General features: G+C 41.8%; 2 protein-coding genes and 1 pseudogene across 2 annotated transcripts; 2 read left to right on the plus strand and 1 right to left on the minus strand.

The window, feature by feature from the left end:
* Positions 1-1410: 1410 nt before the first annotated feature.
* LOC128068491 (tripartite motif-containing protein 64-like) lies at positions 1411-6494 on the minus strand. The gene is made up of 5 exons (XM_052661593.1): positions 6084-6494; positions 5540-5635; positions 4098-4328; positions 3249-3372; positions 1411-1904 (listed from the first exon to the last, which is right to left on the minus strand). Exons 1-5 carry the CDS (start codon positions 6492-6494, stop codon positions 1411-1413), a joined length of 1356 nt encoding a protein of 451 aa, XP_052517553.1.
* A 24152-nt stretch (positions 6495-30646) lies between these two features.
* Positions 30647-44988, plus strand: LOC128069075 (upstream-binding factor 1-like protein 1). The gene is made up of 4 exons (XM_052662365.1): positions 30647-30794; positions 34604-34665; positions 35202-35262; positions 43622-44988. The coding sequence occupies exons 1-4, from the start codon at positions 30647-30649 to the stop codon at positions 44986-44988; spliced, it is 1638 nt and encodes a 545-aa protein (XP_052518325.1).
* Positions 44989-68936: 23948 nt separating this feature from the next.
* Positions 68937-69943, plus strand: LOC128069076 (upstream-binding factor 1-like protein 1; annotated as a pseudogene).
* The last annotated feature ends 2146 nt before the right edge of the window (positions 69944-72089 follow it).

The raw sequence follows: 72089 nt of genomic DNA on the forward strand, positions 1-72089 counted from the left end.
GAGGTGGGTCGAAAAGGACCTTGCTGCAGTTTGCATTTAAGTCTGTTCTGCGTATGTTTTCCTTCTGAATTTTACGGAGTGTGACCTTACATTTAGGTCTTTAATCCATTTTGAGTTTATTTTTATGTAGGTGGCACTAGTGGCAAAGAACACACCTGTCAATGCAGGAGACATTAGTGACGTGGGTTTGGTGCCTGGGTTGGGAAGATCCTCTGGAGGAGGACATGGCAACCCATTCCAGTATTCTTGCCTAGAGAATCCTCATGGACAGAGGAGCCTGAAGGGCTACAATCCATAGAGTTGGATATGACTGAAGCGACTTAGCACATATGTCCATGGTAAAGGAAGTATTCTCATTTCATTCTTTTACATATACTTGTCCAGTTTTCCCAGCACCACATGCTGAAGAGGCTGTCTTTTCTCCATTCTATACTGTTGCCTTTTTGTCAAAGATAAATAGATCATACATGTGTGGGTTTCTCTGGAAGTTCTATTCTGTTCCTCTCGTCTATATTTCTGTTTTTTTTGTGCCAGTACTGTACTCTCCTGATTGCTGTAGTTTGTAGTATACTCTGAAGCCAGGGAGATAGATTTCTCCAGCTCAATAAGCTTTTTGAAATTTGTAGATTATGTTTTTATATATGATGTAGTATCTCTATTAACTCAGTCAGATATATTTAAGACACTTATGTTTGTGCTATGTGTATGGAATTTATCTGTACATAAAAAGATAAACTTTATTATAATTGGTAAACTGGGTGGGATGGCCAATATTAGGCTGTTAACTTTGCAAATGGAGAAGGCAATGGCACCCCACTCTGCTACTCTTGCCTGGAAAATCCCATGGATGGAAGACCCTGGTGGGCTGCAGTCCATGGGGTCGCTAAGAGTCGGACACGACTGAAGCGACTTAGCAACAGCAGCAGCAGCAGCTTTGCAAAGAAAAATTTAAGATGTTCTGAGTCTACCCAACAAGATGATTTTAATTAGTCTGGTAACTTTAACAATATATCTGTGTATAATGATTTTGAAATGGAGACATGATGAAGAAAAATGATGTTAGAGATGCATAGCAGGGAGATGAGAATTCCAAGTCTGCCAATCAAAAGAACCCTGTGTTCTTGCTTTACCACACAAAGCTAGGAAAGCATGACAGGTGTTCTTTGATCTCCAGGGAGACTAGAAACCAGCGAACACACAGACATAGAATAATGACTGCACAGTATTCCAGGAGAGATTTTATTTCATGAAAACAGAAATAAATTTATACACTTAACATATCAAACTTAAAAAAATCAAACAATGCATTTCATAAAGAAAGGTGAAGTTTCAGAAAGTCAAATGGGCGCTTACTTAACAACCTCAATTATTCACATTTCTGACACCTGGGGTCAGAGTTTTGACCTCTGATCATGGGTATCTAGAGCAAAGAAATGGTTTGAGTGGTGATGAGAAGGAGCAGTAGAGGAAACTACAGATGAGGGAACTATTGGCCACATTGAAAAAGCTCAGGATTCCACCATCATAATCCAGGAACATCCCCACCTGGCCCAGAGGCTTTTTGACATATTGAGGTAACAGTGGGGATGAGGTAAAGAGACTGTACTGACTGTTTTCTTTGATACAAAGAAGTAGAAAAATCCCCTTGGAATCAAGGGCCAGGTCACTTTCCCTTGCCCAGGAGTCATTACAAAGTCCAATGGCCCAGTTGCAACAGCCCGCCACATCCACCTCCCAGTAGTGCTGACCAGAAGTGAATGACTCAGCTCCCCAGGCAAGAAAATATTTAGATCTCAGTGGAGTGTAGTTGACATCAGGACCATCAGGACCAGCCAGCAGACACCTCAGATCTTCAAACACAGGGAAGTGATGAGTGACTCTTTCATTATGCAACTCAATGTACACTGTAGGAAAAAGGAAACAAAATTGTATTATATATTAACGAATGGTGTTTGAAATTCCTGCTTGGCATGAGCTTTATACAGTGTCTGAGTTTCTTAGCTTATGAGTAGAACTCGGAGGCAGGACAGCAAGAGAGTATGAGGAATGCAAGAGTGCAGTCCAAGATCTTGTCTGTCTTCATAAGAAGATTTGAGCCAGACCAAATGGGAGAAAACATGATTTTTATCTAGGAGACCTACTGCTTAGTTTTGGACGTTGTTTTCCCTGGAACATTTGAAATAGGCAATGAAATAAAATTCACTATCAGAAAAAAAAGGTAATTTGCCCATATCATTAGAAAATGTTCAATAATAAATATAATATTAATGATAACATCAAAAGAGTGATCACTTTTCCTGACAAGGATTTTCATCAAAGAATTCAAGATTAAATTAAAATTTTTAAAAAGTCATATTTTTTGAAGTGGTTTCTTTGTGAGAATTTTCTGCTATTATACCTTGAAAAACAAAAGAAGCATAAATCTATTAAAATAAGTTGCCAGCTTACTTTGCCAATCTTGCTAATAAACTTTATATAATTTCATATTATGCTTGTTTGTAATAAACTTGATCATAGAGAGGATTTTGTTCAATGTCCAGAAAATATGTTTTGAATTTATTACAAATCGTTTTATAGACCAACTTAATACTCTCCAAATATCTCATAACCAGTGATAACCTCCCTTCCCTAAAACTTGGAATGTACCGAATGTACAGACAGACTTACAAATTTCAAGGAAATAGTCAATAGCATGCCAACCTGCAGTTGGACACCAATTATCTTTTCCCATTATTTACTTGCTTTTTTCCCCCTAGATACCAGATATATATGTGAAAAACACTGGTATCTAGGAAAAAAGCAACTGCATATACATAGAGTTTGCCAAGATTTTTTCCTTTCAAGATCTTATGGCAAAAAGCCAAAAGAACTATTTGGCCAGCCCAACATTGTGTATTATTTCTACTATAAGGCTGTATTGTTAGTCGCTTAGTCATGTCCGACTCTTTGCGACCCCATGGACTGTAGCTTGCCAGGCTTCTCTGTCTATGGAATTTTCCAGGCAAGAATACTGGAGTGGGTTGCCATTCCCTTCTCTAGAGGAACTTCCGAACCCAGGGATCAAACCCTGCTCTCCTGCCTCACAGTGAGTTTCTTTACCATTTGAGCTACAGGAAGTCTACTCTAAGGGCAAATTTGGTTATAAAAGTTCCCAAAATAAGTCCACAGGTTGGGCAATGAGGAAAGTCTCAGAAAGAACATGAACAGAGACATGCATTCAGCTCCCCACCAGAGGGCTGGCCTGTTACCTTGGAATTGTCTGAGCCAGTCTATGAGTCCAGGCATGGGCCACACACTGAGCTCAGGAACTACAGGCTGGGGCAGGTGCAGCTGCACTGACTCACTCCTGCAACAAGGGACACTTCCCAAGGACTGCAAGGAAAAAAAGACCAGATTATTCATGAAATTTCTGTCCCTTTGTATCTTCTTTCCTACTTCTGTTTGTTGAAAAGGTATTACATTCTAATTCTCTTCTAAGGAACAGTCAGAAGCTATCTTAATAACAGAGCTTAAACTAATACATAATGGGCTTCCTCAGGAGACATTAAGGAAGGAAGGAGGCCAGGAAGAGTGTGTGCAATGATGCAGCCACATCTAGGATTCCATGCTACTCCCAAAGAGATCTCACCATCTATGATAACAATTAAAGCAAAACAGGGACCCATAAGAAGGATTTATAGAATCCGTTGGAACGGATGACCATTTCTAAAAATTTTGCATAGAAAACTGGCAAAACCTCAGTATCTCCAGGAAGTGTGAGATAATGGAGAGTGATAAGGGTTTAGCAGAACATATATTGAGATTTACTCCAAGAAAGTTAACTGTCCCCTGGTCACAGGATTTTGCTGATTTTGGATCATCTGTCTGGATAGTACTCCTGACCACATTGGAAAATCTGGTCCTATGTGAGCTAGGAAAAGGGCAAAAATATTTCAGAGATTACCAAGGTATGATGAGAGAGAGATTTGAGAAATATAATGGGAGTCAAGGAGTACCATCCCTCAGCTAAGAGGAACCGTATATGAGGTAACATATCAGTGTCACAGCAGCTCATCTAGAAGAGTTTCTCTCTCTGAGGACAGACCCTTCTTTCTCACCTGGAGCAGTTCCATGTCTGGCTTGTGGCACATCTCCGTCAGCTCTCTGTACATTTCTCTCAGAATTTCTCCCTGTTGAGTCATTTTGAACACACTCTCCTTGAGTTGTTGACAAATCTCCTTGGCTTCTTGCTCCAGGGCCTCCAGATGAAGTTTCTTGTCCTCATGAAGCAACAGAGGTATCCTCTGATATTGAACTGTAATCATGGCCTTCCTTAAGGCCACATAATTCTGAAGAGATCGTGGATTCAAAGCATTAATTATGCTCACATTCAAAAGAAAGCCTTGAATATTATTTCCCTAATATCATTGAGAACCTTTTTTACAAACTTTCTGCCTCACACATCTAATGGTCTTGAATATTTGTTGGTCCTTCTTGTCTGTCCTTTCTCTGAATTCCTATTCTCTTTCCCTGTTTAAATCAAACCATCTAAAGGGTCCCAGGTTCCCTTCCTAGGAGGATTTTTCAGGGTTCTTACTCTACCAATTATTTCCCCTCTTACTGGAATATTCTTTTTCTCTTGCTCCTTACCCTGATTTTTATAAATATTCTTTCATGAGATAAACCCCATCTACCACAGTTCATAAAATATGCTCTATTTTTCCTCTAGGTAATACTATATTTTTATCTTCTCCTTCAGAGTCACTCTTAGTGCAATGTCATCTTATTATCCATGTCTGAGAAAGTTTATTCAAATCTTCAAAATTTGGCCTAGGAATACTTTTCATGCCTTGCTTTTCCTATTTACTAGCTTTCTTTGAGCTAACTTGCATTTTTGTTGTTGTTGTTCAGTTGCCCAGTCGTGTCTGACTCTTTGTGACCCCATGGACAGCAGCATGCCAGCCTCCACTGTCCTTCACCATCTCCTGGAGTTTGCCCAAGTTCATGATCCTTCATTAGTGATGCTGTCCAGGCACCCCATCCTCTGACACCCTCTTCTTCTACCCTCAATCTTTCCCAACATCATGGACTCTTCCAATGAACTGTCTGTTCACATCATATGACCAAAGTAGTGGAGTTTCAGCTTCAGCATCAGTCCTTCCAACAAGTATTCAGGGTTGATTTCCCTTAAAATTGACTGGTTTGATTTTCTTGTTCACGGGACTCTCAGGAGTCTCCTCTATCACCAGAGATCAAAGAGATCAATTATTCAGTGCTCAGCCTTCTTTATAGTTCAGCTCTCACAACCATTCATGAACACTGGGAAGACCATAGCCTTAGACTATACAGATCTTTGTCTGCAGAGAAAAGTCTCTGTTTCAACACACTGTTGAAAAGCAACTTGCATTAGCTTGTTCTAATTGTTATTACCTGTAAGTCATTTTAAACTATTACTTTTCCAGGGAAGAGAAAAATATCCTTTAATGGGAAAGTAAATGGACCTAAAATCTAGAGTTGTATCAATGTCTATACAAATAAATAGGAACATTTTTTTTCTTACCTCAAATGACTGAGTTTTATTAGCTTCCTGATTCAGACTGATTTTCATTTCTTCTCTCAGTTTCCATAAAGTTCTCATTCTCTTCATAAGTTTCTCCTGCAAAATATCCATGAGATTTAGTGACCCAGATGACACCATAAATTTCAACCTAGAATGCTGTGGTCAGTTTTCCTCATTACTCTAATTTGATTCTAATATTGGATATCAAAGTCGCAGAAGTAAATACTAGAGAACTGGGGGAATTTTACAATAATGGGATCTATTTCCTAAAAAAATTAAGTCTAACACTTTAATATAGCCTGACTAAGAAAGCCTCAAGCTCCCATCAGAAGCCTGTGTCCCTGGTGCCACCCACCCCGGGATGCTGCATTTCCATACATGTAGACAATTGGGCAACAACACTGAAAGGACACATTATATGCGAGGATCCACATTCAGAACTCCCACCTCCACTATCTCCACCCCATCACCATCATCGCATCCTCATCTTCCTCTCTGACTTAGGAGCCTCTAGATCCCAAACTGCTTGAGAGGCATCACCTACCCGGGACTCCTCAGCAGCCTTGGGTATTGGACTGTGGCTGTGAGCTGCGTGCTCGGGGCGTTCAGAGCAGGGCCCACAGAGCAGGGTCTGGTCAGCCTCACAGAAGAGGCCTTTGGCTTCCTGGTGTGTCACACAGATCTGCTCCTCAGAGCTGTGGTCGTGGTCAGCTCTGGCCTGTCTGGCAAGGGAAGCCAGCCTCTTGAGGACAATATTGGTTTTGAAATCGGGCCTCTCTGCTATTCTCCTGCACTCAGGGCAGCTCCTTGGAGTCTGGCCTTCTTCCCAGCCAAGGCTCAGACAAGGACGGCAGAAGCTGTGCCCACAGTCTATGGTGATGGGGTCCAGGAAGCAGTTCATGCAGATGGAGCAGGTGAGTTCCCTCTGGAAGACCTGCAGTGTGTCTGAATCCATGTTTCTGAAAATTAAAGAAAGAAATATGAGAGTGTAAGAGAAAAAGTCTTTCTTCTGCCCTCATCAGGAAAGATAAATCCTTTGGACAAAGTCCTGTCTTGAACTCTAATTTCCCTATTTACTTACCTCTTCAGAACAAACCTAGAAATGGTGACTATATACACCTTGGGTTTGAACTGTTATACAAAAGATGAAATACAATAAGAGTCCTTAGCAACTTTTTTGTTTAAAATAAACCAGGATTTCAATCATACTAAAATTAGTAATACACGGAGAAGCTTAAAGATTAGTGTGCGTGTGCTCAGTCCTGTCTGACTCATTGCTATGCCTAGACTGTAGCCCACCAGGCTCGCCTGCCCTTGAGATTTCCCAGGCGAGAATCCTGGAAAGGGTTGCCTTTTCCTTCTCCAAGGGATCTTCCTACTTAGTGGCTGAACCCACGTTTCCTGCATCTTCTGCATTGGCAGATGGATTCCTTACCACAGAACCACCTGGGAAGCCCCTTAAAAATTAGAATGGAGGGTAAGTGTTGGGATGACTTCAGAGTTACTTTGTTAGCTGATTCTGACAGAAACACACACAGAACCTCAGTCTGTCTCTCTCTTGATCTCCGTCACTCCTTGACTGGAAACCACACTAGCACACCCTTTGTTTTTCTCCTCATGGCCTCAGTTCCTTCTGTCATCAAAGTGACAGAAGTGCTTTTCTAAAGACAAAGAAATTTGTTTACAAAGAACTTAAACTTCATACAATCAATGTTGGCTTCAATCTGATGTTTTAACCCTAAAGAGTTCAGAGCTTGCTTCCAACTTAAATAACAAAACTGCTCCTTTCAACACAAAAAGAAGAAGAAAAAATGTCATTTCTAGTTCAGGAAAGCAAGTTTTCCTGGAGTCTGTTCATATCATCAGATCATGTCATATTTTGAACTGGTGAATGTTCAAGTATCACAATAATCAGGAAACGATAGTCAGCATGAATATAATCGTTTGTAGACTGATAACATCAATGACCGTGATAATATTAAAACAATAATAGGAGAACTTAATATGTGTCGCCTAGTATTTCTCAGCATTGAATTAAATCCTTTCCTATGGATTAACTGCTTTAATCATCTCAACAATATTTACTAATTTTCTATCTTTACCCACATTTTATCAGGAGGTTACTTGATACAGTGTGGGTAAAAATAAGTTACTTCTCTGCAAATCCCGCATGGAATCAATGCTTGAGGAAATGCTCAAACATAGATAGTACTGACAGAATAAATACAACTAGCTTTTGTGTCCAGGACTGCCATTAAAGTTTTATTTTTAACTGAACATATCAGAATTTAATTGTACCTTGATCAGAACTCACCTTCGGTTGTAGTTAATAACAATTTCCACTCTTTTTCAGTAGGTAACTCTCAAATTCAGTTCAGGATTTAGGTGCTCCACCACTGGTGGCAGAAACTTTCAAAAGTCTTCACAGGTCAGCCAACTCCACACACCACAGCTCTGGGCTCCAGAGAAGACTGAGCTTGTTTCTTGCTGGATGCTTTATATTCTCCAATGACCACGCCCATTTCTTTCAAGTGATAGGGTTATCAACTCCGTGAAAAGGTATAGGTGCACATGATTAGATTTTGCAGTCTTGGAAACACATCAGGAACAATGATTGAATTCAAACTTTGAAACCTACTTAATCCAATTGCCACAAGCCAACCTCTAATAAAAGTCTTACCACGCATTTACCTTTGTAATTCATGAAGATTTTGTTTTGGAATAAACTATCCAAGTATGAATTTCACATCTCCATTTAATGAACTTAATATAGTTTTAATAGCACCTACCCATCTAGATGACACCACCCTTATGGCAGAAAGTGGAGAGGAACTATAAAACTTCTTGATGAAAGTGAGAGAGGGAAGTGAAAAGGTTGACTTTAAGCTCAATGTTCAGAAAAATAAGATCATGGCATCTGGTCCCATCACTTCAATAGATGGGGAAATAGTGGAAACAGTGTCAGACTTTATTGTTTTGGGCTCCAAAATCACTGCAGATGGTGACTGCAGCCATGAAATTAAAGACGCTTGCTCCTTGGTAGGAAAGTTATGACCAACCTAGATAGCATATTCAAAAGCAGAGACACTACTTTGTCAACAAAGGTCCGTCTAGTCAAGGCTATGGTTTTTCCTGTGGTCATGTATGGATGTGAGAGTTGGACTGTGAAGAAGGCTGAGAGCCGAAGAATTGATGCTTTTGATCTGTGGTGCTGGAGAAGACTCTTGAGAGTCCCTTGGACTGCAAAGAGATCCAACCAGTCCATTCTAAAGGAGATCAGTCCTGGGTGTTCATTGGAAGTACTGATGCTGAAGCTGAAACTCCAATACTTTGGCCACCTCATGCGAAGAGTTGAGTCATTGGAAAACACCCTGATGCTGGGAGGGATTGGGGGCAGGAGGAGAAGGGGACAACAGAGGATGAGATGGCTGGATGACATCACTGACTCGATGGACATGAATTTGGGTAAACTTCAGGAGCTGGTGATGGACAGGGAGGCCTGGCGTGCTGCGATTCATGGGCCTGCAAAATATCAGAAACGACTGGGTGACTGAACTGACTAACTGACTGACCCGTCTAGACCTACCACCCACTAGATTTACTTGCCTTTCTTAATTTGCCTGCATTCATTTGGTGATATTTCCTCAGAATCAGCAGTCTTTCACATTCCTTTTTCAACCAGGGTACACAAGCTCCCCAAAATACCACAGAAGTTGTTGTTTGGAAATAACTGAACCCCCCAGGATTGAATTTCATATCTTCATTTCACAAACTATATGATAGCAGTAATTACAGCAACCAGTAATCTCACCAGTAACACATGAGAATGCGTGCGTGCTAAGTCTCCTCAGTTGTGTGAGACTCTTTGTGACCCCATGGACCATAGCCCGCCAGACTCTTCTGTCTGTGGGATTCTCTAGGCAAGAATACTGGAGTGGATTACCATGCCCTCCTCTAGGGGATCTTCCCAACCAAGGGATCGAACCCTCAGCTCTTATGTGTCCTGCATCGGCAGGTTCTTTACCACTAGCACCACCTGGGAAGCCCAAAGTGAGAAAAGAGGCTGATTTCCCTTCTAGGAGTCGCAGTGACTCAGCGTGTTCCATCACAGCAAGCCCTCTTGTTCTCTAAAAGGCAGCGATCTTTGCCTTACCTGACATGGAATAGGGGAAGGGAATGAAGTTCAGTGAGTTGAAAATTGAAATAATGTCTAAGAAAAAGAGGAAAGTTTAAACTAGATATAATTTATATTTTTAAAACATAATGTGGTAAAATTTTATATTCCCAAAGGTGCCGTTGTTGGTTTTTCATTTTCTCTGTATTATAACTGATCCTATTATTCATTGCACAAAGAATATTTATTATTTGTAAAATCAGGAAGAATGGACAAAAAAGATTAAAACTGTCTTAGGTCTAATAATTGTAAAGATGATATATGGAATCTAAATATTAGATCAATATCAAGTAACTGAAACGCAAGAGATATGTGAACATGGTTATCCGGAACATCCTTTTTGAAGTTTCCTGTATTCACTGATGAATTGCTATCAAATTTTTGGACCTTTGAAAATGTAATGGTAGAGAACCCCCCCCCCCCAAAATATCCATATGATAGCAAAATGCCATCTGCCTGCTCCATGCATTTAAGGAATTTACACAAGAAAAGTTTCTACTGAAAGATAAAAATAATGTTTTGGGTGAGTCCTGAAAAAGAGTATCAAGATTACAGAGCATGTGCATGCTCAGTTGTGGCTGACTCTGTGACTCCATGGACTATAGCCTGCCAGGCTCCTCTGTCCATGGGGTTTCCCAGATAAGAATACTGGAGGAGGTTGCCATTTCCTTTTCCAGGGGATCTTCCTGACCCAGAGATCAAATCCAATCTCCTGTGTCAGCTGCATTAGCAGGCAGATTTATTTTTTTTTTTCTTTTTTGCCACTGAGCCTCCTGGGAAGCCCAAAAGTATCAAAAGGCTGACATTAAATCAGACTTCACAGTTTATAATATACTTATCTTGCTTTTGCTTTACTTTCTCTATGTGATTGAAGGTGATTCTATATGCTGTAGTGATACTAGTAACTTTTGTTCTTCCTAGAAAAGTCAGTCTGACCTCTTTGTGGTTTGTGCTCTGTCTTTCCTTGGATAAGGAAAACTGAACTAACTCACTGAATAGAGAGACTTTCTGAGGATATGGAAATGCCATTAATTGACCTGATTTTTCTCTTTCTCCCTTGGATAAATTCTCAGTCAGAAAATTACCATTCACAATGTGAGCCTTTCAGAGGATGATACAAGTATGATGTTTTGAAATCACCATTATTGAATTTTTCTTTTAAAAAATAAACATCTAGCAAAAAATGTAAGTGTTGCTACAGAAAAATATTGAATCCAAAATAGTATATAAAGGCTTCAGCTCCATAGTTTGAACTCCTACAGCCCAGAATTCCAAGGCCACCACAGCAGGAGGGAGAGCAGAAAGCGGTCCTCAGTCCCCTCTGACCTGCAGGGCTGAAGACAAGCAACCCCAACCCCAACTCAGGGTCAAGGTTTCCACCTGGAGATGGGTGTTTGGAGTCCTAGGACAGTTCTAGACCCTGTCCTTTCTCTGGCACCATTGCTGATGGAGCCTCCTCCTTCCACAGAGACCTGCCTTACCCGAGAGCAGTATGTCTTTCAGGAGAACCTGGTGTGCCATTGTCTGAGCCTGGGCAGTCCTGGTGGTCAGTGAGCTCCGGCCTTGTCACTGAGGGACCCTCCTGAGGGGGCGCGGGGCTGGAGGCTCTCGGATATCCGCTCTGGGGGCTCTGGGAGGGATGCCAAGTCCACATGGCCACAGGGCTCAGAGCCCGCGTTTCTGGGAAGGATCTTGGCTTCTGTCTGCCCAGGAATCCACAGGCCCAGTATGAAGTCAGGAGGACGTGCATGGCAATGAGAGAATGGCTGTATTCCCGAATCTTAAACCGGCTGCTCCAGGGAACCCCAAGATCTTTTTCTCTGCAAGTGCCTGATGGGGACCCAGAATCCGGGCCATCCTGAGGATACTGTCTCCTGATGGACATGGTCCGAGGTCAGAAAAGAACTCAGATCCACGGGCACCATGTGTGGGTCTTGGTGGGAGTCAGTGTTGGAAACAGGGATGTTGGACCATTGGGCTGGAGGGGGTCAGTGTGGATTCTGGGCCTGCGGCCTCATCGAGGCTCTCAGGAGCTCCGCTGGTGCCTGAACCCTGCAGGTTCCCCGGCCTTGCACCTGCCCTCCCGCTGCCTCTTCCTGTGTGAGGCCCTGAGGGTGGTTCTCTGTCCAGGGTGAACTCAGGAGAGAAACGATTGAGTCAGAAAAAGAAAGATGAATATCATGTGATATTGACCATATGTGGAATCTAAAATAATGGTACAACTGAAGTTATTTACAAAAGAAAGACACAGATGGAGAAAGCAAGCTTAAAGTTACCAAGCACTAAGAAACTGGGTGGAGGATGGGAGGGATAAAGTGGAGATCTGGATGATCATACACCCATTCTTATGCATAAAACTTTAATTAGGGATCTACTGTGTAGCATGGGAGATTCTATACTATACTCTTCAATAACCTGTATGGGGAAAAATTTTTTTAAAGAGTTGATACATGTGTTTATATAATTGATTCACCATGCTGTACAAGAGAAACTAACACAACCTTGAAAATCAAGGATATTCCAATGAAAATTTAAGAATAAATAAATTTTTTCATCTAGTAACCTTCTGTGAGTGAAGTGTCATGGCCCATCATTGAATAAATAGTAAAACGTTTTCAGGACTAGAATGCAAACACAGTATAATAAAGAAAACCTGAAGAGACAGTTGCCCAAACTTAACAGACAATATCGTATTTCTTTCCCAAATTGTCTATTATTTTCTAGTCAATCTTGTATTGTACAAAACAGTGACATAATCATTAACTCCACAACCTAGCATCAGTATTTCCACTGTGCATACATATTGAATAATAGAGTGAGAGGACATAAGGTCATATGCAGGAATGAAGAATAGGTATAGAGTCTTGGAGAAAAACCACCAACAGCTATTGTGTGTGGAGTTACAGACATAAAGAGAAAAAACAATAGTGTGTACCCTAAACAGAAGAACAAAACAAAAAATAAGCAAATAAAAATATTCTGAAGGAAAAAATTTCATGCAGAGCTGAATAAAAAGAATAAAATATGAAAGCATTTTAGTTCAGATGAGGTTGAGAATACCTATCAGAGATTAGAGGGCTATCTCAGCACAGTCAGTGGTATTTGGGGGAGACTGAGTGTCCTGTGTTGAAAAATGGAATCTGAAGGACTCTGCTTTCTGAGGAAGTGTCACAGAGTGATTGCAGGCAAATTCAGACAGACAAGTAAATCTAGTGGGTGATGAGCCTGGATGGGTCAATGAAATTAGGACTATTATATTGTTCATGAAATTAAGGTATGAAATTCATACTTGGGGAGTTCAGTTATTTCCAAACAACAGCTTCATGGATAACAAGTGTAAACCATGGTGTGACTTCATCAGAATGAAACATGTAAAGACATATATATGAAACACACACACATATACATACATATATACATATTTTTTGTGTGTATATATATATGCACACTTGTGTGTTGTGTATATGTGTGTGTGTGCACATGAGAGGAACTTGTATCAAAGGAGTCTAGTGAGATTTGAAACCACGCTGCTCTCTTTCCTCTCCTCCTCCTCCAATTCCACGCTCTCATTCAGTTTCCTGTCTGTTCCATTCCTACCACCAACATGAGCAGCTTGTTTAGGAAGTTACAGCTCTTTAATGGGAACATTTAAGAGATTTTTGCCTTAATTTCCAACTTTCATTTCACTTACTAGCTTCCCATGTTGACCACAGATTCTTTAGAGTAAGAGCAGTTTGAATTAATCGGATATATTGGAGTTAAAAACTTATTGCCGACAAAACAACTTCAGAATGCTGGCAGAGGTCATCAGGCACCCAGAAAAGCAGATCATTGTCTTCAAAAACAGGTAGGAAAAAATATAAAAGATGGAAAAAAGAGACAAAAGAGGTAGGGTCCCGGGAAGGGAGTCTTAAAAAGAGAGAAATTTCCAAACACCAGGAAACACTCTCGCTGCTGGGTCTGTGGCGAGCCTTGGAAGCACAGAGGGCAACATAACGGGGAGGAAAAATAAATAAATAATTAAAACCAGCAGATTATGAGCCCAACAGTAACTCCCCCAGCGGAGAAGCAGCGCAGATGCCTGCATCTGCCACTAGCAAGCGGGGGCTGGGCAGGGAGGCGCAGGCTGCAGTGCTTTTAAGAATTGGGCTGGAACACCCTGAGCATAACCAGAGCGAACTAACTTGGGCTAGCAGACCAGACTGTGGGATAGCTACCACGTGAAAAGCTCAAACATAAGACACCACCAGGACCATGCACAGAACAAAGGACGGAACAGAATTAGCCAGCTGCAGACCATCCCCCTCTGGTGACAGGCAGCCAGAGATGGAAGGGCCGGAAGGGCCAGAAGGGGGCAATCACAGCCCCAGAGAGTCATTAACTTCCAAACTGTAAGCAACCTTCTTTGGTAACTAAGACTTCTTGGGGTTCCGGACAGTCACCATTTGCCTAAGAAGGGGTGCCAGTTGTACACGCAGAAAACTGAGCAGCAGGGACAGGAAAGGCGATAATTTGCAGCGACCGCGCTCACCAAACTCCTGAGCTGCTCGGACCTGAGAAGGGCACAAAACGCAAGCCCAACACAACAGAGTCTGTGCTTCTGAGGACCGCCTGAGTGCCTGAGCCTGAGCAGCTTAGACCAGGGAGGTGCATGCAGCCCAGGGCCAGCCTCAGACAGTTTCCAGCAGAGCAACCTAGAGCCGGAGCAACCTAGAACCTGAGTGGTGTGTGCCATGAGCAGGTGCAGGCCCAGCGTGGCTGAGACACTACGAGCACACGCCAGTGTTATTTGTTTGCAGCATCCCTCCCTCCCTGAGTGTAACTAAACAAGTGAGCCTAAAAAAGGAAAAATAGTGTCCACCACCATCCCCCTTGAGTCAGGGTGGAAAACAGACACTGAAGAGACCAACAAACAGAAGAAGCTAAAACAGAGGGAACCGCCTTGGAAGTATAGATCTTAAGAAATACAAGAAAGACCAAGGAACTATCCAAAAATGAACTGACCCCACACTGCCCACAACAACACCAGAGAAAGTCCCAGATATACTTTTACTATTTTTATGATCATTCTTTTATTTTGTTTTTTTTTCTTTTCTTTTCTTTTAACATTTTTAAATGTTTAAGTTCTTAAAGCAAATGCCATATATATATATATATATATATATATATATATATATATATATATATAGTGGTAGTTGTTGTTTTTAAATAATTCTTATGACTTTCTTTTCTTTCTTTCTTCTTCTATTTTCTTTAATATTGTATTTTTGAAAATCCAACCTCTACTCTAGATTTTTAATCTTTGCTTTTTGGTATTTGTTATCAATTATGTACCTTTAAAAACCCAATCTTCAGTACCCATTTTTACTTGAGAGCGAGATTACTGGCTTGACTGCTCTCTCCTCCTTTGGATTCTCCTTTTTCTCCACCAGGTCGCCTCTGTCTCCTCCCTCCCCCTTCTCTTCTCTACCCAACTCTGTGAATCTCTGTGTGTTCCAGACGGTGGAGAACACTTAGGGAACTGGTTACTGGCTGGATCTGCCTCTCTCCTTTTCATTTCCCTCTTTTACCCGCCTGGACACCTGCGTCTCCTCTCTCCCTCTTCTGTTTTCTGTATAACTCTGTGAACACCTCTGAGCAGTCCAGACAGTGGAGCACACATAAGGAAGTGATTACTGGCTAGCTTGCTCTCTCCTCTTCTAATCCCACCTCATCTCATTCCAGTCACCTCTAACTACCCACTCCCTCTTTTCTTCTACATGTAACTCAGTGAACCTCTCTGGGTGTTCCTCAATGTGGAGAAACTTTTCATCTCCAACCTAGATATTTTATCATTGGTGCTGTATAGATGGAGAAGTCTTGAGGCTACTGTAAAAATAAAACTGTAAACCAGAAGCAGGAGGCTTAAGTCCAAATCCTGAGAACATCAGAGAACTCCTGACTCCAGGGAACATTAATTGACAAGAGCTCATCAAATACCTCCATACCTACAAAACCAAGCACCACCCTAGGGCCAACAAGTTCCAGAGCAAGACATACCATGCAAATTCTCCAGCAACACAGGAACACAGCCCTGAGCTTCAATATACAGGCAGCTCAAAGTTACTCCAAAACCATTGACATCTCATAACTCATTGCTGGACACTTCATTGAACTCCAGAGAGAAGAAATCCAGCTCTACCCACCAGAACTCTGACACAAGCTTTGCTAAACAAGAAACCTTGACAAGCCACTGATACAACCCCACCCACAGCAAGGAAACTCCATAATAAAGAGAATTCCACAAATTCCCAGACTACAGAAAGGCCACTCCAAACGCAGCAATATAACCAAGATGAAGAGACAGAGGAATACCCAGCAGGTAAAGGAACAGGAGAAACGCCCACCAAACCAAACAAAAGAGGAAGAGATAGGGAATCTACCTGAGAAAGAATTCCAAATAATGATAGTGAAAATGATCCAAAATCTTGAAATCAAAATGGAATCACAGATAAATAGCCTGGAGACAAGGGCTGACAAGATGCAAGAAAGGCTTAACAAGGACCTGGAAGAAATAAAAAAGAGTCAGCATATAATGAATAATGCAATGAATGAGATCAGAAACAGTCTGGAGGCAACAAATAGTAGAATAACCGAGGCAGAAGATGGGATTAGGATAGAATGGTAGAAATAAATGAATCAGAGAGGAAAAAAGAAAAACTAATTAAAAGAAATGAGGACAATCTCAGAGACCTCCAGGATAGCGTTGAAACACTCCAACATTCGAATTACAGGAGTCCCAGAAGAAGAAGACAAAAAGAAAGACCATGAGAAAATACTTGAGGAGAGAATAGTTGAAAACTTCCCTAAAATGAGGAAGGAAATAATCATCCAAGTCCAAGAAACCCAGAGAGTCCTCAAAAGGATAAACCCAAGGCAAAACACTCCAAGACACATATTAATCAAATTAACAAAGATCAAACACAAAGAACAAATATTAAAAGCAGCAAGGGAAAAACAACAAGCAACACACAAGGGTATCCCCATAAGAATAACAGCTGATCTTTCAATAGAAACTCTTCAAGTCAGGAGGGAATGGCAAAACATATGTAAAGTGATGAAAGAAAATAACCTACAGCCCAGATTACTGTACCCAGCAAGGGTCTCATTCAAATATGAAGGAGAAATCAAAAGCTTTACAGACAAGCAAAAGCTGAGAGAATTCAGCACCACCAAACCAGCTCTCCAACAATTGCTAAAGGATATTCTCTAGACAAGAAACACAAAAAGAGTGTATAAACCCAAATCCAAAACAATAAAGTAAATGGCAATGGGATCATCAGTTCAGTTCAGTTCAGTTCAGTTCAGTCCAGTCGCTCAGTCGTGTCTGACTCTTTGCAACCCAATGAATTGCAGCACACCAGGCCTCCCTGTGCATCATCAACTCCAGGAGGTCACTCAGATTCACATTCATTGAGTCAGTGATGCCATCCAGCCTTCTCATCCTCGGTCGTCCCCTTCTCCTCCTGCTTCCAATCCCTCCCAGCATTAGAGTCTTTTCCAATGATTCAATTCTTCGCATGAGGTGGCCAAAGTACTGGAGTTTCAGCTTTAGCATCATTCCTTCCAAAGAAATCCCAGGACTGATCTCCTTCAGAATGGACTGGTTGGATCTCCTTGCAGTCCAAGGGACTCTCAAGCGCCTTCTCCGACACCATAGTTCAAAAGCATCAGTTCTTCTGGGCTCAGCTTTCTTCACAGTCCAACTCTCACATCCATACATGACTACTGGAAAAACCATGGCCTTGACTAGATGGACCTTAGTCGGCAAAGTAATGTCTCTGCTTTTCAATATGCTATCTAGGTTGGTCATAACTTTTCTTAAGGAGTAAGCGTCTTTTAATTTCATGGCTTGCAGTCACCATCTGCAGTGATTTTGGAGCCCCCCAAAAATAAAGTCTGACACTGTTCTCACTGTTTCCCCATCTATTTCCCATGAAGTGATGGGACCAGATACCATGATCTTCATTTTCTGAATGTTGAGCTTTAATCCAACTTTTTCACTCTCCTCTTTCACTTTCATCAAGAGGCTTTTTAGCTCCTCTTCACTTTCTGCCATAAGGGAGGTGTCATCTTCATATCTGAGGTTCTTGATATTTCTCTCAGCAATCTTGATTCCAGCTTGTGCTTCTTCCAGCCCAGCATTAGAAAGGCCTAGATACGTGTAAAAAAGATCTCCTTAGCTTGATTCTGATGGATGTGAGAATTGGACTGTGAAGAAGTCTGAGCACAGAAGAATTGATGCTTTTGAACTGTGGTGTTGAAGAAGACTCTTGAGAGTCCCTTGGACTGCAAGGAGATCCAACCAGTCCATTCTGAAGGAGATCAACCTTGAGATTTCTTTGGAAGGAACGATGCCAAAGCTGAAGCTCCAGTACTTTGGCCACCTCATGCGAAGAGTTGACTCATTGGAAAAGACTTTGATGCTGGGAGGGATTGGGGACAGGAGGAGGAGGGGACGACCGAGGATGAGAAGGCTGGATGGCATCACTGACTCAATGGATGTGAATCTGAGTGAACTCCGGGAGTTGGTGATAGACAGGGAGGCCTGGCGTGCTGCGATTCATGGGGTCACAAAGAGTCAGACACGACTGAGCGACTGAACTGAACTGAACTGATAAACCCTGATGAAAGAATTCAAAGAGGACACTAATAGATGGAGAAATATACCATGGTCATGGATTGGAAGAATACCTATAGAGAAAATGAGTATACTACCCAAAGCAATCTACAGATTCAATGCAATCTCTATCAAGCTACCAGCGGTATATTTCACAGAGCTAGAACAAATAATTTCCCAATTTGTATGGAAATACAAAAAACCTCAAATAGCCAAAGCAATCTTGAGAAAGAAGAATGGAACTGGAGGAATCAACCTGCCTGACTTCAGGCTATACTACAAAGCCACAGTCATCAAGACACTGGCGTAAAGACAGAAATATAGATCAATGGAACAAAATAGTAAGCCCAAAGATAAATCCACACACCTATGGACACCTTATCTTTGACAAAGGAGGAAGAATATACAATGGCTTAAAGACAATCTCTTTAACAAGTGGTGCTAGGAAAATTGGGCAACCACTTGAAAAAGAATGAAACTAGAACACTTTCTAACACCATTCAGAAAAATAAACTCAAAATGGATTAAAGATCTAAATGTAAGACCAGAAACTATAAAACTCGTAGAGGAGAACGTAGGCAAAACACTCTCCGACATAAATCACAGCAGGATCCTCTATGATCCACCTCCCAGAATACTGGAAATAAAAGCAAAATAAAGAGATGGGATCTAATTAAAATTAAAAGTTTCTGCACAACAAAGGAAACTATAAGCAAGGTGAAAAGACAGCCTTCAGAATGAGAGAAAATAATAGCAAATGAAGCAACTGACAAACAACTAATCTCAAAAATATACAAGCAACTTATGCAGCTCAATTCCAGAAAGATAAATGATCCAATCAAAAAATGGGCCACAGAACTAAATAGACATTTCTCCAAAGAAGACATACAGATGGCTAACAAACACATGAAAAGATGCTCAACATCACTCATTATCAGAGAAATGCAAATCAAGACCACAATGAGGTACCACTTCACACCAGTCAGAATGGCTGGGATCCAAAACTCTACAAGCAATAAATGCTGGAGAGGGTGTGGAGAAAAGGGAACCCTCCTACACTGTTGGTGGGAATGCAAACTAGTACAGCCACTATGGAGAACAGTGTGGTGATTCCTTAAAAAACTGCAAATAGAACTGCCTTATGACCCAGCAATCCCACTGCTGGGCATACACACTGAGGAAACCAGAATTGAAAGGGACACGTGTACCCCAATGTTCATCACAGCACTGTTTATAATAGCCAAGACATGGAAGCAACCTAGATGTCCAACAGCAGATGAATGGATAAGAAAGCTCTGGTACATATACACAATGGAGTATTACTCAGCCATTGAAAAGAATACATTTGAATCCGTTCTAATGAGATGGATGAAACTGGAGCCTATTATACAGAGTGAAGAAAGCCAGAAAGGAAAACACCAATAGAGTATACTAACACATATATATGGAATTTAGAAAGATGCTAATGATAACCCTGTATGCAAGACAGCAAAAGAGCCACAAATGTAAAGAACAGACTTTTGGACTCTGTGGGAGAGGGAGAGGGTGGGGTGATTTGGGAGAATGGCATTGAAACATGTATACTATCATGTAAGAAAGAAATCACTAGTCTAGGCTTGATACAGGATACAGGATGCTTGGTGCACTGGGATGACCCAGAGAGATGATATGAGGAGGATGGTGGGAGGGGGATTCGGGGTTGGGAACTCATGTACACCTGTGGTGGATTCATGTCAATGTATGGCAAAACCAATACAGTATTGTAAAGTAAAAAAAATTAAAAGAAAGAAAGAAAAAATATGTAAATGAAGAAAAATAAAAACTAAAAACAGTATATTCAACCATACTAAAATAAAAATAAATCTTTTCATCCTATGTTGAAATAAAACACAACTTATTGCCATGGAAGTGTTTAGGATTTTTGAGAAAGTTTCTCAAATATTTGTTTGATGTGCACAGTGCATGTTTCCTTGGTCATGTCTGACTCTTTGGGATCCTTTGGACTGTAGCCCACCAAGGTTCTCTGTCCATTGAATTTTTCAGTCAAGAATACTGGAGTAGGTTGTCATTTTCTCCTTCAGGGGATCTTCCCAACCCAGGGATCAAACTAGTGTCTCATGTGTACCCTGCATCCCATTTTATGTGAATTCGTTATTCACTGAGCCATGAGGAGAAAAAAAAAAACCTAGATGACATAGGGGCTTCCCTGATAGCTCAGTTGGTAAAGAAAGAATCTGGCTGCAATGCAGGAGATCCCGGTTTGATTCCTAACTCAGGAAGATCCTGTGGAGAAGGGATAGGCTACCCACTCCAGAATTTTTGGGCTTTGCTTGTGTCTCAGCTGGTAAAGACTTTGCCTGCAATGTGGGAGACCTGGGTTCGATCCCTTGGTTGGGAAGATCCTCTGCAGAAGGGAATGGCTACCCACTCCAGTATTCTGGCCTGGAGAACTCCATGGACTGTATAGTCCATGAGTGGCAGAGTTGCACAGGACTGAGTGACTTTCACTTTTAGATGACATAGAGGCCGGAGACCAGGAGAGGGCGCTGTCCTGTACTGTTAGGAACTTTACACCTTGGAAACCAAAGGAGAGTCCAGTAAAATCCTTATTAACAATAAAATTGCCTCTCATAGAAGAGCCTTCACCTAGATTCTTTCTGGAAAAAAATAACAGGCTATGACATTCTGGGAGTTCATTCTGGGAAAATATCAGTCTCAAGCACAATCTACAGAAGAAACTGGGAAATACTGTAAAAATCCTGAGGTTATAAAGCATAGGAAAATCATAGCAACATTTCTCTGATTACTTTTCACGGCGCAGGAAAGTTGTGACCTGTGTATTGCTGCAAGTTCACAGCAAGCGACTTAGCCTGACCATCGCCCAGTGATGGCTCCTGAGATGAGCTCTGGGGTCACAGGCCCGCACATGGACAGCGAGACTGACTCATTACTGTGGTGAGGATTCCCGCAAGAGTTCCTCTTTTGGTGCCACGGGCTTCATCAGTGTTTACTAATACACACTAACCTGAAAATGTTCATCAGAACTTTTTCTCATATTATATAAATCAGGCAGAAACATCAGGTGAATTTGTATCATTCTTAGAAACTCTCATTTTTCTTTTTGCCTGTCTGCTTCCACTGTCCTGACTCTCAGAGGCACTTGCCTCTGTTACCTACAACCTGGGGAAAATTAGCCTACAAACTTGAAGAAGTTTGTGAATTTGAATCTTAGAAGTATAGGTAGCAAATGTTTAGCAGTTTATGTCTTGAAGCCTTCAAAACTTCAACAAAAGAGAGCAGCAGGAAAAAGGAGCCCAGAATAACTTCAGATTCGGAGACACAGGAGATCATATTCACTATGATGAATATAGGAGTGCATATATGTTTTCCATGTACTCCATTTGATATTTTTCTAATAAAAACCCAGAAGTGAAATTGAGGATAAATACGCTGATTCAGGATCATGAGGTAGGAAGGTACTATTCATTAAAACTTTCAAGATTTTTGTTTTTATTTTCATTACTCTAGGAGGTGGGTCAAAAATTATCTTGCTGCGATTTACATCGAAGTATCTTCTTCTTATGTTTTCCTGTAGAATTTTATAGAGCATGACCTTACATTTAGGTCTTTAATCCATTTTGAATTTTGGTTTATGGTGTTAGGAAGTGCTCTGATTTCATTCTTTTACAGCTAGCTGTCCAGTTTTTCCAGCACCACTTACTGAAGAGGTTGTCTGCTCCCTATATATAGTTGCCTTGTTTGTCAACAGTAAGGTTACCAAAGAAAGGCAATGCCAAAGAATGCTCAAACTATTGCACAATTGCACTCATCTCACACGCTAGTAAAGTAATGCTCAAAATTCTCCAAGCCAGGCTTCAGCAATACATGAACTGTGAAATTCCAGATATTAAAGCTGGTTTTAGATAAGGCAGAGGAACCAGAGATCAAATTGCCAACATCCGCTGGATCATGGAAAAAGCAAGAGAGTTTCAGAAAAATATCTATTTCTGCTTTATTGACTATGACAAAGACTTTGACTGTGTGGATCACAATAAACTGTGGAGAATTCTGAAAGAGATGGGAATACCAGACCACCTGATCTGCCTCTTGAGAAACCTATATGCAGGTCAGGAAGCAACAGTTAGAACTGAACATGGAACAACAGATTGGTTCCAAATAGAAAAAGGAGTACGTCAAGGCTGTATATTGTCACCCTGCTTATTTAATGTATATGCAGAGTGCATCATGACAAACGATGGGCTGGAAAAAGCACAAGCTGGAATAAAGATTGCCGGGAGAAATATCAATAATCTCAGATATGAAAATGACACCACCCTTATGGCAGAAAGTGAAGAGGAACTAAAAAGCCTCTTGATGAAAGTGAAAGAGGAGAGTGAAAAAGTTGGCTTAAAGCTCAACATTCAGAAAACGAAGATCATGGCATCTGGTCCCATCATTTCATGGCCAATAGATGGAGAAACAGTGGAAACAGTGACAGACTTTATTTTGGGGGGCTCCAAAATCACTGCAGATGGTGACTGCAGCCATGAAATTAAAAGACGCTTACTCCTTGGAAGAAAAGTTATGACCAACCTAGATAGCATATTCAAAAGCAGAGACATTACTTTGTCAACAAAGGTCTATCTAGTCAAGGCTATGGTTTTTCCAGTGGTCATGTGTGGATGTAAGGGTTGGACTGTGAAGAAAGCTGAGCGCCAAAGAATTGATGTTTTTGAACTGTGGTGTTGGAGAAGACTCTTGAGAGTCCCTTGGATTGCAAGGAGATCCAACAGTCCATTCTAAAGGAAATCAGTCCTGGGTGTTCATTGGAAGGAATGATGCTAAAGGTGAAACTCCAGTACTTTGGTCACCTCATGCGAAGAGTTGACTCATTGGAAAAGACTCTGATGCTGGGAGGGATTGAGGGCAGGAGGAGAAGGGGACGACAGAGGATGAGATGGCTGGATGGCATCACCGACTCGATGGACGTGAGTACTCAAACTCCAGGAGTGAACTCCAGGAGACGTTGATGGACTGGCAGGCCTGGCATGCTGTTATTCATGGGGTCACAAAGAGTCAGACATGGCAGAGCAACTGAACTGGTCTGAACTGAAGGTTACCATAGTTGTGTGGGTTTTCTCTGTGATTTCCATCCTGTCTCATTGATCTGTGTTTCTGTTTCTTGGTCAGTACCCTGCTCTCCTAATCAGTAGTATAGTCTGAGGTCAAGGAGTCGGATGCCTCCAGCTGACTCAGCTTTGAAAGTCGGTGGATGACGTGTGGTGTCCGGAGGAGCAGTGTGGTCCCTGCGGCCTCAGGGAGTCCGGGGTAGAGGCCGAGGTGACCCTGGGCTCTGGGGTGCCTCAGACTGGAGCGGCTATGGTGAGGAGAGTCCTGTCCAGGAGGTGAGGACCACAGAGGAGGTGGACAGAGCCGCTGCAGCTCGTGCAGGGAGCAGGCCGGGCCGACCTGGTGCTGGTGTGGCGCCCCGGTCATCAGGCCGGGACGTGGACCGGAGCTCACACTCAGCGCCTTTCCCATCCTCGGAGGTGGACGTGGGCACAGATCTCTGATCCCAGCTGCCCACGACAACCGAGGCATGATCAGGAGGAACTGACAGGGAATGGCAGTGACCTGAGGGTCGATGGACACTGAAGGCCTTGCTTTCTTTTGAATTTCCATCAGCTGTCCCTCTATCATCTTTCTTTGGTGATCTGGAACTTTTGGCGCCTGGGGCTCCCTGATCCCCGCAGCCGAGGCTGAGGACAGGGGCTGAGGCCTGATCCTGTCCGCTGCTCGGGGGACACAGGGAGCTCACACTGAAGAGAAATCGCCACCTTGTTGCTTGAGTCTCATTTGTTGCCTGCACTGGCCTTTGATATCTCTTGGTTCACTTGCTTTATTTCCAGGCTGCTTGAGGAGTGGGATGCTTCAGTGCTGGTTACAGCAGAAAATGAAACTGTTACTTTAAAATATATTGGTAGATTATGTTTTTATATATGACCTGCTACCTCTATTAACTTACTCAAACACATATAGCTTAGACAGATAGATTTGTGCTACTTGTGTAGAATCCATCTGTACAGACGGTAGATACACATGTTCCTCTAATAGGTAAACTACATGGGACGGCCAATATTAGGCTGTGACCTTTAAACAGAAAAAAATATGAGATGTGTCAAGTCTATCCTAAAAAATGATCTCATTAGGTCAGTAACTTTATTTTTATTTATTTATTTATTTTAAAACATTTATTTATTTTAATTGGAGGCTAATTACTTTACAATATTGTATTAGTTTTGCCATACATTGACATGAATCCGCCACAGGTGTACATGTGTTCCCCATCTTGAACCCCCCTCCCACCTCCCTCCCCATATCATCCCTCTGGGTCTTCCTAGTGCATCAGCCCTGAGCGTCCTGTATCATGCATCAAACCTGGACTGGTGATTCATTTCACATATCATAATATATATGTTTCATGCCATTCTCCCAAATCATCCCACCCTCGCCCTCTTCCACAGAGTCCTTTAAAAACAAATATGTGAAATAATGATTTTTAAACTTAGACATAATGAAGGAAGATGATGTTGGAGATACATAGCAGGGAGAAGAAAATTCTAAATCTGCCAGTGAGAAAAATATGTGTTGCTACTTTAACCAATTAAGCTGGGTAAACAGAAATGATATGCTTTGACCTCTAGCTATCTTAGAGATCAAATGAACAGACAAGACAAAATAACAATTGCATAATATTTCCAGAGAGATTATATTTATTTCAAGAAAACAAGCACATTTACATACTTCTATTACATTTTAAAATAGATTTTATAAAAGAAGGTGAAGTTACAGAAAGTCAAGTGGGCACTAAATTCACAATCTCCATTATTCGAATTCCGGACCCTTGGGGTCAGAGTTTTGACCCCTCCCTCATCAGCGGTGTCCAGAACAAAGAAAAGGTTTGAGAGGAAAAGGGAAGGAGCAGTAGAGGAAACTGCAATGAGGGAACTCGGCCACACAGGCAAACTCACAGCACCACCATCACACACTTGGAACACCCCCAGAGGCCTTCTGACAGACTGAGGTGATAGTGGGCAGGGGGTAATAGCCTGCACTGACTGTTCTCTTTGATACAAAGAAGCAGAAAAATTCCCTCTGAGTCAAGGACCATGTCATTCTCCCAGGATCAAGAATGGTTACAAAATCCCACAGCCCAGTTGCAACAGCCCATCATGTTCACTTCCCAGTAATTCAGTTCAGTTCAGTTCAGTTGCTCAGTCGTGTCCGACTCTTTGCGACCCCATGAATCACAGCATGACAAGCCTCCCGGTCCATCAACGTCTCCCGGAGTTCACTCAGACTCATGTCCATTGAGTCCGTGATGCCATCGAACCATCTCATCCTCTGTTGTCCCCTTCTCTTCCTGCCCCCAATCCCTCCCAGCATCAGAGTCTTTTCCAATGAGTCAGCTCTTGGCGTGAGGTAGCCAAAGTATTGGAGTTTCAGCTTTAGCATCATTCCCTCCAAAGAAATCCCAGGGCTGATATCCTTCAGAATGGACTGGTTGGATCTCCTTGCAGTCCAAGGGACTCTCAAGAGTCTTCTCCAACGCCACAGTTCAAAAGCATCAGTTCTTCAGTGCTCAGCTTTCTTCACAGTCCAACTCTCACATCCATACATGACCAATGGAAAAACCATAGCCTTGACTAGACGGAGCTCTGTTGGCAAAGTAATGTCTCTGCTTTTGAATATGCTATCTAGGTTGGTCATAACTTTTCTCCCAAGGAGTAACTGTCTTTTAATTTCATGGCTGCAATCAACATCTGCAATGATTTTAAAAATAAAGTCTGACACTGTTTCTACTGTTTCCCCATCTATTTCCCATGAAATGATGTGACCAGATGCCATGATCTTCGTTTTCTGAATGTTGAGCTTTAAGCCAACTTTTTCATTCTCCTCTTTCACTTTCATCAAGAGGCATTTTAGTTCCTCTTCACTTTCTGCCATAAGGATGGTGTCACCTGCATATCTGAGGTTATTGATATTTTTCCCGGCAATCTTGATTCCAGCTTGTGCTTCTTCCAGCCCAGCATTTCTCATGATGTAATCTGCATATATGTTAAATAAGCAGGGTGACAATATACAGCCTTGATGTACTCCTTTTCCTATTTGGAACCAATCTGTTGTTCCATGTCCAGTTCTAACTGTTGCTTCCTGACATTGACCTGAAGTAAATGACTCAGCTCCCCAGGCAAGAAAATAGTTAGATCTTGGTGGAGCGTTGTCAACACCAGAATGATCAGGACCAAGCCAGCAGACATCTCAGATCTTCAAAACAAAGGGACATCGCAAGTGACTCTTTTGTCATGAGGCAATGTACACTGTGTGTGTATGTGGTGAGGGGTGTGTGTGTGTGTGTGTGCACGTGTGTATGCATACACAGGTTCAGTAACGTCTGACTCTTTGAGACCCCGATGACTCTAGCCTGCCAGGCAGCCCTGTCCATGGGATTTTCCAGGCAAGAATACTGGAGCTAAATTTTCCAGGCAAGAATACTAGAGGTGGCTGTGTTTCCTTCTCCATGGGATCTTCATGATCAAGGATCAAACTTGCATCTTTTCTGTTTCTTGCATTGGCAGGCGGATATTTTTACTTCTGCCACCTGGGAAGCCCCATATAATAGTATTATACAATAGATATTTCAAATCTCAAGCTAATGAAATTTTTATTGGTTATGACTCTGAAAATCAATTTCCTGTCTCTTGTTGACATTACTCATTAGTATTTTATACATAATATGTTAGGTATATTTTGGAAAACTTTGATTATCATAGAGTAATATTTCAGAGTTTTAACTCTTTCACTCATGTATTTGCTTATTCATTCACCTTATATTTATTGTGTGCCACATTCTAAATGCTGAACTGGATATTGGGAACAGAGAAGTAGGTAAGACAAAGACTGTGCTTGCTCTCTCAGAATTTGCAGTCCCTTAGTAAAATGCACCTAGTTATTTAAATAAATTTTATTGGATATTATGATGAAATGTATATGACCAGAGAGTATATTTTAATAGAAAGCAAACTGGCCTGGATAGTTAGGAAAAACTTCCTGTAAAAGCTATTGATGAGCTATGATATGGTGGATAACTAGGGTTTAGAGAAAGTCTAAATGTTTGACAAAGAGAAAGGGTTTCTCAGTGTCTGTCAAATACATGAATCCACACAAGTAGGTCACACTTGAAGAAAAACTGAGTTATTTCTTTAGTTTGCTAGGCTGAGGTATATACCACTTCATTCTTCTTCTCAAATATGATTCAACTATGCAAGGAAGACACATTTCTTTAAGTGTACATGAAACTTATGGCATGCAACTTTTATTCTAATAAAATTATTATAAGTAAAATGAATATCCACTGATTATATTCAAGAAATGTTCCACAAGTGTTGCATTAGTAGATAATTTAATTAACAAAGTTATACTTTCAACCTGGTTATGCTACTTTATAAACATACAATCATAATATTCCATTAAATCACAGTGAGATCAGAGACAGGTATCATCCTGTAGCCTCATGTGATGTTTCAGGGATGTATTTACCTCAGACAAGAAGGTCATCAAAAAAACTGTGACAGATCTTGACAATTCATGGAGCCCTAAGGCAACCGAAAGCTCCAGATGGGAGGAGAAGGAGGAAGGAAGGAAACTATATATGAGGGATCCTCTGGAAACACCAGAAGCTCACAGCTCCATTGTCATAATCCAGAAACACTCCAATCCTACCCAGAAGCCTTTTCACATACTGAACTATGGGTAGGAAGCTGGGGGGCAGAAATTAATGATTGTTCACCTTCATAGAAAAAAGAAGAAATGCTTCTTCAGAATCAATACTGATAGTGGTATCACTTGTCAAGCTGTTTGTACAGACTCCCACAATCCAGTCGGAGGAGTGGGTCACATCCGCCTTTCAGTACAGCCTCCCAGAAGCGGAAGGCCTGAGTTCCCCGCACCCCAAGAGTCTCTCCACCCTGGGCAGTCTGGACGGTCATGACAGTCATCTCAGAAAGGCTTATATTGTGAGTGGTCATTGTCTGCACCAGAACGTTATCCACTGCAGAAAAAGCAAAAATCAGATCAGCATGTAGAATTTTCACATCATGAGAGGTAGAGGCTGTCTACACAGTGAGTCTTTTCATTTTCTTTCCTCCAAAAATACAGGAAATGAATATAAAAAGGAGTTCAAACAGGGGCTTCTATGAAGAACAACATCTATGTAAATATATATACCATATAGAAACTCTTCAAACCATGTAGAAAAGGTAAAGAAAAAATACAGCTAATATCATGAACTCTGTGAAATCTGGCAATGTCAAAATCTTGACAGCTTACTTCAAGAACACATGAAATTTAATCTTTTCATTACTTTAGAAAATATATTTGTGTCATTTGTCTTTAATATTATTTAATATATAAACAGCACTTTACTATTACATGGGTATTTGGGGGACTATAGTCTCTACCTCTTAAGTTTTTGAAGTAAAAATATTTGAGAGAAATTCATCCATGTCTTGTTTGAGTGCTTTTGAGTGGATGTTCTGACAAACCATGTTCACATGCCCCTTGCCTTTCTGTTGTTTTGATATTATCTAACTGGATTACATTTATTCTGCCTAAGACAATTTTCATCTATTTTCTCAAAAGTTAGTAACTATAGAAATAACAAATATTTGTGTACAATGCATAATAAATGCAACAGTAATAGAGAAAAAATTAAAACCAAGTAATGCCATATTTAAACTCTCAGAAATAAAATAAACTGAATAAACTTACATGATGGCCTGCTACACTGACAACTAAAGCTTCTGTTTAGAACCAACTAACCAACTAATCTCTTCTTGCTGTCCTTATTTCAGATGTAACTAAAAATGTATGACAAGGTCACATGCCATTTGGCACAAAATTATAAATATTCTCTTATTTTCTGCTTACTACACGTGATTGCCTATTCTGAAAATGACTGGAATATGCACTCTGTTTCTCAATAAATGCATCATTTTAGTAAACATTTATAATTTCAATGTTAATGATATGGAAATGCTAGCAATGATAATAACTGAAATGTTAGTATCTTAAATCAACTTATATGAACTTGACTGACATCAGCCTTTTAATCTTTAATTTTATCATCTTTAGGGTATGAAGTCATTTTTTTTTTCTGGTGATCACTTTTTGTCAATAGATGTATTAGTCTCAAAATGTTAATAAATAACAGCTTATACACACAAAAAAAAATATTAGCCTAAATTACCACTTTAAAATATCTTCATTTCTTTAGATGGAGGAAATACAGGTTTTTTTAAACAAGCAGTTCTGGGAGAACACATAGCTCCAAGTGAAAATATGAAATAGAACATTCTTTAACTGTTCAGTCACTAAGTTGTTTGTATCCAACGCCTTGCAACCCCCCAAACTGTAGCTCACGAGGCTCCACTGTCCCCCACTGTCTCCCAGAGTTTGCTCAAATTCATATCCATTGAGTCGTTGGTACTATCTAACCATCTCTTCTGCCCCCTTCTCCTTTTGCCTTCAATCTTTCCCAGCATCAAGGTCTTTTCCAGTGAATTGGCTCTTTGCATCAGGTGGCCAAAGTATCGGAGCTTTATCTTCAGCAACAGTCCTTCCAATAAATATTCAGGGCTAATTTCCTTTAGGATTGACTGCTTTGATACACATAAATAAACTCAAAATGGGTTAAAAACCTAAATTTGAGACTATATACTATAAAACTCTTAGATGAAAACATAGAACACTCTTTACCAGAAATCATAGCAAGATTTTTTTTTGAGCCTTCTCCTAAAGGAAATTAAAAAAAAAAAAAAAACACGCAAATGGAATCTAATTATACTCAAAAGCTTCTACACAGCAAAGGAAACTGTAAACAAAACAGAAATAAAACCCACAGAATGGGAGAAAATATTTGAAAAAGATGAGACCAACAAGAGATTTGTCTCCAAAAATTTATAAAGAGCTCATGTGGCTCAGTATAAAAATAAGTAAAAAATGGGCAGATGGCCCAAATAGATATTCCTTCAGAGAAAACATATGAATGGAAAAGCAACACATGAAAAGATTCTTGACATCAATATTTACTGGAGAAATGCAAATCAAAGCTACAATGAGATCTAACCTTACATGAGTCAGAGTGACCATCATCAAAGCTACTGCAAACAGTAAATGCTGGGGAGAGTGGTAGTTTATCATTGAGACTGCTAACATGTGCATGAACGTGGCCTCTGGAGACATGGATTCAACCTGGGACCAAAAGACGCAGGCCCAGCCACTCACCACTTCGTGCAATGAAATTTATTACAGTAACAGTGAAAGCTTGCTGGAAAAGGCTTCCAGCAAAGTCACTGGAAGAGGCAAGAGAGTGCCTGCCTCGCTATTTTAAGTAGAGCCTTATGTACTTCTCAGCTGGCTGCTGAGAACAGATGAAAAGAAGAACTCAAGGTTGTAAGAGTTCCACCAGACCCTTACCCAAGGCACACAACCTGAGGTAATTTGGCACAAGATTAGCCGGGAAGAACAGTACTGGGCAACAGCTCAGGAGTACGAGTCTTGAGAAACAGGCTCCCAGGCAAGATTTGTTACAATTATAATCATTAACATCAGTTCAGTTCAGTTGCTCAGTCATGTCTGACTCTATAGAGCTTAAGAAAAGCATTTCCACCAGTAAGACATTGTGCAGTGTGAACACTAGTTCCTAGAGAGGCCAGTTCTCAGGCAAGACAGCTTGTTGCACGAGGCATAAGGAAAGCAAGGGTGAGAATGTTCACCTCCTTCTTAAAGGCGACCTGGACCGCCTAAGCTTTAACCCTCTCAAGAGTCTGGAGAAAAGGGAATCTTCCTGCTCTATTGATGGTGATGTACACTGGTAAACCACTGTGGAGAACAGTTAAGCTTTCCTCAAGAAACAAAAATAAAGCTACCGTATGATCTAACAATCCCACTCCTGAGCATATATCCAGGGGAAAATGTGGTTCAAAAGGATACATGCACTTCCATGTTCATTGACAAGTTGTTTGCAACCATCAAGACGTGGAAGGAACCTAAATGTCCAGGGACAGATGAATGGATGCAGAAAATGTGTTATATATATACAATGAAATATCACTCAGCCATAAAAAGAACCAAAAATGCCATGTGCGGCGACATGCAAGGAATTGGAGACTGTCATACTGAGTGAAGTAAGTCAGAAAAAGAAAGAGCAGTATCATATGGTATTGGAATCTAAGAAAATGATGCAAACAGTTATTTATAAAACAGAATCACAGGTGTAGAAAAAATAACATGTAACTTGTGGCTAAGAAGGGGTGAGGGATTAATTAGGAGACTGGGATTGACTCATACACATTACTATAAATGAAGTAAATAATTAATAAGAACCTACTGTATAGCACAGGGAACTCAAGTGAACACATGGGAATGAAGTATATAAAAAATAATCTTAAAAAAGAGTCATTGTTGTTATTCAGGAAATAAGTCATGCCCAACTCTGTGCAACCCCATGAACTGCAGCACGCAGGCTTCCCTGTCCTTCATTATGTCTGGAAGTTTGCTCAAACTCATATCCATTGAGTCAACGATGCCATTCAACTGTGTCATCCGCTGTCACCCCCTTCTCTTGCCTTCAATCTTTCCCTGCATTAAGGTCTTTTCAAATGACCTAGATCTTTGTATCAGGTGGCCAAAGTACTGGAGGCTTCAGCTTCAGTTCTTCCAATGAATATTCAGGGTTGATTTCCTTCAGGATTGACTGGTTTGATCTCCTTGCTGTCCAAGGAACTCTCAAGAGTCTTCTCTAGCATCACAGCTTGAAAGAACCATTCTTTGGCGTGCAGCCTTCTTTATGATCCAACACTCACATGACTACTGGAAAAATCATAGCTTTTACTATAGCGGCCTTTGTTGGGAAAGTGATGTCTCTAATTTTTAATATGCTGTCTCGGTTGGTCATAGCTTTTCTTCCAAGGAGCAAGTGGCTTCCAATTTCGTGGCTGTAATTATTGGGTGCAGAGATTTTGGAGCCCAAGAAAATAAAATCTGTCACAGTTTCCACTTTTTCCCCATCTATTTGCCATGAAGTGATGGAACCGGATGCCAGGATTTAGTTTTTTGAATGATGAGTTTGAAGCCAGCTTTTTCACTTTCCTATTTCATCCTCATCAAGAAGCTTTTAAGTTCCTCTTTGTTTTCTGCTGTAAAAGTGGTATCATCTGCATATCTGAGGTTGTTGATATTTCTCCCAGCAATCTTGACTCTACTTGTGAGTCATTCAGCCTGGCATTTGGCATGATGTAATCTGCATATAAGTTAAAGAATCAGGTGACAATATATAGTCTTGATATCCTCCTTTCCCAATGCTGAACCACTCTCTTGTTTCAAGTCTGGTTCCAATGGTTGCTCCCTTTCCTGCATACAGTCTTCTTAGAAAACAGGGAAGGTAGTCTGGCATTCCCATCTCTTTAAGAATTTTCCACAGTTTTATTTGATTCACATAGTCAAAGGCTTTAGAGTAGTCAATGAGGCGGATGTAATTCCTTGTTTGGAATTTCCTTACTTTTCCTATGATTCAACAGATGTTGGCAATTGGATCTCTGATTCCTCAGCCCTTTCTAAATGCAGCTTGCACCTCTGGAAGTTCTCTGTTCACAAACTGCGGAAGCCTAGCTTGAAGGATTTTGAGCTTAATCTTGATATCATATGAAATGATTGCAGTTGCACAGTAGTCTGAACATTCTTTGCCATTTCTTTCTTTCAGATTGGAAGAAAATTGACCATTTCCAGTCCCATGGCCGCTACAAATTTTCCAAATTTGCTGGCATATTGAGTGCAGCACTTTCACAACATCATCTTTAATGATTTAAATAGCTCAGCCTGAATTCTATAACCTCCACTAGCTTTGTTCCTAGTAATATCTCTTAAAGCACACTTTTTTCACTTTTTTTTCGCACTCCAGGATATCTGACTCTAAGTGAGTGACCACACCATTGTGATCCAGGTCATTAAGACCTTTTTAGTATAGTTCTTCTGTGTATTCTTGCCACTGTTCCTTAATCTCTCTGCTTCTGTTATGTTCTTGATATTTCTGTCCTTTATTGTGCCCAACTTTGCAAGAAGTATTCCCTTGGTATCCCCAATTTTCTTGAAGAGATCTCTAGTCTTTCCCATTTTCTTCCATTTCTTTGCATTTCTTACCTTTTCTTGCTATTCTCTGGAACTCTGCATTCAGTTGGGTATCTCTTTCCCTTTCTCTATTGTGTTTGCTTCTCTTGTTTTCCCAGCTATTTGCAAGGTCTCCTCGGACAAGCACTTTGCCTTCTTGAACTGATTGCACAGTTCAAGATCACAGCCTTGTGTAACTCAAGGAAGCTATGAGTCATACCTTGCAGTGCCACCAAAAATGGATGAGTCATGATGGAGAGTTCTGACAAAACGTGGTCCACTGGAGAAGGAAATGGGAAACCACTTAACTGTTTTTGCCTCACGAACCTCATGAACAGTATGGAAAACAGAGGTGAGATTATATATATATATATATATATATATATATATATATATATATATATGATTCACTTTGCTATACACCTGAAACTAATACAATATTGTACATATTTTAAAAAACTTAAAAATAAGTAAAGACAATTTCCCATCTAGTATCTTCCTCTGAATGGAGCACCATGACCCATCTTTGATTAAATATGAAAATGTTTTGAGGAACAGAATGCAAACAGAGTCAAAATAAAGAAAATCTTAAAAGATAGTTGTCCAAACTTCATAGATAGTATCACATTTCTTTCACAGACTGTCTATGATTTTTTTAGTCTATCCTGCAGTGTACAATTATGCAATAATCTTTAACTACACAACTTATCATCAATATTTCAAAGGTACATACATATTGAATAATATGAAAGGGTATGAGATGATATGCAGGGAATGACTAAAAGGAACAGAGTCTTAGAGAATAAGCACCAGCCTCTGTTCTGTGTGCAGTTATAGCCAGGGGGAAACAATAGTGTGTAACCAAAATGAGCCTCAGCAGGAAAAATTTCATGGAAAACTGAATGAATAAAATTTAAGAGACTTTAGTTCTGAAGGGGTTGAGGCAGAAGGCAAGAGTAATAAGTGGTATTATTGGGGAGCTTGACTGTTCTGGGCTGAAAAACAGAATGTGAAGAACGCCTCTTCCTGAAGAAATATCCAAGAAGTAATACAGGCAAATTCAGACAGGTAACCAAAACTAGTGGGTCGCTTCAATTAGGACAATAATAAACTTCTATAAATGGAGATGTGAAATTTATAATTGGGGAGTTCTTTTATTTATTTATTTTTTAATATAAATTTATTTGTTTTAATTGGAGGCTAATTACTTTAAATATTGTATTGCTTTTGCCATACATCAACATGGATCCCCCTCTTCATGGATTGGAAGTGTAAACTTAATCTGTGATTCTTTACCTGAGATTGGATTCTGGTAATTGGATTAAGTAAATTTCAGAATGTTAGACTTCAATCCTTGTCCTCTAGATGTGTTTACAATTCTTGAGAAATCTAATCACATGCTCCTATACCTTTATGCAGGGTTGAGAGCCCTATCACTTTGAGCAAGTGGACCCGGTCTTCAGAGGATATATAAAGCATCCAGCAAAGATCCAAGCTCATTCTTCTCCAGAGCCCAGAGCTGTTGCCTTCAGAATTGACTGGACTGTGGAGATTTGAAGGTGTTTGTCGGAAGTGAACACCTAAACCCTGAATTGATTTAACAGAGTTACTTCCTGAACAAGAGAGAGGAGTTCTGTAACAGTACTGAGGTGAGACCTGATCCAGGTACGATGAATTTGAGCTATGTTCAGTTAAAAATAAAACTTTAATGGTAATCATGGATAGAAAAACTAATTTCTTTGTCATTCAGTAATATCTATTTTTAAGCCCTCCATCAAATATTTGTTCCATATGTGATTTTTAGACAAGTAATATTTTATCCACAGTATGTCAAGTATCCTCCTTATAAACTGGGGGTAAAAATTAGTGAATATTGGTGAGAATACTAAAATGGTTAATCCGTATAACAGGAGTTAACCCTATGCTTAAAAATAGTTTTCTTGGGGATGGTTTTGACCACCGCCTCCTGTACAATGTTATGAACTTCCATCTACAGGAATATGGTTACTTCTTACAAACAGCTGAGAAAAGAAGAGAAGCACAAGGCAAAGAAAAAAGGGAAATACATATCCATCTGAATGCAGAGCTCCAAAGAATAGCAAGGAGAGATAAGAAAGGTTTCATAAGTTATCAGTACAAAGAAATAGAGGAAAGTCATAATGGGAAAAAAATAGAAATCTTCAGGAAATTGGAGCTATCAAGGGAACATTTCATGGAAAGATGGGCACAATAAAGGACAGAAATGGTATGGACCTAACAGAAGTAGAAGATATTTAGAGGAGGTGGCAAGAATACACAGAAGAAGTACACACACACACAAATATCTTAGTGACTCTAATAGCCATGATGGTGTGATCACTCACCTAGAGCCAGACATCTTGGAGTGCTTAGTCAAGTGGGCCTTAGAAAGCATCACTGCAAATAAAGCTAGTGGAGGCGATGGAATTCCAGCTGAGCTATTTCAATTCCTGAAAGATGATGCTGTGAAAGTGCTGCACTCAATATGCCAGCAAATTTGGAAAACTCAGCAGTGGCCACAGGACTGGAAAAGGTCAGTTTTCATTCCAATTCCAAAGAAAGGCAATGCCAAAAAATGTTCAAACTACCACATAAATTGCACTCATCTCACAGGCTATCAAAGTAATGCTCAAAATTCTCCAAGCCAGTCTTTGTGAACCCAGAACATCTGAAGGTTCAAGGTGAATTTGTAAAAGGCAGAGAAACAAGAGATCAAATTGCCAACATCCATTGAATCATAGAAAAGGCAAGATAATTCCAGAAAAAATATCTACTTCTGCCTCACTGACTACACTAAAGCCTTTGACAATGTGGATCACAGCAAATGGTGGAAAATTCTTAAGGAGATGGGAATATCAGACCACCTGACCTGCCTCCTGAGAAGCTTGTATGCAGGTCAAGAGGTAACAATTAGAATCGGACATGGAATGGACTGGTTCAAAATTAAGAAAGGAGTATGTCATGGCCGTATATTGTCACCCTGCTTATTTAACTTATAGGCAGAGTAGATCAAGTGAAATGCCAGGCTGGATGAAGCACAAGCTAAAATCAAGATTGCCTGGAGAAATATCACTAACCTCAGATATGCAGACGACACCACCCTTATGGCAGAAAGTAAAGAACGACTAAAGAGGCTCTTGATGAAAGTGAAAGAAGAGAGGGAAAAAGCTGGCTTACAAATCAATATTCAGAAAACGAAGATCATGACATCTGGTCCCATCACTTCATGGCACAGAGATAAGGAAACAATGGAAACAGTGGCAGACTTTATCTTCTTGGGCTCCAAAATCACTGCAGATGCTGACTGCAGCCAAGAAATTAAAAGACGCTTGCTCCTTGGAAGAAAAATGTGACCAACCTAGACAGCATATTAAAAAGCAGAGGCATTATTTTGCCGACAAAGTTTCACCTAATCAAAGCTTTGGTTTTCCCACTAGTCAGGTATGGATGTGAGAGTTGGGCCATAAACAAAGCTGAGTGCCAAAGGATTGATGCTTTTGAACTGTGGTGTTGGTGAAGACTCTTGAGAGTCCCTTGCACTCAGAGGAGATGAAATCAGTCAATCCTAAAGGGAATCAATGCTGAGTATTCAATGGAAGGACTTATGCTGAAACTGAAACTTCAATACTTTGGGTAACTGATGCGAAGAACTCACTCATTAGTTAAGACTCGGACTCCAGGAAAGATTGAAGGCAGGATGAAGAGGGGTTGATAGAGGATGAGATGGTTGGATTGCATCCCAGATTCAAGGACATAAGTTTGAGCAAGCTTCGAAAGTTGGTGAAGGACAGGGAAGCCTGGCATCTGGAAGTCCAAGGGTTCACAAAGAGTCAGAAACTATTGAGGGACTGAACTGAACTGAAGAGGTGGTGAAGGACCTCAAAGTTGAGAAAATGAAGGCCTAGCGATTATCCCTGGAGGTCACTATTTTTATCAGTTTTTTAGGGCTCCCGCAGCACCCAACCCCACATGGGGTGGCTTAAAATCAGTGTATTCTCTGACAGATCTGGAGGCTGGAAATCAAGGTGTTGGAAGGGCTGTACTCTCTTCGAAGGCTCTGAATGAATTTGTCTTTATCTCTTCCAGTGCCAGCTGGCTCCTGGCAATCCTCAAACTATGACATTTAACTTGAATCTCTGCTTCCTTACAGGACCTTTTCTGGTGCATCTAAAACATCCTTCTTCTTTCTCTCATCAGGACACCTGTCAGCAGATTTAGGGTCCACTCTCTACCCTGGATGGTCTCATCATGATGCTTTCACCTTGATTATGTCTCTATTCTAAAAATAAAGTCACAGTGATAATGGCTGTTGGGATTTGGACATAATTTAGGAGAGGGTAAGGGGCACATTTGGAGAAGGGAATGGTAACCCACTCCAGTATTTTTGCCTGGAGAATACCCTAGACAGAGGAGCCTGGCGGCTACAGTCCATGGGGTCACAGAGGGTTGGACAAGACTGAGCAACTAACACAGTGGGCACATTAACTCACTACTTCATGAACAGAATGAAAGGATTCTGTCCTAAATTCAAGGGGTCTCATATTTTGCTGGAGAAAGTAAAAACCTCAGTAGTTTTTCTTTGCTTTGCACATAGATTATATGCAGTAGAGAGAGAAATAGTTAAAGCAAGGTTTAAGATTGTGAGGTTTTGTTTAGTGAATTCCTTTGAAGTTTTTTCAAGGTTAGAATTACTGAGTCAAAGGCAAATATACTTTTTAAGGATTTGAATGCATATATACAAAACATCCTAAAGTCCATCAGCTGGTTGGATCTCCTTGCAGTCAAAGGGACTCTCAAGAGTCTTCTCCAACACTACAGTTCAAAAGCATCAGTTCTTCAGTGCTCAGCTTTCTTCATAGTCCAACTCTCACATCCATACATGACTACTGGAAAACCCATCACTCTGACTAGATGGACCTTTGTTGGCAAGTTAGTGTCTCTACTTTTTAATATGCTGTCTAGTTTGGTCATAACCTTTCTTCCAAGGAGTAAACATCTTTTAATTTCATGGCAGCAGTCAACACATCAGTGATTTTGGAGCCCCATAAAATAAAGTCTGTCACTGTTTCCCCATCTATTTGCCTTGAAGTGATGAGACCAGATGCCATGATCTTCATTTTTTGAATGTTGAGTTTAAGCCATCTTTTTCACTCTCCTCTTTCACTTTCATCTAAGAGGCTCTTTAGTTTGCTTTCTGCCATAAAAGGTGGTGTCATCTGGGGATCTGAGGATATTATTTCTCCCAGCAATCTTGATTCCAGCTTGTGCTTCATCTAGCACAGCGTTCCTCATGATGTACTCTTAGTTAAATAAGCAGGGTGACAATATATAGCCTTGATGTACTCCTTTCCCTATTTGGAACCTGAACATTTTTGAAGTATTTTATTTTCTCTAATAGTGAATCTACTAATATTTAATCTTAATTTTGTGTTATAAGTAATGCAACATTTATTGATTCCCTTATTCTTTTTATGGATGATAAAATATTATATTAAAACTAATTAGAACTACTCTCCTCTGAAAAGTATTTATGTGAATGCCATGTATGTAATAAAAACAGCTGTGCTTTTTCATGAGCAGTTCATCCAAAAATATGAATTATATATAGAGAGATGAAACATTTACTTTTAGCAAATCCCATCTATTAACTACCATGGAATCCTCCAAAAAGTTTAGCAATCCAGTGTACATTTTGATATATGATTTCAGCTTTGCCTGTGCACATCCATAAGTAAAAGTATATACCCCAAATGATGCCATAGTTATTTACTGTTTTTTGAAGTTAAGTATCAAAACAATTCACTGATTTAGGCTTTCCAAATAATATCCTACTGTTACTTGTTTCACAAGTACTAATTGCAAAGTATATTTATATATAATTTTGGAAATAGAAGTCAGTTTCAAGACAGATTTCAATTTTGAAATCTGTTATTGAAAACATTCTTTGGCCTAATAGCTAGTCATTTCAAGCCACATATAATTTTGACCATGTTGGGCTGAATCAAACTTTTCTCAACAAAGCAACTGCATTTTTAAAAATGCAATGTTCCTGTACAATTACTCTAAAATCAGAATTAAATCAAACCTGGATGTCAGAATTTGGAGCCTCTTTCTCAAATTCCCAAACCAATCTACAATAATTATTCATATTTTTATCAATTCTATACACTGGTAGAATTTGGATTACAACTGAAAGGGTTTTAATGACCATTGTAAATTTGATGTGTTACTAGGCCGTAGAACTTGTGAATAAAGGGCAGCAATTATCAAATCATGTTAGGATATACATTCAAATATCTTAGTAAACTATAATCAAATATGGAGGGAATTTAAGGAGAATGCAAGATCCTTAAAATCAGAGAGGAATGGGTATTCAATATAAGATCAGTGATGAGGACTGGGACTTCAGTTGTGGATTCTATTAACATATAGAGATTAGAAAGATTTAGTGCAGTTAGTGTTGATTGGGTTTATCCAAGGGAACTGTGGTAATCTAATCATGAAGGGGCTCAAGGGTCCTGATAGTCAGGTCCTGATCTCAGATGTACTGTTTCTTCTGTTCAGAGTTGTTCTGAGTTGGCTGGACTGTGGACAGCTCTGACAGTTACAGCTGCTGACCCATTCAGAGAACATAGAACTCCTGATTGGATGGGACTGATTATTGTACCGGCATTGAGGAGACCAAATCTACAACTTTCTGGTGAGTAAATGGTTCTGAGTAGATGGATTCATATTTCTTTCCCTCAAAAAATAAAAGAATAATTATAATTTAGCAGTAACAGGCCTAATAATTTCTTAAGCAAATGAAAAAAAACTGGTTCATAAGAATTATGTTATTACTTAGAATTCATTCTGAAACTATAGACTTTCCTTCAAATCATTGGAATTTGTGAAGGAACATGAGTGATTCTACAAACTTATGATTCTATGATATAAAAGGAAAATATTAATTTCTTAATGGGAAGTCCTAGACAGCTTTTTCCATTTAGCATGATACCTAAAATTTGATTGAGAAACTGCTGTAGAACATGAAGAGTAATATATTTGTAAGGAAAAGTTGGATTTTCGGCCTTTAAATTATCCAATAGCAATCCAGACCTGATGATGGTTCTCAGAAAAAGATTGGTAACACACCAAATATCTGAAAAAAAAAAAAAAAAAGAAAGAAAGAAAGAAATTCTGCACTCACTCTGATATACAAGTGAAAACTTTTATTAACTTCAGTCATTTATTTTGAAACACAATATATTAGATGGCTGGCTTCCCTTGTAGCTCAGGGGAAAAGAAGCTGCCTGCAGGAGAGACAGACAGGTTCAATCTGTGGGTCTCAAGGGCCCCTGGAGAAGGAAATGCCAACCCACTCCAGTATTTTTGCCTGGAAAACCCCACGGACAGGATCCTGGTAGGGGTATAGTCCAAGGGGTTGCAGAAGAGTCACACAGGCCTCAGGGACTAAACAACAGTATTAGATGGAGCTGTATCTCGATTGATTGATGGATTTGATGAATTTGGCTGCACCAGATCTTTCTTGCACCTTGAGGGATCTTTAGATGGGGCATGCAAACTCTTAGTCACCACACAGGAATTCTGTATCATGGCAGGTGAACACTTAGCTGTGGAATGAGGGCTCTAATTCCCTGATGAAGGACCAAATGCTGGTCCTGTCCACTGGGAACATGGAGTCTTAGCCACTGAACCTCCAAGGAAGTGCCAGAACTGGTCTTACTGTGGCTTGGAATTTCTATGTTTCCAAACGGGAAAACTTTTCTGATAGTAGAGCAAATCTGATATGATTGGGAGTATGTTGATGAGCTAATCAAAGAAATGGATTCCCCTTACATTAAGGTCACTTAAATTGAAGAGTGTCATTGTCAAAGAGAAGAGAAAATTCAATTGTTAGAGTTCTCAGAACTGAAAGTTGTAGTTAAACAAAGATTAGTGTTATGCTTAAGAGTCATTTTTATTAGAGATAGAAGGGACTGAGTTTTAACAGAATAAAATAGAACACTGAATGTAAGTACCTTTGTTTAGTGTAGATGACTGCGTGTGATACACTGTGTGTGATGTGTCATTGTTTCTCAGGTTGCTCTGTCAGAGGCGGTAAGAAGACTCTTCTTGTGTGAGTGCAGGAGACACGCGCAGAGAAGGGCTTCCCCTGCGAGCGCCTGAAGTACCTGCGCCTCCTCCACAGGTCAGTGTTCCTATTTGTTCATTTCTATGAGCTTCCCATGAGACATGTTTTGTCATCTTTATATCTCAGCCAAAACAGAGAGTCCCTAGCATATTGTGAAGTAGTGAAATGAAAGTAGTTCAGTTGTGTCTGACTCTTTGAAACCCCATGGACTATCCAGTGCAAGGAATTCTCCAGGCCAGAATACTGGAATGGGTAGCCTTTCCCTACTCCAGGGGATCTTCCCAATCCAGGGATCAAACCCAGGTCTTCCGCATTATAGGTGGATTCTCTACCAGTTGAGTCACAAGGAAAGGGTCTTGTTGTATACAGTTGTATTTAATATGCCTTATTATAATGTCTATTGACCTCACCAGAAATGAAACATTGACCACTTAAACTCTTTTTCAATCCTTACATGTTTACCCTTCTCTTCTCTCCATCTTCCCTTTGTACTTCTATGACATGTTTCTTAGATGAATTATATCTATTACATGTTTCTTAGATGAATTATATCAATCATCATCTCAACTGCACATTCAGTCTCTGGCCATCTGGACTTTTCTTAGGAGGGAGCTATGCTCAGAATCCTAAGGAGTGTTACTGTTCTAAAGAAGATTGCATTCATAGTAACATTGAGCAGAAAGTACAGAATTCCTGTCTACATCCTACCTCCCCAGATTAAGTGCATGCCCCCCCCCCCCGCCACCGCCCACCATTATCACATTATATCTCAGAGTGGTGTGTTTATTATGATTTAGGAACCTCCACTGACACTTCATTATCACCCAAAGTCTATGGTTTCACATTAGTGTTCACTCTTGGTGTTGTGCATTCTGTTAGTTTTCACTGATATACAGTGTCAAGTATCCAGCTTTATAATATCCGGAAGTGTTAGACTGCTGAAAGTCATTTGTGATCACCTATTCATCAGTCCCATCACCCTAACTGCTGGGAAGCAAAGTTTATTTCACTGTCCTCATATATGTCTCTTTTTTCCCATATATTCCTCTTTCCTGGAATGTCTTATAGTTGGACTCATGAAGTATGTATGCATTTAGGCTTAGCTTCATTCACTTAGAGATATGAATAAAAGAATGCTCTGTGTTTCTTGCTGGCTTGATCTTTTTTTTTTTTTTTAAAGAACTGAGTAATATTTCTTGGCCTTGATGTACCACAATTTCTTTATCCATACATCTTGGTTGTTTTCAAGTTTTGTGATTGTGACCAAAGTGCCTATAAACATCCCATTGCAAGTCTTTTTTTTTTTTTTTTTTTTTAATGAATATAGGTTTTCAAATGATTTGGGCAAATACAAAGGAGCATGAGTCCTGACTTACATGGTAGGATATTTAGTTTAGTAACAAGTTGCCTTATTGTCTTTCAGAAGGCTTGTATTGTTTTTCATCACCTTAGGAAATGAAACAAATTTCCTGATATTCCATCCTCTCAGTACTTGGTTCTTCTTTGGGATTTTGACCATTCTTGCCCATGTGCTGTGGTATCTCATTGCTACTTTAAAGCCCTCTTGCTTGTCAGGCATTTTAATTTTTCACTTCCCTTCCTTTTCTCTCGTCCTTTGTCCCTTAAGTGAGTCCCCAGGCTTTTGTTCATTTCTATGTAAGCCCCACTGTGGCAAGTTGGGGTCAGGCCTGAGGATTTTTAATTGTGAAAAGAAGCTTCATAATGCTCAACAGGACTCTCCACTCAGAGGATGGGTGGGTTTTCATTTATATTCTTGAGAGTAAATGAAATGACAGAAGGGACGTATCCCAGGGGGCCATGCTTCTCTCCTGTGTCACACAGGAGAGTAACTTTCTTTTTCTTTCTCCACAGAAACGGAGGATCGCACACAGTGCAGGACTTCAGAAATAACTCACCTGCTGAATCTTGAGAGTGAAGAAGCTGAAGATTCTGCTGAGGTGTCTGAACTGCGGGGATCACAGAAGTGTCCCGAAGACCTAGAAATGGCGATGCCTAAATGCCAAGAGGACTGGTCCAAGGAAGACATTGTGCAGTTACTGGAAAGTATGGAGAAAAGCATTCCATCCAGTGACGGGCACACGTTCAAAACAACCCAGTCGGTGATGGACTGGGAAAAAGTAGCTTTTAAAGATTTTTCTGGGGAAATGTGCAAACTCAAATGGTTAGAGGTTTCCCATAAGGTGAGAAAGTTTCGCACGCTGAAAGAATTAGTCTTGGAAGCTAAGGAAAATGTTAACAATCCTTCCAAAGAACACAAGAAAACACAACAAAACACCAGAAAACATAAGAAACATGCTTATTTGTTCAAGAAGTCCCTGACAGCATACCGGCACATTTCCCAAGTGATGCGACCCCAGTACATCCAAAAACATCCCAAGATAAGCAACCAGCAGCTGACCAGGGTTCTGTCTGAGGAACACAGGAAGGACCCTGAGCAGCTGAGGGTGAAATACAGTCAGAATCTTGAGAAAGAGAAAAAGGATTTTAGGGAGAAAGTGGCTCTGTTCAGAGCACAGCACCCTGATCTAGTCCAAAACCCGGAGAAATATGGAGTCCCCCAAAGAAGTGAAATGAAAGTGCCAGAGAAGTTTCAGGAGAATGTTCAAAAGGCGAAGTTTCCCCCAGAAAACAGTTTACCCATGAAGTGGAAATTCCACGGACAGCCCAAGAAGCCCCCGATGAATGGCTATCACAAGTTCCACCAGGATCTCTGGTCGAGCAGGGAGCTGAAAGTGGTGCCTCTGAGGCAGCGCATGGTGGAGATCAGTAGACGCTGGCAGCGCGTCCCCCAGGACCAGAAAGAGCTTTATAAGAAGCAGGCGGAGGGACTGCAAACACAGTACAAGGTGGACCTTGATCTCTGGCTCAGGACTCTGTCTCCTGAAGAATATGCTGCTTACAGAGAGGTGACCTGTGCTAAGCGTAAGAACATGAGCATGACGGGGGGCCCGAACCCCAAGATTAGAAGGATGGGTCTGCAGTCCCCATCATCAAATAATCTGCAAGGAAGAGTTAGAGAGGACCCGGGGCTTCAGGCTGCAGAGTTAGCATCATCAGACATGACTGGAGAACATTCTCCTGCCTCAGGGAGATCAGAGGAAAATGAGGAAGGCAGCTCCTCAGCCCCCAGCAGTGAGGATGAAGACGGGGATTCTGAGCTGGAGGACCGCGCCTCCAGCTCCTCCTCAGGGGACTTTTCTGACTCGGATACCAACTGAGTTTAGTTCACAACCTGAAGGGACAGAACTTTCAGCAAAAGTCCATGGGCTCTTCTCTCTATGCCTCTTCATTGCCTTGCTTTTTTCCCTCCCTCTTCATGCAAAGTGGGACTTGTTGGAAAGAAGGCATCTTGTGCTGTAATTTGTGGCCTCTCCATCTACCCCATGTTCACCCCGAGAGGAAGTCTATCCAATGACTCCTCATGGAATAAACCCTGAGCTGACTGGGCTGCGGGGCACCCTGGACTAGACTGAGCTCCCTGAACTGGAAAGGTTTGCTCTCCTCACCCTCTGCCTGCCAGACATGTGAGGGGCTCCAGGGTTTTGTGAGCCCCTTCTCTGTGACCTTTCCCTCAGGACTCGGGCAGTGAGCTGGGGAGGGAAGATCAGATTGACTGGAAGTAGGAGACTTGCCTTAAAGAAAGATGTCAGGCCCTGATGTCTCTGCCCCTTCTCTCTGAGGTGAGGAGCTGGCCCTTCCTTACCTTGGAAGTGGGGCTGGCATGTGGGCAGCAGCATTTCCATGTGTGTGTGCATCCCATAAACTGTCTGTGAGATTTTCTCACTCATCAAAACCTTGAAATTAAAAATGTGTAACCCCTCCACCTGAATTAGCTTTTCCTTAAACCCAGCTTCCTCTGACTGGGTTTGTTTTCAGGCCATGTCTGAATTTCTGCAGGTTTCTGCCCCAACCACTTCCTCCTGCTCCAGGTTGTAAGTGAATCATGTTTTTACCCAGACTCAAATTGTATTATATTAGGACTTGTATAGTTTTTGTGTCAGTATTTTAGTTCACAGTTACTAAACTGTTTTGGAATTAATCTACCACTATGACACTTTTTTATTATTTTGGTTTATTGATGTATTTGAAAGTGTATTTAAAGCTAGTGTCATCTCATTAAACTTTTTTTTCTTAAACTTTCCTGGCTATTTTCATTTTTGATTCTCATGGATAATTAATATCACACAAGTATTTTTCTTATTGAAAAGTGTTTAATTTGGGACTTCCTCTTCTTCCATGATGTCTTAGTGGAATATTTTATTCCTCACGAATATACAGTTGGGGAACTTACTGTAGAGCATATGGAAGTCTGCTCAATTTTGTGTGGCAGCCTGGATGGGAGGGAAGTGTGGGGAAGGATGGGCACAGGTATATTCTTGGCCGAGCCCCTTTATTCTTTACCTGAAATTACCCGAATATTATTACTTCTCTCCTCTCTCTCTCTCTCTCTCTTTTTTAACAGATTAGTTTACTTATTTTTCACTGAGCTCCGTCTTCTTTCAGTGCAGGACATGTTACCAGTTAGGGGGAGCTGAGGCAACTCAGTGCTTGGCTTCTCCCTGGGGTGGTTTCCCTGAGTTTGGAGCAGGGCCCTAGAGCAGTGGCTCTGGAGTTGTGACATGTGGGCTTCAGTGCTCCAGGGCCTGTGAGATCTTCTGGGACCAGGAATCAAACCCATGTCCCCTGCATGGGAAGGCAGATTCTTACCACTAGACCAGCAGGGAAGACCTACCACAGAATTATAACAGGCTATACTGCAATACAAATAAAAATCGTTTAAAGAAACAGGCAGGAAAATACAAATACTAGGTGAATATAGGCTAAAATTCTGAATTTTATAAAGAAAAAGACAACATTGGTTAAAATACTACAATATGTATTTATCTGTTGCTTCACCTATACATGAACTGGGAATAAAACTCCAGTCTTATAGGATCTAATTTAAGATTAGATTGAGTGCTTCCAAATTGACTTGCTCACAGTTCATTCACACCCACAAAATGTTAAGCGGATTTCTTTCCTCTAGGAAAATCTAAACATATCTTTCGGTTGAAAAGACCCAGGGAGGAAAGCAGGAAGCGCTGCTCACCGCCTGCCAGACAGCTTCTCCCTTCTATTCTAGAAATGGGAATGAAGCCAGGATCTAGCAGCTCAACCCCAGACATAATGCTGCCTCTCTGGCTGTGGGACCCGGCTGCTCCCTGTCATTAGACCTTCCTTCCCAGAACCTGCCCAGCCTGCACTTCTGACCCCTGCACTGTGGAAGGACAGGCAGCAGCAGGAGGAGAGCAGGGGTCAGGGGCTCAGCTCTCAGGCTTCTCCGGCTGCCATTTCCTCCAGGAGATTTCCCATCCCAGGGGTCACACCCACATCTCCCGCATTCCAGGCAGATGCCTCACCCTCTGAGCCACCGAGGAAGCCCGGGCTTGGCTCTTAAATACTCCCATGAAGTAAAATGCCTCTACTTTCAGGTGGTGACTCATGTTTTAGTCGACAGTTTCCATGTAACCCCTGGAACTCAGGGGAGTGGGGACAAGACACTGTGTGTGGGTTGGGAAAAGGTCTTGGAAGAGCAGGGCAAATGACAAAAAAATGAACAAACTAAAACATGGCAAATATGCTTTATTCAGTGATTTTACAGAAGATTGTAGCCACAAAGGTGTCTTCTCAGGTGGCTCTGAGGAACTGTTCCAAAGTTATAAAGGGAGCCAGAGTACAAAAGGTCACAGGCTGAAAAAACATTCAGAAAGCATCAAAAGGTTACTGCGGATGATGAACATGATACATCTCAAATTAATGATTTTCATGCTTTTAAACAATTGTTATTTATTTATTTTTATAATCTTCTTTATTTGTTTGCTTATTTTTGGCTGTGCTGGGTCTTCCTTGCTGAGCGCAGCCTTTTCTGGTTGTGGCGAGCAGGGGTACTCTCGAGTGGAAATGCGTTGACTTCTCCCTTTGGAGGCATCTCTCATCACAGAGAGTGGGACCGGGGTGTGGGCACCAGTGGTCATGGCCCCCAGGCTCTAGTTGGGTGCTTAGTAGTCGTGGTGCGTGGGCTTAGCTGCTCCACAGTCTGTGGGGTCTTCCTGGACCAGGGATCCAGCCTGTATCCCTGGCGCTGACCAGTGGATTCTTAACCACAGGACTGCCAGGGAAGTTCCTTTTCATGCTTTTCTGTGTGAAAAGTGGTAAGAGTCTGGGCTTAGTGAAGTCATGGTTATGATATGCATCTTAACTCCCTCAGGACACCCTGTTTTCCTCTCCTTGAACTCCCCTCAGGGCACACTGTCTTGGGGGGCTGCAGTGGATAATTGCCTTTTACTGCAACATCCTTTGTTTACTGAAATGACAAGTGAAATATTTATCCCCAAGCAAAGGCTTAGGAGAAGACTGGAAGTAGAACAGAGCTGCTGTTCAGTTGCTCTGTCGAGTCCGTCTCTTTGTGACCCCAAGGAATGCAGCACGCCAGGCTTCCCTGTCCTTCACCATCTCCCTCAGTTTGCTCAAATTCATGTCGATTGAGTTGGTGATGCCATCCAACCATCTCATCCTGTCGACCCCTTCTCCTCCTGCCCTCAATCTTTCCCAGGTTCAGGTTTTTTTTTTTTAATAATGGTGTATGTTTAATGGTATTTATGATTAGTTATTATAATTTTTAATTAAATAATTAATTTTAATTGGGGCTAACTACAATATTGTAGTTGTGTTTGCTGTACATTGACATGAATCAGCCATGGGTGTGGGCATCAGGGTCTTCCAATCAGGTGGCCAAAGTACTGGAGTTTCACCAATATCAGTGCTTGCAATGAATATTCATGGTTGATTTCCTTTAGGATGGGCAGATTTGATCTCCTTGCAGTTCAAGGGACTCTGAAGCACCTTCTCAAGAATTGAAAACATTGGTTCTTCAGTGCTCAGCCTCCTTTATGATCCAACTCTCACATTCATACCTGACTACTAGAAAAACCACTGCTTTGACTAGAGAAATGCCTGCACACACCTGTGCTGTGAGAAGCTGATAATCTCTGCAATGCCCCTGGACAGTATCACAAAGGTCCTGAATATGGGGCAGCTGAACTGTATCCAGGAGGTACAAGTGACCTGGATCTGGCATCTGTCCATCCTGGCCACATCTGCTCCTCTCCTGGGTCAGACAAGCAACGTGCAGAGACCCCATCTCTCCCACATTCACAGTCTACCCGTGAGGAGCAGCAGCAGAAAGTTGTCCGATTTTCCCCTCAGTTTCTAAGCGGCACCGTCTCCAGTCTCTCTGTCTGGACTCTCCCTCCTTGTCTGAACCTGCCTGGACCAGACGCTCAGGTGAGGGTGGACCGCTGCCTGGGAAACAGTCAACACAGCACTGGCATGTCAAGCACACTGGGTCCTTTGTGGCTCTGTCCTGAGCTGTGGTATCACTTCACCTTGAAAATCAAGGGGGAGGAGAGGAGACAACACACTGGAAATCTCTGGATGGGGCGGTTTGGATCCAGTGAGGGCGGGCATGGGTTCTTCCTTAGGAAGGGAAAGCTATGTCAGATGACTAAGAAAATAAGTAAGTGAAGAGGGCATTAAAGAAGGGAAACCACCTCAGACCTGAACAATTTGAAAGACAAGGTCTGAGGAATTCCCTGGTGGTCCAGTGGTTAGGACTCTTCTCTTTCGGGGCTGAAAGTCCAGGTTTGATCCCTGGTGGGGAAAGTAATTTTCACAACCTGTGTGGTGTGGCCAGAAAAGAGAAATGAAAACAGAAAGTTCGGGAGAGAGACAGAGAGAAAATCTCTGCGCTTACCAGATTCCTGAACACAATGAACTTGTCTCAAATCACCAGTCCCCAAAAGAGTGCCTGTTGCTCCCAATAAGTTAGTTAATATTTAAGAAATGCATAATTCTGAGAGGATTGTAGGGGAGCAGGAGCCAGAGATCATAGAAAGCTTCAGGTGGTGTGCAAATGATGCAGAGAGGTAGTGCCAGGCCAGAATGAGATGGTCATTCTGGGTACTGACCTTCAGGGGGCAGTTAGTAGGACCCTGTTTTTGGGCAAATCACCTATCTGACTACTTTAGCTCAGCTGCCACCGTGATTTCTCAGACCTAATTGCTTGCTTTTTCCCCAGATGCCCGAGGACCCTCTTGGCCTACCCGGCAGTGACTAACTGGCAGCTTAGAGTCAGACTTACCCCATCTGTCCCAGAGTCCAAACATGCATCAGCTCAAAGGCCTAGATATTAGTGGGGTCACCATGATGGACTTTAGTCCTGAGGTCCTCCACGTTCTTCTGGAACAAGTTGCAGCCACTCTCCAGGAACTGAACTCAGAGCAGTGTGGGATCACAGAGTCCTAACGTGAGTCCATCCTGTCTGCCCTGAGCCACTGTTCAAGCTTGGGACCTTCAGTCTGTGTGGGAACGTCCTTTCTGGCCATTCTGGAGAAGCTTCTGAGTCACATCACTGGGCTGAGCAACTTAAATGATGAGTTTGACCCTGGCGCTCAGAAGACCTGCAGCCTTCATGCAGCCCTCCACCTGGGCTGACTTGTCCAGCTTCAAGATAAACTCGTTGAGATTATGTGGGATTTAGGACATCCAAGGTCCACCTGGCTTAGCTCCAGCCTGTGTCCTCACTGGGGCAATAAGACATTCTATCCCAAGAAGCCCTTTCTGTACCACTGTTACACTCCTTCTGCTGGATGCATCTGTCAAAGTTTACTTCTGGTCACCTGCAAACTAAAATCTAGGCAGTAGATGCATCAGGAATAGAAAACAAAGCCATGGTTTCAGACATTAGCTCAACATGAACAGAAAGGAAAGATGATCCTTCAGGGATGCTGGATTGCAAGGCGAAATGTAGATTCAGGGAAGTGTTGGAATTTTGGGGGATATGTATTATACAATCAAATATGCACCTCAGTTTTTGGAGCTGCATGTGGGTTTGAGATCCACATGTTGGAATTTTCCCTGGGTAGATGCTTGTAAAGCAATTGTCAGAAATAAAGAAACTCTTATTGAAAACCAACTGCTGCCTTCCCTGATTTAGTACTCTCTTTTTCAGCTTATACCTCAGCAATCTCCAGTTATTGATTTTTTTAAAAAACCACTGCATTGTCTATGATCCAAAACCTTACCATTCCTGCACACTCTTTCTTCTGTTAAGAGTATCTCTTAATCCTTAGCTTATTTCCTTGGCTTTCCTGTTCCTCACTGTCTCCCAGAGTTTGCCTTATTTCATGTCCATTACACTGATGATACCATCCAGCCATCTCATCCTCGGATGCCTTCTTTTCCTTCTGCCCTCAATATTTCCCAGCATCAGGGACTTTTCCAATGAGTCAGCTGTTCTCATAAGATGACCGAAATACTGGAGTTTCAGCCTCAGCATCAGTCCTTCCAATGAATATTCAGGACTGATTTCCTTTAATATTGATGGGTTTGATCTCCTTGCTGTCCAAGGGACTCTCAAGAGTCTTCCCCAGTACTACAATTTGAAAGAGTCAGTCCATCACTGCTCAGCTTTTCTTATGGTCCAACTCTCACAGACATACATGGCTACTGGAAAAACCATAGCTTGACTATACAAAGTGGTGTAGGCAAAGTGGTGTCCCTGTTTTTAATATGCTGACCAGGTTTGCCATAGCTTTCTGTCCAAGAAGCAAACATCTATTCTTCAAACCTCAGAACTTCATTGTTTTTCTTGCTCACTCTCAGGAAAATGAAACAGATGTAGTAACAGATATGGTAATTACCACAAAGATGGAAATTCATATCTGTGAGCATCATGATCAGCCTGCTGAAATGCTCAGAGAGTTATCATTAAGATGAAAGCACTGGTGATTGCAAAGTTCTGGGAATTTTTATTGTATTTCCACTGAACTTTCTGTATTTTATTGAGTATTCTGTTATCAGATTCCTTTCCATGACCAGTGTTGATAATAAAGGCATAATCCTTTTAGAAAATCTAGAGTAAACATACAATGAATTGGAGAAAAGGATACAGGGTTTAAGCAGCTCGAAGGAAGAAAGAGAAAGAGGAGCTTAGTTATTTAGATTTCACAGATAAAGAAGAATATACAGTATTTACTTTCTCTGACATAGTTCACTTAGCATAATGCCCTCAAAATTCATCCTGCTTTGTGGAATATAGTAGGATATCTCTCTTTTCATGGCATAATAATATATATGTACATGTTTGTATATATATACACTTAAGAGAAAGAAATTCGGGAGAGATGCTTATTCTATCTGTAGCATTAGAAAGTGTTTTTATTTGGGAAAAACTAAAAAAGTATGGTAAAAAATGAAGTTTTCTTTCATAAGTAATTTTCATGGATATGTTTATGTTTGTGGTATTGACACCTGGACTAGTATTGATTTTCCCTAAGTTGTCATTTTAATACATAATAATATTTCACCAAATACTGATGATAAATTATCCATGGACAATGCGTTTATAACCATTTACTGATTTGCCAGTCTCTGTGGTCAGTTATGAGACTACAGAGACACTGTTCCTTACCGTTTATTGGACAATATCTAACTTGGTAGCTTGTTAAGAAAAAATAAAATTTAGTACATATTGGTATTTACAATCCAGCAATTTTGCTCCTTTCAGATGACTAGAAACATACTGTCCATGCAAACACATGCACATGGAAGCTTAGAGCAGCTTTATTCCTCATTGCCAAAGCTTGAAAGGAACCAAGCTGTCCTTTAGTGGGTGAAAGAACCAATGAACTGTGATATATACAGACAAAGAAATGGTATTAAACCATGAAAAGTCATGGAGGAAACCACAATGTCTGTTACTAAGTGAAAGGACCAATCTGAGAAGCCTACATACAGTGAGCCCAACTACATGACATTTTACAAAAGGCAGACTCAGAGAAGGCAGGGGCACCCCACTCCAGTACTCTTGCCTGGAATATCCCATGGATGGAGAAGCCTGGTGGGCTACCATCTATGGGGTCCCACAGAGTCGGACACGACTGAGAGAGTTCACTTTCACTTTTCACTTTCATGCATTGGAGAAGGAAATGGAAACCCACTCCAGTGTTCTTGTCTGGAGAATCCCAGGGACGGGGGAGCCTGGTGGGCTGTCATCTATGGGGTCGCACAGAGTCGGATATGACTGAAGTGACTTAGCAGCAGCAGCAGCAGCAGCAGCAGCAGACTCAGAGAACAATGCAATAATCAGAATTTTCTCCAGGGGTAGAGGTGGAGGAGGGATAAACAGACAGAGCAGATACTCTGTGTGACTTTACAATGTCCTTATATACTTGTTAGAAATCATAGAACAGATAACACCAAGAGGGAAGCTCCAAATAAACTTCCCACTTTGCGTGATGATGATATGTCAATGTGGACCCATCAATTATAATAAACATACCAATAGAATGTGGAATGTTGACAGCTAGAAAGGTGATGCATGCAGACAGAGATGGATTTAGTGGAAACTCCCTGCACTGTGTCCTCTATTTTACTTTGAACAGAAAACTGCGCTTCAGTGTAAAGTCTACTTTAAAAAGGATAATTGCAATCCAGTTCTGAAATCTTATTCTAAATATTTTTAAAGAAACTTTTTTGAATGATCTTTGAAATCCATTTTAAAGATTCTTTTCTTTGGAGACTCCAAATCCACATGCATCCTTTCACTAAATTTTCTTTATAAATTCAAAAGACAGTGTATATCTTCTATGTTTATATAATGTGTGTTAGTCACTCAGTCATGTCTGACTTTTTGCAACCCCATGGAGTGTAGCCCAACAAGCTCCTCTGTCCACGGGATTCTCCAGACAAGAATACTGGAGTGGCTTGTCATTCTCTTCTCCAGAGGATCTTCCCGACTCAGGGATCAAACCTTGGTCTCCTGCATTGCAGGCAGATTCTTTACCATTTGAGTTACAAGGAAGTCCTTATGTTGATATAAATCCCAACACAAATGCATTCACATTACAGCAGATGTTTATGGGATGCTAAACCCCACAGCCCTGCTTGCAACATTAATTCATGTCCTCTGGGATGATGTACCAGCCAGTCGCCTAGGAGTCCTGGGCTCATAATGTCTGTCCCCAGAGAGGAAGGAAATCTTTCCTATGACCAACTCCTGCCCCTTCCTGTGATGGCTACTAAAGCAGCTTGGGGGAATTCTGATCCATTCACGGCCTCGTGTAAGTGCTGAGCCCTCGTTCTTTCCTTCCTGTTATAGGAATGTAGAGTAAGCCGGAGGATCGAAGACTCCTGGGGGTGTCTGCTATCAAGGGAAAAGCAGGCAAGGACTCATTTATTGAGCTCATACTCTATACCAGGTCCAGTGCCAAGGCCTTAACATGTTTCATCTTATTGATTTCCAGGATAAGGCTTCCCTGGTGGCTCAGGTGGTAAAGAAGTTGCCTGCGATGTGGGAGACCCAGGTTCGATCCCTGGGTGAGGAAGATCCCCTGGAGGAGGGAATAGCAACCCACTGCTGTATTCTTTCCTGGAGAATCCCATGGACTGAGGAGCCTGGAGGGCTACAGTTCATGGGATCACAGAGTTGGACCTGACTGAAATGACTTAGCACACAGCACACACAGACGCTGTGAGTACATCGTTACCTCCATTTAATGGAGAAGCAGATCCTCTTGCCTAAGATCCCCCAGCCCAACATCCACTCCATCCCCAGAGCCAACAATAGCAGCTCTTGAATCTTCAGCAGGAGCCTTCATTTGGGTGCCCTTTGTTCATGGTCTCTGTGTTGGTTAAATTTATGTGACATTAAGAGTGGGTATTTCTGACAGGATGTTCCAGGAAGAGAGAAGCATTTAAACCCATCAAATGAGTGAAGACATCCACCCTCCTACATGGTTGGGTTTTGTTCCATTCCTGGGGGCCTGAATGGAAAAAGGTACTGTCTTCTCTCCCTTATTCTCTTCTTGCCCATGAACATAGCCATTTCTGGCTCTTGAGACGAGACTCCAGGACTTACCCGAGTAGTGCTCTGGTTCTCAGGCCTTTAGCCTCCCTCTGAAGTTACATCACAGGCTCCTCCTGTTTTCAATCCTAAGCATTGGCCTGAGTTATCAAAGTGGGTTTGCTGGTCCTCTCCTTTAGAGAGAGCAGACCATGGGATAGAATACAGAACCAGTGGCAATAGTGGGATTTCTGAGCATAGAAAATCCTGTGTGTTTGCTTTCATCACTACCTGGAGATTCCTGGAGTGAAAACAGACAAACACGATAATGTATCATGAAGGGCACCAGAGACAAATATAATGCAGGTTTCGTTATTTGTGACCATTTATTTCCAATAATAATACTCAAGGGTAACGCCCCATGTGCATACAAGATTTCCTTCCAGGAAATTAATTCATGTTTGTCATGCTATAAACCCATGTCTCTGAACCCATCACCAACCAGAGTCTGCATTTCCCTTAGAGTCCTGCACCCCCACAGTATCATCTTTCCTTTTCGTTCACATTGAGCTGATGTCTGAAACCATGGATTAGTTTTCCATACCTGATACATGCATTCACTCAGGTTGGACTCATGCTGGGAATCTGTGAACACACATTGCTCTAAGTTCAGTTCCTGGAGAGGCTACAACTTGTTCCAGAAGAATGTGGAGGATCTCAGGACTAAAGTCCGTCATAGTGACCCCACTCAGATCCAGGCCTTTGAGCTGACACATGTTTGGGCTCTGGGACAGATGCGGTAAGTCTGACTCTAAGCTGCCTTTAGTTACTGCTATATGGGCCAAGGGGGTCCTCGGGCATCTGGGGAAAAAGCAAGAAATTAGGTCTGAGAAATCAGGGTGGCAGCTGAGCTAAAGTAGTCAGATAGGTGATTTGCCCAAAAACAGGGTCCTACTAACTGCCCCCTGAAGGTCAGTACCCAGAATGACTCATCTCATTCTGGCCTGGCACTACCTCTCTGCATCATTTGCACACCACCTGAAGCTTTCTATGATCTCTGGCTCCTGCTCCCCTACAATCCTCTCAGAATTATGCATTTCTCAATTATTAAATAACTTATCGGGAGCAACAGGCACTCTTTTAGGGACTGGTGATTTGAGACAAGTTCATTGTGTTCAGGAATCTGGTAAGCGCAGAGATTTTCTCTGTGTCTCTCTCCCAAATTTTATGTTTTCATTTCTCTTTTCCAGCCACACTACACAGGCTGTGAAAATTACTTTCCCCACCAGGGATCAAACCTGGACTTTCAGCTCCAAAAGAGAAGAGTCCTAACCACTGGACCACCAGGGAATTCCTCAGACTTTTCTTTCAAATAGCTCGGGTCTGAGGGGGTTTCCCTTCTTTAATGCCCTCTTCACTTACCTGTTTTCTTAGTCATCTGACATAGCTTTCCTTTCCTAATGAATAACACATGCCCGCCCTCACTGGATCCAAACCGCCCCATCCAGAGATTTCCAGTGTGTTGTCTCCTCTCCTCCCCCTTGATTTCTGAGGTGAAGTGATACCACAGCTCAGGATAGAGCCACAAAGGACCCGGTGTGCTTGACATGCCAGTGCTGTGTTGACTGTTTCCCAGGCAGCGGTCCACCCTCACCTGAGCGTCTGGTCCAGGCAGGTTCAGACAAGGAGGGAGAGTCCAGACAGAGAGACTGGAGATGATGCCACTGAGAAACCAAGGGGGAAATTGGAGAACTTTCTGCTGCTGCTCCTCACAGGCAGACCGTGAATGTGGAAGAGACGGGGTCCCTGCACGTTGCTTGTCTGACCCAGGAGAGAAGTAAATGTGGCCAGGATGGACAGATGCCAGATCCAGGTCACTTGTACCTCCTGGATACAGTTCAGCTGCCCCATATTCAGGACCTTTGTGATACTGTCCAGGGGCATTGCAGAGATCATCAGCTTCTTACAGCACAGGTGTGTGCAGACTTTTCTTTGTGCCACCCACCTGGGGAGGTAGGGGAGGAAGGATTCCAGGGTCCTTTTCTTCAGGCAAAGATCTATGTCTACCTTTAAGGGAGCCAAGGCCTGGTGTGTCCTTGAGCTCTCCTCCACCACTAGTGGCATTCCTGAGTGTCAGCACCCTTGGGTGTTGGCTCCAGCCCACATGCTCCAGAAATTCTGGCCAGTATTCCTTGAATCTAGCATCCACAGTTTGCACCTCCTATGAGGAACAGGAGATTGACAGGGATGCATTACTATCCACAAAAACTGCAGCCACAGATTCAGAAATAGACCACAGACCGCCCCCTCTGTTTCCCTCACATCTCTCATCATCTCCTGCCTCGCCAGCTCCCCTCTGTGCCTCCCTGTTCTCCAGCTCCCTTTCTCCCCTCTCCTCTCCAGGTCTCCACTTCTAGTAGGATTAAGCCTCATGGGAAGGGGATAGGGCATGTTCTCTCAACCCCCCTTGCATCTCAGGCACCCTTGCACGTCAGGGGGGCATTTCCCACAATGAGCCAAGGCCCCTAAGCCTCTCCATTGCCACCCTGAGAGCCCTCGGGTCCATCCATGGGTGACCCAATTGGCCCACCCCAGAGGTCTCTTCCCGGGTGTCCAGGACCCTATCAAGCTACCTGGATCTGGTTCCCCTGGAGTGAACCTTCTTGGGCAGCAGGACATCAAGTGCTTCTAGCACTGCTTGTAAGGGCCCCACATGAGGCAGGGCAAGGAGGCCCCCCAGAGGCAGGCAGACAAAGGGACAGGCTTGCACCATGATCCCAAGTCTTGATGTGTCTCCCATGTGCGTCCATGAAGAGGGGTGGGAAGAGCTCCCTGGGCAGAAACTCCAGATAAGAATAGACCAAGGCATCGTCGCTGAGCAGGTGCATTCTCTCCAGGTCCAGGAGCCTACAGGGGTTCTGGACACTCATCCTGACTCTGCTTCAGGAGGAATCCTGTGGAAAATGCCAGTGAGCTTATCATCCATGTCCGGCCAAGCAGGGGCACACCTAAGACAATCTCCCAACCCTTCAGATGAATCTACTCAGGACTAAGGCACTGCTCTGGCAGGGGTGGACGTGCCTCCATCAGGCCACAGGCCATTCAGGTCTCAATGGGCACAAAGCTATAACTCTTTCCCTATTGTGTTCAGAACAAGCCTCTCACAAGTACCAATCCAGAGGAAAGGCAACCACCAGCCCATTCGGTTCCATAGAGTGCTTTGATTAATCCAAGTCCCACCTGGAAGCGGGTAGCAGGAAGACTGAAAACTCACTCCAGTCTTTATGAGGGGATGATGTCAGAGCATCATTTAGAGCCCTAAATCAATAAGAAGAGGAAGGTCATGTGGACCAACACAGCCTCCATCCTCAGTTACCCCTAAGATGAATGCCATTTGTGTCAGAACTGTGTAGGTTAAACTCATGGAACAAAACTCCAAAACGATATTTTAAATACATACTTTAAATGTCTTTAAAATATATTTTAAAATGATAGAAGTTTAAGCACTAACTAAAATGTCTGGGTTCAAGCAAAACTACACTGAGAGGGAAAATTAAACCTGAAACGTGTTCATTGGGAAGAACTGATTTTTAAAAACATTTTTAAAAAAATTATTTATTTTAATTGGAGGCTAATTACTTTACAATATTGTATTGGTTTTGCCATACATCAACATGAATCCACCACAGATGTACACGTGTTCCCAATCCTGAACCCCCCTCCAATGTCTCTCCCTATACTATCCCTCTGGGTCATCCCAGTGCACCAGCCCCAAGCATCCTGTGTACTGCATCGAACCTAGACTGGCGATTTCTTTCTTATATGATATTATACATGTTTCAATGCCATTCTCCCAAATCATCCCACCCTCTTCCTCTCCCACAGAGTCCAAAAGACTGTTCTATACATCTGTGTCTCTTTTGCTGTCTCTCATACTGATTTTTTAAGAATTCTCCCTGCACTAGGGATACATGGCACCCTTCAAGATTAGCTAACCATTAGTGAGAAAAGAGCATCTTTATATGAGTGTGGTAACTTACTGCTCTAATGTACCTATCTCTGCTCACAATTCAAACCCTGTGAGAACCCCTCTGATGTCTCCAGAGCCAGGAAATCCTGCACCTCTTCTCCAGTGCTTGAGACTTTTATAAGTCGTTCTTTTTCTGTCATCCTTCTGTCCCACTGCTAACCCAACTGGAACAGTATATCTAATTAGATTACAGAGAGACCATTGGATTGACCCTGATTGGATCATCATACTTTTTTTAGATTAGTTGATTGAATCATATACACATCACCAAACAGAGACTGATGGGGTGGTCAGGTAATCAAGGACCTATTCACTGATTCACTTCACAAATATTGACTGTATTCTACTAATATGGACAGTTATATTCTCGTGGGTCAAGCATGAAAGGGATTATTGATTCCTGCCCTTGGACAAGAAAGAACAAAATTTGACAGAATCATTGTTGGGGGAATTTTGGTCAAGTCAAAATTAGCAAAATGTCCTTGAATTAAATCAGCTTCATGAAAACAATGGTGTTGTCATCAAAGAAAGCAAAATACGCCATTTCTGTATGAGATTTTCACTCAGGTAGCAAACACAGGAGATTCTGAGCCTATTCGGGCAGCAAGGTAAGAGCTTTGGGGGATATGATTGCTTTTCTAGGCTTAAGCCAAGCCTTCTCTGAAGGTGGACAGGTCAAAACTTCAGTGGGCGTAAGAGTGGTTCTGGACATTTTGGAGCTGAGCATTCCTAAAGGGACATCATGAATGATCCCAGCAGTGGAAAACAAAGGTTTCTTTTTCATTTTCATATTTTGAGAAACATGGAAATTTGAATACTTTACTCTGGGTGATATAAAGGTAGTAAAGGAGGGCTTCCCTGTGGTTCAGTCATAAAAAGTCTGACTGCCAATGCAGGAGACATGGGTGTGATCCCTGGTCTGGGAAGATCCCACATGACATGAGGCATATAAACCTGCTTGCCACAACTGTTGAGTCTGTGCTCTAAATCCTGGGAGCCGAAACTACTGAAAGTCAAGCACTCTAGAGTTTGCTCTGCAACAAGAGAAGCCACCTCCGTGAGAAGCCTGCGCACCACGACTAGAGAGCAGCCCCCTTGCCCCAGCTAGAGAAAAGCAGGAACCACAGTGAAGACCCAAGGCCACAAAAAGAAATGCAATAAATTTCAAGGAAAAAAGACAGGAAAAGAGAGAGGCTCAGAGGAGACACTGTCACCTTAGAGGCTGTTCTTTCCCAGAGATTTGAGATCAGCACAGCACACTGAGGGTGGGCACTGTGGACTCTTTGGGAACTTGGAGTCAGAGAAGAAATAAGCCTGCTTCAGTCGCAAATAACCCTGTCATCCAGAGGTTTTCTTTAAGATTTTTTGTTGTTGTTGTTTTGTCTCACTGAGGACACTTTGCAGATGGCTATTTCCCCAGCCATTTCCCCAGCTATTTCCCCCATTTTTCAGGGGTCTAGAAGTCAAATAAATCATAATTTCACTGGCCCCTTTTCTACTGTATTTAGATGATTACTGTTTCTTCAGACCTAGCTAAATCCACACAGATTCTGATCAAGGTGACCATTCAGTTCAGTTCAGTCCAGTCGCTCAGTCGTGTCCGACTCTTTGCGACCCCATGAATCACAGCACGCCAGGCCTCCCTGTCCATCACCAACTCCCAGAGTTCACTCAGACTTGCATCCATCGAGTCAGTGATGCCATCCAGCCATCTCATCCTCAGTCGTCCCCTTCTCCTCCTGCCCCCCAATCCTTCCCAGCATCAGAGTCTTTTCCAATGAGTCAACTCTTCGCATGAGGTGGCCACAGTACTGGAGTTTCAGCTTCAGCATCATTCCTTCCAAAGAAATCCTAGGGTTGATCTCCTTCAGAATGGACTGGTTGGATCTCCTTGCAGTCCAAGGGACTCTCAAGAGTCTTCTCCAACACCACCGTTCAAAAGCATCAATTCTTTGGTGCTCAGCCTTCTTCACAGTCCAACTCTCACATCCATACATGACTACTGGAAAAACCATAGCCTTGACTAGACGGACCTTAGTCGGCAAAGTAATGTCTCTGCTTTTGAATATGCTATCTAGGTTGGTCATAACTTTTCTTCCAAGGAGTAAGCGTCTTTTAATTTCATGGCTGCAATCACCATCTTCAGTGATTTTGGAGCCCAAAAAATAAAGTCTGACACTGTTTCCACTGTTTCCTCATCTATTTCCCATGGAGTGATAGGACTGGATGCCATGATCTTGGTTTTCTGAATGTTGAGCTTTAAGCCAACTTTTTCGCTCTCCTCTTTCACTTTCATCAAGAGGCTTTTGAGTTCCTCTTTACTTTCTGCCATAAGGGTGGTGTCATCTGCATATCTGAGGTTATTGATATTTCTCCCAGCAATCTTATTTCCAGCTTGTGCTTCCTTCAGCCAAGTGTTTCTCATGTTTTACTCTGCATATAAGTTAAATAAGCAGGGCGACAGTATACAGCCTTGACGTACTCCTCTTCCTATTTGGAACCAGTCTGTTGTTCCATGCCTAGTTCTAACTGTTGCTTCCTGACCTGCATACAGATTTCTCAAGAGGCAAGTCAGGTGGTCTGGTATTCCCATCTCTCTCAGAATTTTCCACAGTTTCTTGTGATCCACACAGTCATAGGCTTTGGCATAGTCAATAAAGCAGAAAGAGATGTTTTTCTGGAACTCTCTTGCTTTTTCCATGATCCAGCAGATGTTGGCAATTTGATCTCTGGTTCCTCTGCTTTTTCTAAAACCAGCTTGAACATCAGGAAGTTTTCTGCTTTATTGACTATGCCAAAGCCTTTGACTGTGTGGATCACAATAAACTGTGGAAAATTCTGAGAGAGATGGGAATACCAGACCACCTGACTCGCCTCTTGAGAAATCTGTATGCAGGTCAGGAAGCAACAGTTAGAACTAGGCATGGAACAACAGACTGGTTCCAAATAGGGAAAGGAGTACCTCAAGGCTGTATACTGTCACCCTGCTTATTTTTCTTGTATGCAGAGTAAAACATGAGAAACACTTGGCTGAAGGAAGCACAAGCTAGAATCAAGATTGCTGGGAGAAATATCAATAACCTCAGATATGCAGATGACACCACCCTTATGGCAGAAAGTGAAGAAGAACTAAAGAGCTTCTTGATAAAAGTGAAAGAAGAGGGTGAAAAAATTGGCTTAAAGCTCAACATTCAGAAAACTAAGATCATGGCATCTGGTCCCATCACTTCATGCCAATACAGATGGGGAAACAGTGGCTGACTTTATTATTATTATTATTATTATTTTTTGGTCCTCCAAATCACTGCAGATCATTACTGCAGCCATGAAATTTAAAGACACTTGCTCCTCGGAAGGAAAGTTATGACAAAATCTAGACAGTATATTAAAAAGCAGAGACATTAGTTTGCCAACAAAGGTCTGTTTAGTCAAGGCTATGGTTTTTCCAATAGTCATGTATGGATGTGAGAGTTTGACTATAAAGAAAGCTGGGCACTGAGGAATTGATGCTTTTGAACTGTGGTTTGGAGAAGACTCTTGAGCGTCTCTTGGACTGCAAGGAAATAAAATAATTCAGTCCTAAAGGAAATCAGTCTTGAGTATTCATCAGAAGGACTGATGATGAAGCTGAAACTCCAATACTTTGTCCACCTGATGTGAAGAGCTGACTCATTTGAAAACACCCTGATGCTGTGAAAGATTGAAGGCAGGAGGAGAAGGGGATGACAGAAGATGAGATGGTTGGATGGCAACACCAACTCAACGGACATGAGTTTGGGTAAATTCAGGAGTTGGTGATGGACAGGGAGGCCTGGTGTGCTGCAGTTCATGGGGTTACAAAGAGTCAGACACGACTGAGCAACTGAACTAAACTGAACATCATATGTAGTTGGCGGAATCTGAGGATGATTAACTGAGGATATGGAGAGACGACTGTGAGTTACATGTAATACATAATATATATTTCTTTTACATTTTAAAATTCCGATTTCCAGACAAGCTATCCTTTGCTTTTCCAATAGGGAGGGATTAGAATTGTAATAGGAATTATCAACCTATTCTGAAATGACCAACCACCCAAAATGATATAATTCTAGAATGTGCCATGGAAATAAAACCCATGCCAATTTTTTTTATTACTATTTAAGCATTTTACTAAAAGGACTTTGTATTTCTGGTCACAATTAAATCTCCTCCTATATCATTCCTATAATCACTCCTATATCACTTCTATATATCACTCCTATAATTGACTATATCAATTATAACTCCTCCTCCTTGACAGGCATGGAATGGTGAGAACCAGTCTCAGTCCTGTTGGCAGTGTGCAAAATATCTTACAGAATGGAAGACCTAGCCTTTGGCAGTGAAGGACACATAAAGGCAAGAAACTGTGATTTATACACTGACTGGTAGAAGCATGAAGAATACTCATGCCCAGGCTCATGGTCTGAGTCAGCAGGGAGAGCCCTGCAGAGAGCTCTTCGTTCCAATAGTTCATTGGATGCTGTGTTACCCTCTGTGTGTATTAATCCATTGAACAGCCAAGGAAATAAGCAAGGACATAAGAGTTGCCCCAGGAAGCTTACCTGGTGGCTCAGATGGCAAAGAATCTACCTGTAGTGCTGGAGACTGGGGTTTAAGCCCTGGATTTGGAAGGTCCCCTGGAGAAGGCAAAAGCTACCCACTCCATGTTGATAAAAGTCTAGCTTTTTAGGTCCATTTAAATTCCCATTAAAGGATATTGATCTCTTCTCTTGAAAAGGCATCGTTTCAAATGACCTACCAGTAATAACAATTGGAACAGGTTAGTTCAAGAAGTGCTGCTGCTGCTGCTGCTGCTGCTGCTGCTAAGTTGCTTCAGTCGTGTCCAACTCTGTGCGACCCCATAGACGACAGCCCACCAGGCTCCCCAGTCCCTGGGATTGCTAGTATATGGGAAAACCACGGCATGAAAAGTATTCCTAGGACAAATTTTACATATTTGAATAAGCCTTGTCAGACATGGAGTATAAGACAAATTGCATAAGTGTCACTGTTAAGGAGAGGAGGGGACTAGAGTAGTGCCTAGAGGGAATTTAAAGAAGGCACTGGCACCCCACTCCAGTATTCTTGCCTGGAAAATCCCATGGACAGAGGAGCCTGGTAGGCTGCAGTCCGTGGGGTCGCTAAGAGTTAGACGCGACAGAACGACTTCACTCACTTTTCACTTTCCTGCATTAGAGAAGGAAATGGCAACCCACTCCAGTGTTCTTGCCTAGAGAATCTCAGGGATGGTGGAGTCAGGTGGGCTGCCGTCTATGGGTTTGCACAGAGCTGGACACTCCTTGGAAGAAAAGTTATGACCAACCTAGATAGCATATTCAAAAGCAGAGACATTACTTTGCCGACTAAGGTCCGTCTAGTCAAGGCTATGGTTTTTCCTGTGGTCATGTATGGATATGAGAGTTGGACTGTGAAGAAGTCTGAGCACCGAAGAATTGATGCTTTTGAACGGTGGTGTTGGAGAAGACTCTTGAGAGTCCCTTGGACTGCAAGGAGATCCAACCAGTCCATTCTGAAGGAGATCAACCTTGAGATTTCTTTGGAAAGAATGATGCTAAAGCTGAAGCTCCAGTACTGTGGCCACCTCATGCGAAGAGTTGACTCATTGGAAGAGACTCTGATGCTGGGAGGGATTGGGGGCAGGAGGAGAAGGGGGTGACTGAGGATGAGATGGCTGAATGGTATCACGGACTCGATGGACGTCAGTCTGAGTGAACTCTGGGAGTTGGTGATGGACAGGGAGGCCTGGCATGCTGTGATTCATGGGGTCGCATAGAGTTGGACACGACTGAGCAACTGAAGTGAACTGAACTGAACTGAAACAAGTTGGCAGCAGCATCAGTAACAGCAGAGGAAAATTAGAGCATGTATATGTATTTTAAAAAACTGTACAAAAAGAGGTTTATCACTTTAAAGAACATTTAGGGAAACCAGAGAAAGGAAGAAGAGAAAATTTAGATCCAATTTAAAGAGGAAATAACTAATGGAGTAAGAACCCTGAAGAATCCTCTTAATGATGGAGTGTGGGACCCCTAGGTAGCTTGATTCAAACAGGGAAAGAAACTAGGAATTCACAGAAAATGGACAAGAAGATATCTGAGACCAAAAGTTTGTCAATGACTTTCTTGATGACATGAAGGAAATAATATTTGAGGTTTTCTTTTGAATATGAACATAAGCGATGCTTTGAATCTTCTATTCCCTCAGAAATATGTGGCTTTAAGGAAGGTGATGATTACAGCTGAATATCAGAGGATGCTTCTATTGCTCCGGGAGGAGGAGCAAATGCATCTGAAGGCCCTGGAGAGAGAAGCCAAGGAGATTTGTCTACAACTCAAGCAGAGTGTGTTCAGAATGACTCAGTACAGAGAAAGTCTGAAAGAAACGTACAGAGAGCTGACCGAGATGTGCCACAAGCTGGACATGGAGCTGCTCCAGGTGAGAAAGGAGGGTCCATCCTCAGAGAGAGAAACACTCTTCTGGACGAGCTGCTGTGACACTGAAATGTTACCTATCAAGACAGATGGTAACAAAATCAGCAAAGTTCTGTGACCAGGGGAAAGTTAATTTTCTTGGCATAAATCTTGCTATACATCCCCCTAAACCCTTGTCACTCTCTGCTGTCCACACCCTGAGGGCACTGAGGTGTTTCCTGCCATCTAGGTAAGATATTGAGAAGTGGTATCAATTTTAAAGCAGTCTATAATTCATTTTATTCAGTTGTCTGTTTTACTTTAATTGTTATTATAAATGGTGAGATTTCTCCTTGAACATAGCACTGAGCAGTGAGTGACATTGGAAACCTAGATGTTCATGCATCTTGAGGCAGACCCTTCCTGCCCCTCTCCTTCCTTAATGTGCCCTGAGGAAGCCCGTCATGTTTTAGTTTAGGCTCCATTATGAAGATAGCTTCTGAGTGTTCCCTAGAAAAGAATTAGAAAGCCATATCTTATACCCAAACAGGAATAGCAAAGAACATGAAAAAGGATAGAATTCTCATGATTAACATGATCTTTTCTTTTTTGTTTTTCTTTGACAGGGCTTGGAAAATGTATTGAGAAAGATGAGTATACGCTAATGATTTTTGATTTCTGAAAAATTTGTTGTCGTTTTCATGACGTGGATTCACCGTTGTTCCTTGGGACCATGGGGAATTGATTTCAGGTCCTCCTCCATTCCCAAATTCCAGGATAAGAAGTCCTCTGTACATAATGCCATAGTATTTGCAGATAAATTCTAAGCATGTTCCTGTACACTTTGCCATCTCTAGTCAACTTATTACAACATATTACAGTGTAAATTAAATGGAACATAAGTCATTCCCTGGTATGTGGCATTTTCAAGTTTTACCTTTTTGGAGCTTTCTGTAAATTTTTTTCTGATTTTTTTCCATTCGGAACAAAGACAAAGGAGAAAGGATGTTTAGACCGAGAATCTGGGATTGAACTGTATACACCGTGTATGAAATATAGTTAGGAAAGTAGCTCTACAAGCTCCTATTGTAAAATAAATGAATAAGCAAACAAATAAGTAGCCCAGAATGTACAGACTGATGAATCCGTAGGTAGGTCCAGAACACTAGCATATGTATTATCGATACCGTCTTTTTGGCCATTTTCTATTTTATTTCAAAAGAACTTATAGGACTTCCGATCCTTGGTCTCAGAAGTTTCCTTTTCATTTGATTGAAAACAAATATACCTGAGAAAGTGAAAGTGAAAGTCACTCACTCATGTCCGACTCTTTGAGACCTCATGGACTATACAGTCCATAGAATTCTCCAGGCCAGAATACTGGAGTGGGTAGCCTTTACCTTCTCCAGGCGATCTTCCCAAGCCAGGGATTGAACCCAGATCTCCCACATTACAGGTAGATTCTTTACCAGCTGAGCCACAAGGGAAGCCCAAGAATACTGGAATGGGTAACCTATCCCTTCTCCAGGGGACCTTCCTGACCCCAGGAATTGAACCAGGGTCTCCTGCATTGCAGGTGGTTTCTTTACCAACTGAGCTATGAGGGAAGGCCATATACCTGAGAATCTGCTGACATTCTTGGCTTTGTTTCTTGGCCCCATCCTCTCCAACCGCACCAAAATAAAACTTAGTGAAGGGATTTTTCTAGGATATCACAGAGGAAGCACCTACCCTAGTGAGTTGGAAGGTTTGAAAATTACAAAAGGAACATATTCTCCACACATGACAAGTGAGACTGTGATTTTTTTAAATTAAATTTTAATTTTTACTTTATTTTACTTTATAATACTGTATTGGTTTTGCCATACATTGACATGAATCCACCACGGGTGTACATGCATTCCTAAACATGAACCCCCCTCCCACCTCCCTCCCCACAACATCTCTCTGGGTCATCCCCGTGCACCAGCCCCAAGCATTCTGTATCCTGCATCAGACATAGACTGGTGATTCGATTCTTACATGATAGTATACGTGTTTCAATGCCATTCTCCCAAATCATCCCACCCTCTTCCTCTCCCTCTGAGTCCAAAAGTCCTCTATACACATCTGTGTCTTTTTGGCTGTCTTGCATACAGGGTCATCATTGCCATCTTTCTAAATTCCATATATATGTTTTAGTATACTGTATTGGTGTTTTTCTTTTTGGCTTACTTCACTCTGTATAATCTTTGAATCAGTTCTGATGAGACTGTGATATTGATAATACCGAGTAGCAGTGACTCAGCCTGTTCCATCACAGCAAGTCCCCTGCAGGCAGGACCTCACAGGGAGGTGCTTCCTCCTGCTCACTCAAGAGCAGTGACTTTCAGGACTAGGGCAGCCAGGTTGGACCTGGGTCACTTTGCTAGACTGACAAGAGTAAACATGTCTGGTCAGTGAGCACTTCTTTTTGACACAGAATGCATCCTTGATGACTACTTTGTGAGTGAAGCCTCAAAGGCTTAGCCTGAATGTCTTGATCTCTAAAATGCCCAGGATCTTTGAATTGATGGAATTGAGGAAGGGAATGAAGTTCAGTAAGTGAAAACTTGGAATAATATCTGAGAAAAATGGGAAAATTGAAATTTGAGAAAATTTCTACTTAGTAAAAAATATGGTAACATTTTTATATTCTCATGTGAGTAGAATATATTGTATATGCAAATCACCAAAATTAGGAGAATTCTGACAACACATCCTGTGGTGATGTCTGCTGTTTTGCAATGCTCATGTGATTAGCCTTTGGTCTTGACATGAACCTATGTACTTTGTTACAGGGCTCACTTGGCACAGATGCAGAAGCCTCAGCCCGTGAACCCAGAGCTCCCTTCCTGGCCTGTCTTTGGATTCCTACATATGCTGAACAACTTCAGGGATAACAGTCAGCCTTTTGGTGAGCAGGACTTCATTTCTTTAGACCTTCTTAGCTTAGGAACAAACCTTCATTCATTTCTGATATGTATTCTTGGACATGAAGGAGATGCATAACTTCCTGAAGTTGTTAACATCTTTTCTGCCACTATAGTCAGATTACAAACACCAAGGCTGAGGTTTTCCACCTGTAGTTTCCTGAAAATGCCAGTCCAGACACAGATATTTAGATGTATTTGACACAGGCAGCAGCGATGAAACCAAGTTCCTGATTCTCCACATTCTCTCAGTATTTGATGATGTCCCTCTTTGGGATTTTGATGATTCTTATACATATGCTGTGGTATCTCATTGCTATTTTAAAGCCCTTTGCTTTTCAGGCCTTTTAATTTTTTTTCCACTCCCTTCATTTTCTGTTATTCTTTGTCCCTTGAGTGAGCAGCCAGTCTTTTATTTTGTTCATTTGTGTGTTAAACATCCTTATGTGAGATCGATTGCCAGGCCTATTGGGATGGGATCTGAGGATTTTTAACTGCAAAAGAAACTTCATAATGCTCAATATAATCTCAATTCAGATTGAGACAGCTTTCATTTACATTCTAAAGGGTAAAGGGAGTGATAGAAGGGACATATCTAAGCAGAGTGTGCTTCTCTCATGTATTCCAAAGGAGAGGGGCTTTCTGTTTCTTTCTCCACAGACACATACAATCCCACAGACCGCTGGACTTCAGAAAGAACTCACCTGCTCAAACTTGAGAGTGCAGAAGAAACTCATCTGCTGAATCGTGAGAATGCAAACGGTGGAAATATCGCTGAGGTGTCTTAACTGCTGGGACCATACATTTCCCTAAAACCTAGAAAATTTGCAACTTAAAAGCCAAGATGACTGGTCCAGAGAAGACATTTTACACTTACTGGAATGTAAAAAAAAAAAAAAATCTATCCAGTGACAAGCACATGTTGAAAATAACCCAGTCAGTGATGGACTGGGAAAAAATAGCTTGTAAAGAATTTTCTGGGGAAATGTACAAACTCAAATAGAGATTTCCCGTAATGTGAGAAAGCTTCACACTTTGACAGAATTAGTCCTGGAAGCTAAGGAAGATGTTAGCAATCCTTCCAAAAGCAGAAAACACGAGAAACATCCTGATTTACACAAGAACCCTTTGAAAGATTACCTCCGCTTTTTTAAAGCGATGAGACCTCAATACCTCCAAAAACACCCCGAGATGAGCAACCAGGAGCTGACCAAGGTTCTGTCCGAGGAATACAGGAAGCTGCCAGAACAGCTCAAGCTGAAATACAGTCAAGGTTTCTAGGAAGAGAAGCAGGAGTTTCAGGAGAAAATGGCTTTGTTCAGAGAAGAGCACCCTGATCTAGTACAGAAATCTAAGAAACCTGATGTCCCCGAAGGAAGTCAAAGCAAAGTGCCAAAGAAGTTTCAGGAAAATGTGTATACATTGAAGTCTCCCCCAGAAAACAGTTTACCCATAAAGTGGAAATTCCACGGACAGCCCAAGAAGCCCCCAGTGAGTGGCTATCACAAGTTCCCCCAGGATCTCTGGTCGAACAGGGAGCTGAAAGTGGTGCCCCCGAGGGAGCGCATGGTGGAGATCAGTAGATGCTGGGAGTGGGTCCCCCAGGACCAGAAGGAGCTTTATAAGAAGCAGGCGGAGGGACTGCAGACACAGTACAAGGTGGACCTTGATCTCTGGCTCAAGACTCTGTCTCCTGAAGAATATACTGCCTACAGAGAGGTGGCCAATGCTAAGTGTAAGAACATGAGCATGACGGGGGGCCCAAACCTCAAGATTAGAAAGATGAGTCTGCATCCCCATCATCAGGGAATCTGCAAGGAAGGCTTAGAGAGGACCGGGGTTTCAGGCTGAAGAGTTAACATCATCAGACATGACTGGAGAACATTTTCCTGCCTCAGGGAGATCAGAAGAAAATGAGGAAGATGAGGAAGGCAGCTCCTCAGCCCCCAGCAGTGAGGATGAAGATGGCGATTCTGAGCTGGAGGACTGTGGCTCCAGCTCATCGTCCTCAGGGGACTCCTCTGACTCGGATTCCAACTGAGTTTAGTTCACAACCTGATGGGCAGAGAACTTTTCAGAAAAAGTCCACGGCATCTTCCTCTAACTGAAGGGCTCTTCTGCCTACACCGTGTCATAACTTTTCTCCTTTCCTTTTTTCTTCAATATATAATGGAATCTGTTAGAAAGAAGGCATCTTGTGCTGTAATCTGTGGCCTCTCCATCTACCCCAAGTTCACCGAGAGAGAAAGTCAATGCAATGACGCCTCGTGGAATAAACCCTGAGCTGATTGGGCTGCAGGGCACCCTGGACTAGACTGAGCTCCCTGAACTGGAAAGGTTTGCTCTCCTTACCTTCTGCCTGCCAGATGTGGGAGGGGCTCCAGGGGTCTGTGATCCCCTTCTCTGTGACCTTGTCCCTCAGGACTCAGGCAGTGAGCTTCGGAGGGAAGATCTGATTGACTGGAAGTAGGAAACTTGCCTTAAAAAAAACTGTCAGGCCCTGATGTCTCTGACCCTTCTCTCTGAAGTGAGGAGCTGGCCCTTCCTTACCGTGGAAGTGGTGTCAGCACGTGGGCAGCAGCATTTTTAAAATATATTCATCCTTTTCACTATCAATGAGATATTCTTACTGATTTCAAAAATTAGAAATTTAAAACTGTTCCATTTGAGTTAGTTTTTTCTTAAAGCCAGCATCCTTTTACTCAATTACACTAATTTTCCAGGCCACATCTAAATTCCTTCTGGTTTCTATTGCAACCCATCATGTGTTGACCATGTGAAGTAAACTGCAAGTCACTCACTCATGCCCGACTCTTTGCAACCCCATGGACTAAACAGTCCATGGAATTCCTCAGGCCAGAATACTGGAGTGGGTATCTGTTCCCTTCTCCAGGGCATCTTCCCATCCCAGGGATTGAACCTGGGATTGCAGGAGGATTCTTTACCCGCTGAGCCACAAGGGAAGCCCAAGAATACAAGAGTGGGTAGCCTATCCCTTCTCCAGCGGATCTTCCTGACCCAGGAATCAAACTAGGGTCTCCTCTTTTGCAGTCGGATTCATTACCAATTGAGCTATCAGGGAAGCCCTTGATTTATTTGTATTATGTTATGAGATTGTATTAATTACATATTGTGTATCAGTATTTTAGTCTACAGGTTGCTAAACTGGGAACTTATGTAGTAGTATGACACTACTTTTATCATTTTGGTTTATTGATATATTTGAAAATATGTTTAAAGCCAGTGCCATCTCATTAAACTTTTCTAAACATTCTTCGATGTTTTCTTTTTTTATTCTCATGGACAATTAGTACCATGCAGTTAGTATTACAATTAGTAAGTTGTGTTCTTACATGTGAAAGGGTTGAGTTTTGAGAATGCATCATACTCCTTGATGTCTTAGTGAAATATTTTATTCTTTATAAATATGCAGTCAGGGAACTTTTGTACAACACTTGGAACTCAGCTCAATGTTATGTGGCAGCCTGGATGGGAGGGGGTTTTAGGGGGAATGTACACATATATAAGTACAGAAGAGTCCCTTCATCCATACTTTCATGAACTGGGAATAAAACTCCAGTCATAGAAGATCTAATTTAAGATTAGATTTAGTGTTTCTAAAATAACTGCCTCACAGTTCATTCACACACAAAAAATCATAAGTGGATTTCTTTCTTCCTGCTAAATCTAAATATATCTTTTTCTGAGATATGAGCTGGAGCCTATGGTCCGTAACAAGAGAAGCCACCACAATGGGAAGCCAGCACACTGCAGTGAAGAGCAGCCCCACTGGCACCAACTAGAGGAAGCCCAGGCTCAGCAGTGAAGACCAAGTGCAGAGGTTCTTGAACTCTCAGTCCTGGAGTGCTTCCTAGTTATTCTACCCCGTTTCTCCAGGAGTGGAGCCCACTGGTTCCCCTGGGGATGCAGGCCTTGGAGGTGAGGGGCACAGACTCTGAGTGTAAAGAGCAGCTCTGGGACCCCTGCAGCCCCCTGC

Source organism: Budorcas taxicolor, chromosome 25, assembly GCF_023091745.1.
Source record: "Budorcas taxicolor isolate Tak-1 chromosome 25, Takin1.1, whole genome shotgun sequence".
NCBI lineage: Eukaryota > Metazoa > Chordata > Mammalia > Artiodactyla > Bovidae > Budorcas > Budorcas taxicolor.

Excerpts from the sequence above, each read along its gene's own strand:
- LOC128069075 (XM_052662365.1), top strand. The coding sequence starts at position 30,647 with ATGTGCATGAACGTGGCCTCTGGAGACATGGATTCAACCTGGGACCAA. Across the intron at positions 30,795-34,603 it reads CAGCAAAGTCACTGGAAGAG|AATGTGAAGAACGCCTCTTC; the intron begins GCAAGAGAGTGC and ends GCTGAAAAACAG. Across the intron at positions 34,666-35,201 it reads ATACAGGCAAATTCAGACAG|AGTTACTTCCTGAACAAGAG; the intron begins GTAACCAAAACT and ends TTGATTTAACAG.
- LOC128068491 (XM_052661593.1), bottom strand. The coding sequence starts at position 6,494 with ATGGATTCAGACACACTGCAGGTCTTCCAGAGGGAACTCACCTGCTCC. Across the intron at positions 4,329-5,539 it reads ATAAAACTCAGTCATTTGAG|AATTATGTGGCCTTAAGGAA; the intron begins GTAAGAAAAAAA and ends CGATCTCTTCAG. Across the intron at positions 3,373-4,097 it reads CAGACATGGAACTGCTCCAG|TCCTTGGGAAGTGTCCCTTG; the intron begins GTGAGAAAGAAG and ends TTTTCCTTGCAG.